Source organism: Daucus carota, chromosome 4, assembly GCF_001625215.2.
Source record: "Daucus carota subsp. sativus chromosome 4, DH1 v3.0, whole genome shotgun sequence".
NCBI classification, from domain to species: Eukaryota; Viridiplantae; Streptophyta; class Magnoliopsida; order Apiales; family Apiaceae; genus Daucus; species Daucus carota.
Window position 1 is genome coordinate 22,920,353 of NC_030384.2, and position 72,089 is coordinate 22,992,441.

The 72,089-nt window shown below is 35.7% G+C and overlaps 5 protein-coding genes, 2 long non-coding RNA genes and 1 other non-coding gene across 8 annotated transcripts; 6 read left to right on the forward strand and 2 right to left on the reverse strand.

The window, feature by feature from the left end:
- The first annotated feature begins 3,875 nt into the window (after positions 1-3,875).
- Positions 3,876-11,690, forward strand: LOC135152261 (uncharacterized). Its single transcript, XM_064092119.1, has 9 exons — positions 3,876-4,361; positions 8,649-9,512; positions 9,598-9,723; positions 9,823-9,991; positions 10,083-10,324; positions 10,420-10,623; positions 10,702-10,794; positions 11,053-11,098; positions 11,338-11,690. Exons 2-9 carry the CDS (start codon positions 9,204-9,206, stop codon positions 11,688-11,690), a joined length of 1,542 nt encoding a protein of 513 aa, XP_063948189.1. The 5' UTR covers positions 3,876-4,361; positions 8,649-9,203.
- Positions 5,060-9,042, forward strand: LOC135152260 (uncharacterized). Its single transcript, XM_064092118.1, has 4 exons — positions 5,060-6,512; positions 6,685-7,543; positions 7,629-8,024; positions 8,649-9,042. Exons 1-4 carry the CDS (start codon positions 5,060-5,062, stop codon positions 9,040-9,042), a joined length of 3,102 nt encoding a protein of 1,033 aa, XP_063948188.1.
- Positions 11,691-12,486: 796 nt separating the features above from the next.
- On the reverse strand, positions 12,487-13,378 carry LOC135152262 (uncharacterized). The gene is made up of 2 exons (XM_064092120.1): positions 13,001-13,378; positions 12,487-12,684 (listed from the first exon to the last, which is right to left on the reverse strand). Exons 1-2 carry the CDS (start codon positions 13,376-13,378, stop codon positions 12,487-12,489), a joined length of 576 nt encoding a protein of 191 aa, XP_063948190.1.
- On the forward strand, positions 13,014-13,120 carry LOC135152543 (small nucleolar RNA R71). The gene has a single exon (XR_010291718.1). It is a non-coding gene; the product is annotated as a small nucleolar RNA R71 (small nucleolar RNA).
- An 11,167-nt stretch (positions 13,379-24,545) lies between the features above and the next one.
- LOC108218178 (uncharacterized) lies at positions 24,546-25,551 on the forward strand. Its single transcript, XR_010291358.1, has 2 exons — positions 24,546-24,685; positions 24,781-25,551. It is a non-coding gene; the product is annotated as an uncharacterized LOC108218178 (long non-coding RNA).
- Positions 25,552-32,482: 6,931 nt separating this feature from the next.
- On the forward strand, positions 32,483-33,674 carry LOC108218234 (uncharacterized). Its single transcript, XM_017391142.2, has 2 exons — positions 32,483-32,730; positions 32,826-33,674. The coding sequence occupies exon 2, from the start codon at positions 32,826-32,828 to the stop codon at positions 33,531-33,533; it is 708 nt and encodes a 235-aa protein (XP_017246631.1). The 5' UTR covers positions 32,483-32,730; the 3' UTR covers positions 33,534-33,674.
- An 18,739-nt stretch (positions 33,675-52,413) lies between these two features.
- LOC135152263 (protein MAIN-LIKE 1-like) lies at positions 52,414-56,827 on the forward strand. Its single transcript, XM_064092121.1, has 6 exons — positions 52,414-52,542; positions 53,883-53,978; positions 54,069-54,761; positions 55,409-55,488; positions 55,577-56,096; positions 56,192-56,827. The coding sequence occupies exons 2-6, from the start codon at positions 53,883-53,885 to the stop codon at positions 56,825-56,827; spliced, it is 2,025 nt and encodes a 674-aa protein (XP_063948191.1). The 5' UTR covers positions 52,414-52,542.
- An 11,264-nt stretch (positions 56,828-68,091) lies between these two features.
- On the reverse strand, positions 68,092-70,277 carry LOC108218030 (uncharacterized). Its single transcript, XR_001806277.2, has 4 exons — positions 69,967-70,277; positions 69,779-69,868; positions 69,502-69,541; positions 68,092-68,468 (listed from the first exon to the last, which is right to left on the reverse strand). It is a non-coding gene; the product is annotated as an uncharacterized LOC108218030 (long non-coding RNA).
- Between the last annotated feature and the right edge of the window lie 1,812 nt (positions 70,278-72,089).

Sequence of the window (72,089 nt, forward strand, 5' to 3'; positions counted from 1 at the left end):
TTATCATTTTTTATGCTGCTAGATAAAGACTGTACTATAGCTTTTACTTCACACCCCATAAATATGGATCCTTTCCCATCCACAACAACTGTATTAAGGTAAAACAGATCGTCGTTGTTGATCCGTGAAGGTCCAACAAAAGCAGTTCTATTGGTAGTTTCCATGAAACATTGATGGATTAACCTACAAACACATATGAAAAATATTTACATACAGAAACAACTGAAACACAAGTTTACCAATGAAGTTGGGAATCAAAGATCATAAATCATTCTTTCATAACAAAGTGATAGTTATAAGGTGTATAATTGCTTTTAAAGTATTTTGGGACTCATAGGACTACTCGTAAAAACTGCATTTTAAAGTATGTGTTTTAATTTGATTTATTTGTTTCAATCTAACGGACAACAGTTTAAAAAATTATAGACGATAAATTAAAAAAGCAAGGCACATAGAACATTACTAATCTACTACTACCTAAAATAAAATAAAATGTCATACTAATTAATTCTACCATACTCAAGCAACACCAATCATGTTAATCACAACAATCATGTAACAGCCAGGGAAACAAATAAGAAAAATGAATTTACCTTTGATTCAATATAGGAACCGGAGAGTTTTGCGTCCTTCACATTGGATCTCCCCATTCTTGCTAGGTTGGTAATCGATAAATGAAAAGGTGATAACAGTTCGGCTTTTTCTTCAACTCAAGAAATTATTTTTCGGGAAAGCTTCGAATTAATAAGCAAGTTTTGGTGTGCCAGTTAATAAGCACCAAACTGGGAGGCACACTGCAATCCCTGCCCTCAACATGCGTACCAATTAAACAATCTTTGTTTTGTAATTTATAGCCGTGTATTCAATTTTATCTGTTTTGCAATTTATAACGGTGTATTTAATTGGGATTTTATGAGATTTTTTTCATTTATGAAATCCAGCTGTATTCAACTTATGTATTAGAATCTTGGTATATTTGTCAAAATCTTGAGATATTAATTTTGTAACAAAATCTTGTGATATTCAATCAGGATTTTATATTATGCTTAAATGTCCGATGATCTTTAATTGAAATTATTTAAAATTAATTAAAATCTGATGGTATTCAAATGCTGATCGATTTTTTTTGACTTTATAAATTGTTGGATTTTGTGGGATTGTTTAGTAAATTTTATGTTTTCAAAATCCCATGGATTTTGAAGCATTGTGCTTAAATTGTCAAACATGTATATCAATTTTATGACATTTTATCTATAATCCGTACAAAAAAATATAATTCACTAAAATCTATGAATTATAAATAATTTATTAAAATTCCAGTTGAACACACTCTCCTTAATATAATAATCAAATCAAAATATTCATACAATCTATGATACATACTTTGTAACTACCACTATGCATGAATCGTGAATGTCTGTGTTTAAATGTCCATGATGTGAGAAATTTAAATGCAATATCTAAATGATTTTGTGAAGATTATCATAATTATGGGGTGTATACAATTATGTTTTTTTTTTAAAAATTATTTATGAAATCTAGGGGTATTAGTTACATTTTAAAAATCACTAGAATCTTGGGAATCTGGCGATATTTCAATGAGGATTTTAAGTTATTCAGAAAAATCTTATAGTATTCAATTGAGATTATTTAAAATCAATTAAAATATGATAGTATTGAAATGTTGATAAATAATTTTTAATTTCATAAAATGATAGTTTTTGCGGCATTATTCGATATATCTTATGATATTTTTAAATCCCCACACAATTCATTCGATTTTGAAGAATCGTGCTTAAATTGTAAAGACTCTACATAAGCTTTGCCATATATTATCAAAGGAAAATGCTAGGTACCCCTAAAAGTGTTCCTAAATCTAGTTGGCAATGTAAGATTGATTCAACTAACGCTAATAATAATGAGATCCCCTCCATGCACATAAATCACCCAATTAAAATTAGCCATATGTCTATCACGTTATTTGGGAATTTAATTTGGGGTACAACATTGCTCTTTATGAAAGATTCACATAAAAACAAAATTAGATACAATTCATTAAAATCTATAAATTATTACTAATCTATTAAATATATCAGGCGAATACACCCTCTTTGAATAAGTGATTTTATGCTTGTCATGTCGAGCATAATCTTGATTCTTGCACTACTATCATAATTAAAATTATAATAATATTTTGAGGTAATAAATATTCAGTATCATATAACATATACTAATCATAATTTAATGTATATCGGATGGATCTACAAATCACAAACACAAAACTATATCATATTTGTTGCACCCAAATTTGGGTATAACAATATTGGAGGCCCATGATATGGTATTGGACCAATTCACCAAGTGATCATGCTAAGTTTTGGTTAGATAATGAAACCATTTTGTGCAACGAAAATAGGTTCAAAAGGAGGTTCTTACAAGAAACTTGTTTGAAAGTCCAGATGATGAGATTATGCGAAGCTCCTCGTATGGTTATGGAAGCTCATTAGCGGAGCTAATTAAAGACAGCTAAGAGGTACAAAGCTTCTGTGTATCTACAAAGTGGTTTTTGATTTCCTGAGAACCTGTTTAGGGTTGACCGTGAGGATATCATCTAAGTAGCTTCTAGGATGAATAAAGAAGGTTATTTATGGAGCTCCACATGATCAATTTGGAGGTCCATATGGTTACTACTAATCCAGATTTGAGCATAAAACAGGTACATCACTTCTTTTGAGAAGACAACAATAACAATAAACTAGGTGCTAGTATATATGCAAACTTCTTTATATCTACGTTTCGTTTCCCATCGCAAAACCTCTAGTTCCAATATAATACACAACATAAATTGGCTGCTATGCACCAGTCTTCTTAAAATATTACTTAGTGTAATCATTCCTTGTTATTGATTTCACTTTTTTAATGCCTTCACTATTATCTACTACATCAAACTTTGGAAAGTATTTGTTCGCACAAAATCACTGCTAAGACAAGTATCAAATTGATGGTTGTTATATAACTTAAATAATTTAATCAAATTACAAGACTAAGAAATATAAACTAAGTGATTAACTCGAATTACTTATGTGAATTAGAACATGGGATTCTAACTTCATTAACTACTTCCTTCAGAGCTATGCCTTTTGTCGCTATGTGATGGTTGATAACTAATCGGATAACACGAAACTGGTACATGCTCTTTTTCGATAAACGTATACCCTACTATTCCACATCCACAATTAAGATAGAATCAAACAAACACCAATTATGCTTAGTTCCTATAGGTCTATAAGATTTAAAAACATAATGGTTTACGAACAAGTTATCTATCAAGATTACATAGGGCGATGCAAGATGGTTAAAATCATATTACAATCATGTATGTCGAATACATAAACCTATGCTCGCATTGAAAGTTCTAAATCTATATATCCACTTTCGCAAAAGGTATGTTGATTTGCAATTTCTTGAAAACCACCAGAAATTTAGGGAATTGCTTGTCGAGCTTCTGCTTTTGAGGTCTTTTAGGATATGGAGGAGGTGGGAAAACTTGCTTGACCCCATCATTAAGCTTCGAAGCATATTTTTCAGTTGCATCCTTGCTTGCTTCCGCATCGCTTTTATTCAGATCAGCCCCAACAGCAGCTTTTCTACTTTCTGACTCAAAGGAAGCACGGGTGTTTCTTCTTGCTGATTGCTCTCTTCCTTATTCTGCTCTGCTGTTGATTCTTGTTCCTTTGTAACCTTCCCAGACCTAAGGGTGATTGCTTGAACCTGTTCTTTCACTTCCTTCTTGCCCGGATTGGCCTCAGTATCACTAGGAAGAGTTCCTTGTGGTCTATTTACCAACGCATTATCACACTACGCCATATATGGCTTACTTGCAACACCCAATGGCTATGTTGCCACCTAAAATGTAGCCTTAGGTGACCAAAATCGAAAAAAAATGATGTATGGCAACATCGGGGCATGATGTTGCCATTTGTGTTGCCTTAGATGCTCGAGAAAACCTCAATGCCAACATATCTCTCGGTGTTGCCTTAGAAACCCGAAAATTTACTAAAAAAAGCGGGTGCATAAAACCCGCCCCTTGTATATTTCAATTCCCGCCCACTTATTCTCATTTCAGAAAAACAAAAAATAAAGCACAAAAACACTCACACTCATCTCTCTTTCTCTATTACACAAAAACACTCACACTCATCTCTCTTTCTCTATTACACGACAACACTCACGCTCTCTCTTGGCGTCTCTCTCCGCTCATCTCTCTCGGCGTCTCTCTCTGCTCGTCTCTCTCGGCGTCTCTCTCCGGGCTCATCAGCTCGTCTCTCTCGACGTCTCTCTTCGACCATCTCAACATAGAGGTAAACACATTCATCCTTTTATTTCTTCGGTTTAATTTGGGGGTTTAAAAACCCTAATTTGTTAAATTTTTTAGTCTGTGTTCATCTCTTTGTGGTTGTAATTTGTTAAATTTGGAGGTATGATGAACCCTAATTTCTGTGGGATTTTATATTTTTAAGTTGGGTTTAGCTTGAGGATATGTTGATTAATAAATGTATAAACCTAGCTAGTCTGTTTATTGTTGATTTTCTCGGGCTAATTTGGGGGTTTAATGAACCCTAATTTCTGTGGGATTTTAGATTCTTAAGTTAGGGATTTTATATTTTTAAGTTGGGTTTAATTTGGGGATATGTTGATTTATATATGTATAAACCTAGCTTGTCTGTTTAATTTTGATTTTCAGGGGCTAATTTGGGGTTTTGATGTTGTGGCTTTATTTTGTTTCTTGCTTTTAATGATTTGCTTTAGATGATTTGCTAATCTGGTGGACATTGTGTTCTGTTTTGGTTTTATGAGATAGATAACTATGCACACACATTTAAATCATGATTTTTCACAGGGGAAGTAAGTAATCAGACCTCATGTGTGAATATTACTATGTGAAATGATAGATATCATGTGCATCTTATACTAATTATAGGATTAATTGATTAGTTAGGTTATATATTTAGGGGTGATTATATTCTTGTTATGTTTTCAAAATGTTTTAAATGTAGTTATGAGTCATAAAGGCCAAGTATGGATAAATCTTCCACGGTTCACTGAAGAGTATAGTAAAGGGGTCGGAAATTTTGTAAAAAATGCCATGGTTAAGTATGCAGTCGACGATGAATTAAAGTGTCCATGTAGTAGATGCAAGAGTAAGCACTGGTGGGGTCCTGAAGACGTCTATAATCACCTTATCTGCAAAGGTCCTTCACTGGAGATTGCAGATTGGGTGTATGATGTCTCAAATATGAATGGTGGTAGTAGTTTGGTGGATTCTGAAGCAAATATGGGGTTTGACGATGATTTGGAAGGGATGTTGAATATTACTTTTGCCAACAGGGGACCGAATGCTGATGCAAGGAAATTCTATCGCCTAGTTGAAGATGGCAAAAAGCCCTTGTATCCCGGTTCCAAAAAACATTCTCGGCTAAGTTTTTTGGTTAGGATTTACCACTGGAAATGTCTTACTGGAGTAACAGAGTCTGGTTTTAGTGGATTATTAGAAATATTAAAAGAGGCATTTCCTGAAATTGAGGTACCTAGTTCTTTTTTTGCTGCTAAGAAAGTTATTAGGGATTTAGGTCTAGACTACGAGAAAATACATGCATGTCCAAATGACTGCATGATTTACTGGGGTAAAAATAAGGATTTAGTTTCTTGTACAAGCTGTGGTGTCTCAAGGTGGAGTGATAAGCAAGAAGAAAATAAAAAGAACAAAATTCCAGCAAAAGTTATGAGATATTTTCCTTTAAAACCAAGGCTGCAGCGACTGTACATGTGTGAAGAAATCTCAAAGCTAATGTTGTGGCATGCAGTAGATCGAAAGAAAGACGGAAAATTGCGGCATCCGGCAGATGGTATATCTTGGAAGACGATGGATGCTAAATATCCAATGTTTTCATCCGAAAATCGTAATGTCAGATTAGGTTTAGCTTCCAACGGGTTCAATCCCTTTCGTACAATAAGCCTTAGTCATAGCACGTGGCCAATTATCCTAGTCAACTATAACCTGCCTCCATGGCTCAACATGAAACCTGAAAATCTAATTTTGTCCACACTTATACCAGGTCCCAATGATCCCGGAAATAATATTGATGTTTATATGCAACCTTTGATTGAGGAGTTGAAAGAGTTATGGGATGTAGGTGTAGAAACTTACGACGCTTCGAGGAATCAGAATTTTATGCTAAGGGCATCAGTTTTGTGGACGATCAGCGATTTTCCCGGTTATGGCATGTTGTCAGGTTGGAGTACTAAGGGGTACCTTGCATGTCCTATCTGTAGTTACGAGACATCATCGATGTATTTGAAGAATAGCAGAAAAATGTGCTATATGAATCATCGACGATTCTTGGATTCAAATCATAAATGGAGGTCAGACAAAAGGCGGTTTAATGGTCAAGTTGAGGTTGGCCAAGCCCCACCAGTTATATCAGGAAGCATGATCAAGAAGTTGTTGGCAGGTTATCAGAATAAATTCGGTAAAGTGCACGGGAAACGGAAAGTCAGCTGCGATGTCAATCCTTGGAACAAGAAGTCAATCTTTTTTTTACTTACCATATTGGAGTGAAAATTCAATAAGGCATAACCTTGATGTTATGCATATTGAAAAGAATCTATGTGATAGTATCTTAGGTACATTGTTAAATATTCCTGGTAAAACTAAAGATCATTTAAATGCACGATTAGATTTGCAAGAACTCGGAATTAGAAAGGTCCTTCATCCTATCATCACCTCTACTGATGGAAAGCATCTCGAGATCAGGGCAGCAAATTTTGACATGACAAACAAAGAGAAGGATATATTTTGTTCAGTATTTGAAAATGCAAAGTTTCCGTACGGGTTTGCTTCTAATATTAGAAAATGTGTCCAAGATAGAAAGATTGTCGGGTACAAGAGTCACGATGCACATATTATTATGCAATACTTATTAGAAATTGCTGTTAAAAAGGCACTGAAGCCCGAGGTTGCAGTTCCGTTAATTAGACTCGGTGAATTTCTTCGGAAAATATGTTCCAAGGTAATTGAGGTGGAGGATATAAAGAAACTTCAGCAGGATATTATTGAAATAATTTGTCAACTAGAAATGATTTTCCCTCCTGCATTCTTTGACATTATGGTGCACTTACCAATACATCTCTGTAATGAAATTGAGCTTGGCGGCCCAGTTCATCAAAGATGGATGTACTCAGTTGAGAGATACCTAGGTAAATTGAAGCGATACGTTCGCAATAGGAGTAAGCCAGAAGGGTCGATGGCGGAAGGATACCTCGCTGATGAATGTCTTACATTCTGTGCAAGATTCCTATGTGACAGCCAAACAAAGTCATCAAATGAATACAGAAGCTTAAATTCAAAAACTGGTGGATATGCTATTGGTTCAGGGAGGAATAAAATGGGGAAATCTATTCATCTGCCTGAAGATGTATGGATCAAAGCTCATCGTTATGTTTTATTTAACTATGATGACAAGGATGTGGAAGAGTTGATTAAGTAAGTCTGTAACCTATTAAATTAGTAAATTAAATATTTTATTATCTTACATCTATTGACATATTGTTATCGTCTAAAATTGTAGGAAACATCATGCATTATTTGACCAAAATGTGAAGTCCAACAGATTCAAGAGAGCAAGAACACACACTGATGAATTAGTTGATTGGTTTAGGAATGAAATTGCGAAAAAAGAGAATGTTTCAAGGGAATTGTCATCCTTAGCCAGAGGTCCTAATCGAGCAGCGAAGCGATATAGTGGTTATGTTGTGAATGGATATAGGTTCCATACGAAGAAAAGGGATAATATATGCACAACACAAAACAGCGGTGTTTACTTAACTGCCTTAACCACCAGCTTTGCTAGTTCCAAGGACCAGAACCCAACAATTGGTGATGTTCATTATTTTGGTTCCATTGAAGAGATAATTGAAGTTGATTATTGGGGGGCTTCTAGTTTTGTTTTATTTAGGTGTACATGGTATGTTGCTGACAAGGATTCCTTAGGGTTCACTCGAGTCAACTTTAACAAGATTTGTCATAAAATGACCCTTTTGTTATGTCAACACAAGCCCATCAATTGTTTTACATTCAAGATCCTGTTGAAAAACAATTTTACTATCCTGTCAAGAGGCTGTCAGCAGAGTTTTATGACCCATACGATGATAAACACGATATAAATGCAAGTGATGATGACATTAATGGGCAGTTTACACATGAGACTTCAGGTTATCATTCATTAATAGAAAATGAAGATGGTGAAGATGAAGGTAGCTGGTCTAGAGCAGATGTCCCAACAAGAGAATTTGTAGCTGAAGAAACAACATTAATAGTGAGTAATTATCTAATATAATCTTATATCAAAAGAATTAATATTAAAATATACTGAAAATATAGTAGATATATAGCTAGCTTATAAACATGTTCTTGTTCTTTTATATTTAGTTATATGCTTCATTATTTTTTTTGATAAACTGCTTCATTATTTTAGTTATATGTCCTTGTTTTTTTAGTTATATGCTTCATTGTAATATGTCCTTGTTTTTTTAATCATCTGCATCAATTTTTTTATTCTATTTGTGCTAACTGTTTTGATTAACTACAGGATGGCATGTAATGGTATGAGTTTCCGGCTGCATCACAAGGGGTATTTCACCAAAGACAAGTATGTTGAAGGGGAGGAAGTAATTTACGATGTCCATGATCTTGATCTGTTTTCATATTCTGTACTGATGGAGTGGGTGCTAGAGATAGGCTATAAAGAGATTGGTGGGGTTTATATGAGAGCAGAGGAAAAAAATAAGTGGGCATTATTGTGTAATGATGCGGATATAAATGAGGTTATTCTCACGACTGATTCTTCTTCTTTGGACTTGTATATTGACTGTGATGTTGATAGCAGTGTCAAGCCGGTGAAGCAAATGCAACCTCATGTTATTGTAAGGCCAAAAACATGCCCTGTTAAGGCTATGCAGAGGATTCCTAAAACGCGTTTGTGACTATAAAGGAAATCAATCAGGAGAAGGAACGAAGGTTGAACAAGTCTCGGAAGGAAAAACAAATAAGTTCTACTTCTGTAATTCCAACAAAAAAGGCTGGTGAAGATTTGAAGTCAACAGAGCGGGAAGATGCAATTTCAACAGAGCGGGAAGGTGGACTGATGGGATTGGATGAATATATGAAAAGATTTGAGATTCTTCCGGTACATGAGGATTTGGTGGAAGGAGCTGGGGAAGTCCATGAAGGTGAAGTGAATGAGTATGAAATGCGTCGAATTAGAAACATTGAGGAAAACGAGAAAATTTTTGAGGAACTTGGTTTAAAACGGAGGACTAGGAATTCTGTCCAACTACTGAATGAAGACAAACCCAATAATATGTTGAGTGATGAAGATGGAAGTGAATATATGTGCCCTGAAAATGACCAAGAGCAACAGAGTGATCATGAAGAGGATATAGTTGCGTCAAAGGTATATTTTTGTGATTTTTTCACAAAATTTGGTCTAGCATCTTTTAATTTCCAAAATTTACTATAAACATGTATATTTTGTTTAGGCAAAGAAAAAGGCCAAGAGAGTTGTGGTTCAAACTGACGGGCCCAGAACTCGTTCCAGAGCATCTAAAATGCCTAAGCCATGTGACAAGGAAGTGAAAAGAGTTGGGGTTCAGACTGATCATCAGGTTGCAACCTTTTATTCTGCAGTTGAATTTCTTTATCAATTTCACCTAAATTATAAATATATGATAAGTATATCTATTTTATATACTATCATTTTGTAGGGAAATGATGAATCAAATAATGTTCCTACTGTGGAGAAGCTCAAGCTGCTAAAAAGTAGTGCTCCTGGTTCAATGGAGAAATATTTGGAGTTACGTGAGCAAGAAAAGCAGGCTGCGATCATGCAGTCCCAATCCCAACCAGAAAATCAAGAGTCCCAACCAGAAAGTGGTAAAGCCAACTGAAATTATAGTTTAGTTTAGTTGTGAATTCTAGTTGCTTAAATTATATTTTTACAGTGCTTTTATATGATGTATATCAGATGCACCAACTGAAGTAGAGAAGAGAAAGAGAGGAAAATCCAAACTAGGTCATGTCCATACGCGAGGTGAGAAGAAGGAGATCAAGCTGTCGGATCTAGGCCAACCTATATCAGATGATGACGATCATTTGCTATCTGAGTTCAGCAATTTCTTAGGAACAACGGTAAGGGAGTTTGTTTCTCTAACATGTCGTAGTTGGAGTGAAGTTCCTGAAAAAGACATCCTATGGCAGTATGTGAAGGTAACATAATATTTTTATTTTTTACCACTTTAATCTACATCTGCATTATGAAATATATATCTTCTGACAAATAAAATTCCCCTACATTATTTTAGGATAAATACATCATTCCTGAGGAGGGTTATAAATGGGTAATGACAACGATGCGTGATCAGTTTAGGGCATACAAAGCTCGCATCAAGAGGGAACATTATAGTAAGTATGGTACTGATGAGGAGAGGCTCGAGAACAGGCCGAGGGATGTCCCTTTGAAAGATTTTAAAATGCTTTTAATTTATTGGGCTGATGAAAAAATAAAGGTAAGAATTCCTCTTATTTGCCAATGCATCACTTATATTAATTATGTGCTTTGATTTGTTCTTTTTTGCCCTCCATAGGACAAGGCGATAAAAAATATAAGGGCTCGAAGCTTTGTAAGTGAAACACATACCGTCGGGCCTAGGAGTTTCACCCAAGTCTGCCACAAAATGGTATGTCAGCAATTAGCCTCGCTTTGTAAGTTTTAGAAATTAATCTGTCTAAAATTGAAAGTTGGTATAATTTGGCAATTTATTGGTAAAAGGTAAAATAAATAGTGATATAGATTTAGTTAATTTATTGGTAGCTAATATGCCTAAGTTTTGTTGTGGGTGAGAAGTACCAGTTTTAAATACTCACTGTGGTGTTGTAAGGTTATGTTTATGCCTTCTTTTTTTTATTGATTGTGGTATTGGTGTTTTATATGCAAGGAAATTGCAAGGGAACAGGCGGCTAAACCGGATGAACCAGCACCACGCACCAATATCAGATGCTGACATTTATGTGAAAACACGCAAAAGAGACTCTGCACGAGAGTATAAGCTACCTACTGATGCGGTTGAAAAAAAGATTGTGAGTTTTGTATTAGTATATATATGTAAAATATAACACGTGTGCCTACAGTTTCTATTTTTATATCCTGATGTACTTTAGTAAGATTGTGATATTGTTTAACACCTTATTGTAGGAAGATGTTGAAAAACTTCTTAAAACAGGAACCGTTGAGGATGCTAACAAACTTGTATATGGTGACAAGAAACACAGCCGCTCGTACCTACTAGGTAGACTTATTCAGAGAAGGGAAGCAAAGGGGAAATCTGTGACACACACTGAGGCTACTATCTCTGATCAGGTGTTGGCCAGTTTGACAGAAAAGATCCGAGAACAACTTGCTCAAGAGATGGAAGAAAAAATGGATCAGAAGGTTCGGGAGAATGTCAAGGCAATGGTGTCCAAGTTGGCAGAAAAGAATCCAGACCTCAAGATTGATATTCAAGACCTCAGTGTCGAGCCGACGTATGATGCCTCTGCAAGTGGAGCGAACACAGCCACCACGGACACTACTTGACTTGATGTGTGATGCACTTAGATACTCTAATCATATTTTGCAAAGTTTAACTTGTAATGTAATGCATGATGACGTAGGAATTTTAAGACTTTGAACTGCTATTTTACTTGGATGGTTGAATTATGGTTGCAAAATTTGGATGTTTGGTTTATGGTTGAATCTGAATTTGTGATTAGTTGGCTTGATTTGTTTTGGGATGTTACATTTTAGATGAGAACATGTCAAAATTTCTTCAATAAAGGTGTTGCCATATTTAATAAAAAATGTTGCTAAAACCTGATCAGTGTTAGAAAATGGATGTTACCATAGAGTGAGTAAGATGTTGCTATTGCATTAATGGCAACATCAACCTTTTGTTGCTGAAAAATGAACTGTGTTGCCATAGATCTTATGGCAACACCCACTTTGGTGTTGCTATTATAAACAAAATGTAGCCATATGGACCTAACACTACATTTTTTGGGTGTTGCCGTAGCTTGTTAAAATATGTGGGCTTACGCTCTAAGGCTACAAGCCGATATCCAACACCCACTATTTTGACAAAAATGTTGCCTTAAACCTTATAGCAACATTTTAAAGCATTTTTAACATTTTTTTTGGATGTTGCCGTAGACCATATATGGCGTAGTGTCAATCTGCCTAATCTGATTCTCCAAAGTTTTGATTGAAACCGCTTGGCTTTTACACATTAGTCTCTATTCTTCCAATTCAGATCTTTCGTTGGAAGACTGTCCATCCATTCCGTAATTTTGTTGCTGGATCCCGGTGGATGGAATTGATGCTTCGGTGCAAACTGTTATTGAGAACCAGAAGGGATGAATCGTCTAGCTCCATGCTGCTGAAAAGGTTGTTGCGGTTGTTGCTTGAAATTCTGATTGTTGCTCCAGCTGAAATTCGGATGATTCCGATTATTGGGGTGATAAGTAGCAGGGGCTGGCTGTTGAGACCTATGAAAATTGCTCACAAACTGAGCTGATTCACTAGATATGGCACACTGATCAGTAGAATATGTACCCGCACAAAGCTCGCAAACAGTAGGTGGCTAATGAACTCCCAATTTTACGAAAGAATCCACCTTCATAGTAAGAGCCTTAAGCTGAGCAGCTATGACTATAGTAGCCTCCACATCCAGAATTCCTGCTGCTTTGCCTTGATGAAGACACTAAGTAGGATTCTGATATTCATTCGCAGCCATCATCTCGATCAACTAATAAGCTTCATCATAGCTTTTAGCCCATAGAGCTCCACCTGATGCTGCATCAAGCATTGGTCTCGATTGAGGTCCCAAGCCATTAGAAACAATTTATCACCATCCAATCAGGCATCCCATGATGATGACACTTTCGAAGCATCTCCTTGTAGCGTTCCCAAGTTTCACATAGAGTTTCACCAGATTGCTGAGAAAATTGAGTGATAGCATTCCTGATTGCAGCTGTTTTGGCCATAGGGAAGAATTTATTAAGAAATTTCTGAGCCAGATTCTCCCATGTCGTAATAGATCCCGCAGGTAGAGAATGCAACCATCCCCTAGATTTATCCCTCAGAGAAAATGGGAACAACCTCAATTTTATGGCATCTTCAGTAACACCATTGAACTTGAAAGTATCGTAGATCTCGATCAAATCCCGAATATGCATATTAGGATCCTCCGTCGGAGAACTCCCAAATTGAACTGAGTTCTGAACCATCTAAATAGTGCTCGGTTTGATTTCAAAAGTGTTGGTCGCGATTGCTGGCCTGACAATTCTAGATTGAATGTCATTGATTTTCAGCTCAGAGAAAGCCTTCAGTGCCTTAGTATCATTTGCTGCTGGTGGTTGATCACCCATTGTAACACTCACTATCGTTTCTGTTTTTTCCAATGCTTCCTTACGAGACTGAGAACGTGTTCGCATACACGTCACTCAAGTACCAGAAACACACACAAACGAAATAGAAGTGAGAAAGGAATCCAAGTTATTGAACTTTAACGACCACTGATGACAAGCATATAAACTAAAATATAACACCGAGTCCCCGGTAGCGACGCCAAAAACTTGTTCGCACAAAATCACGCAAGCATACTTGGTCACACGTAATATAGAATCAGATTTAAGTTCGTTCCCACAGAGACTGGTGTATCAAGTATTATGCAGTTATGCAACAATGCATGATTATATTCCACTGCTAAGACAAGTATCAAATTGATGGTTGTTATCTAACTTAACTAATTTAATCAAATTACTAGACTAAGAGTTATAAACTAAGTGATTAACTCGAATTACTTATGTGAATTAGAACATGGGATTCTAACTTCATTAACTACTTCCTTCAGAGCTATGCCTTTTGTCGCTATGTGATGGTTGATAACTAATCAAATAACATGAAACTGTACACGCTCTCTTTCGATAAACGTATACATGTACCCTACTATTCTACATCCACAATTAAGATAGAATCGAACAGATACCAATTATGCTTAGACCGTATATGTCTATAAGATTTGAAAACATAATGGTTTACGAACAAGTAATCTATCAATATTACATAGGGCGATGCAAGATGGTTAAAATCACATCACAATCATGTATGTCAAATACATAAACCTATGCTCGCATGGAAAGTTCTAAATCTATATATCCACTTTCGCTTCAATAATGATTAACAATACAACTTAGATGTTAGCTACGCATCCAAGAAGAATAAGCACAACCAATATGAGGAGATCAAACATTCATCACATAAAAAGTTAAGGCAAATCAACTACTGAAATCCATAGAAAAATCCGCTAGAATCCCATGACAACAATTAGTTCATAATCGAACTTCTCGTCATCATGGGTTGGAATGTAAACATGATAACAATATGTCTAAAACAATACGAAAGTAATGGAATCAAAGTTTAGAAAAAAATCCGAAAACGAGCATCCAAAGTTACGCCTACTTCGAAGAATTACAAAAGAAAACTATGAACAAGATCTTCACCTCGGTACCCGTCACGTGCTCTCGATCTGATTAGCCTCTTTTCTTCCTTGAACAATCCATGTTTAAGTGCCATAAGAAGCCCGATGCATTAGCGCATTCAAAACGGGCCAGAAAAACCCTTTTTCCCCTTTAGGGCGCGGGGCAGGCGCGTCGTTCGCGGCGCGGGAGCGCCGCTGTGCAGGAGCACGGCGCGGGCGCGCCGCCCTAGGCGTCAGATGTGTCGCCGGCTTAACTTCTTCGCTTCCAGCTCGATTTCTTGCCTTCCAACCTCCTGAATAGCTTGGAACTCACCGACTTCCCTCCAAGTGATGCTCTCCACATATCAAACAAGAAAAAAAAATCAAAAACACCACATACTTGAGGCCAGTCCATCAATTTAAGCCGAAACAAAGGCTTCTAAGTGGATATAAAATCCACTTATCAGTATCACTCCTCTAATTTCCTAACAATTGATATGGTATGAAAATTTCATCAATAAGCTTTCATTAATGTAAGTAAATAACATTACATATTCTCACTATCATAAGTTCATCAATCAGAAACTCTAATCATAAGCTCCTCCAACAAGCTCTCTTTGCTTTCCAGAAGATTCGCCTCTAGGGTATGTTTAATCATCCTGTTAACAGCCAACATCTGACCATTACTTTGTGGGGGGGGGGGGCACATAGCAGATAATCCTTTCTTATGCCTAGTTCGTCGCACAAGCTTCTCAACTCTCTAATGTCAAATTGTTTTCCATTATCTGATATTATCTTAGAAGAGATCCCATACCTGCAAATTGTTGCCCTTGTCACAAATTCCTTCAATCTTGTAGCTCTTATTGTGGCCAACGACTCAACTTAAACCTATTTTATAAAGTAATCAACCGCTACAATAGCATACTTAAATCCTTTTCCTTTTGCGAGTTCACCTATCAAATTTATGTCTCACACAAAAAAAGGTCAGGGACTCGTCAAAAGTTTGAGTGGAGCAGACGGATTTTTGATGTAATTTACGAACCTCTGGTAGTTATAACAAGCTTTGGCTAATAATATCCATGGCAGAGGATTTTATGCGCCAAAAAAGCTCTTCCAATGTGCTTCCCACATATTTCGTAATAAACCTCACTTGTGATATATCAACATTGACTTCCAGAAATGCACCTCAATAACGGTTGGTTGAAACCTCACTTATGTAGTGTCTCATCATAGATCACATATCACGTTTCTCGGTATCTGATTTTTCTTTTCCTGCTTGTTGGCGAGGAGGACTCCGTTTTATATGTATTTTTAGATGAGTCCCATCCAATTATCTTTAGTTGGGACCTCAACTGAGCTGATTCTCACGAGGCTTGTTGCTTCGACACTATCACTCTAGCTCTAAATTTTAACTGTTAGGTATGGGCCAGGACTCCATTCCTCCACTTTGTTTACTCCTAGCTGATTGATGCTTGAACTAGATTGAACCTCTAAAAAAATTACTCTTAGCCACGTGACCATCTTGGCAGAACCTAGTTTTGCCAAAAGCATCGCAATGGCATTCTCTTCTTATGGGATTTTCTCCAGCTGCACAAATTTGAACCTTTTTATTAACTCTTAAGTGAGCCTTAGGTATAATTTTGTTCGTGTGCCATGGCTTAATAGGTTCCTCCTATGTGTCATACCACCAACATATAATCACTGTGAACATTGAGGTTCTCCACCTTACTCAGCGTCATTACTTGTAGCTTCAAAGGCAAAATGGATTGAGTTTATTAGACAGTGTCCCTCAGGGTTAACAAGTTCTAGACCATCCTTAGCTCTGTTTCCATCACAACTCCATCAACATATAATGACTAGTAAGGAGAGAATTATTACTTTTCTTGCCTTTCCTCTCTTATGGATGGTACGTGTTGAAAGAGAGCTTCTTTCATGAAAAGTTCCTTTTTATGTGGAAACTCCAACGAGAAATCGACCATCACCTGCCCTTTTAAAGCTACTCTTTGCTTGAAATCAACTTTGAACTGACCAAGCTCCACTGCCCATTTCTTCATTCTTCCTGAAGCTCGTGCTTGTGCAAAACCTGTCTGAGTGGAAATGACATTCATGCCTCAATCATATGCGACTGAAAGTTTTGTCTATGCTTCATAGAAGTTAGGATTATTGCATAGATCAGTTCTCCCATATTTGTGTACCTCATTTTTGCATTGAGTAACCTTTTTTCACGTAATACACCGAATACTGAACATGTTCCTCTTCTCGGATCAGCACTACAGTAATTGAGTATTCTTAATTAAACTACTAGATAAAGGACTAGTATCTCCTTATCAATTGGTTTTGACAACAGCGGAGTACTCCCTAAGTGCTTCTTCAGATTCTTAAAGGCCTCCTCATATTGTTGTGTCCGTGTAAGATCTTTGCCCTTCTTGATTACCTTGAAAAACTCTTTACACTTGTTAGAAGATTGAGACACGAACATGTTGAGAGCTACAACACAAACTGGAAGGCACTTCACCTTTTTCAAAATCCTTGGGGATCTCATCTCTACAAGTGCTTTTATCTCAGCAGGGTTAGCTTTGATTTCTGAAAGAGTTTCATCACATTCTTTCTTGAGAGCGGTCAACTTGTGAACCAAATTATTGGTTATGTAATGAGGAAAATACTCAGTGAGGAAGGCTTGAGCAATTGCATCCCACCCAGTCAAGTTGATATTATTCAACCACTTTTGAGCTTTATCACGAAAAGAAAACCCCAATAACATAATTTTTAGTTGATCTATAGTGATTCCATGATGCTTCAAGGTCTTCAGTGGGAAGACTAGCAAATTGATTTTTTTGGATCATAGTGAGTAACGTCGATTTGATCTCAAAGTTTAGTGCTTAAATGACTGGCATAACAAGTCTAGTAGGCACACCACTCGGAGAGGGCTGTGAATAGTTCTTCAAGGACTTAACCCATTATAATCTTTGAATGTTGTTTTCCTTTCTTTTCCTTATCAAGATATTATTGAATAGTGATTTCAAATTCACCATTGATAAGAGATGATTCCGCGTCTCCTGTAGCCCTGTGCATGAACAACTAAACAAGAAAAATAGTGAAAACAACCTCAATTGGAACTAAAGCTCCAATGAGACAAAAGAAACAATCTAAATAACCAAACTAAAATCTATAAAAAAAACTAGTCTTCCCGACAGTGTCAAAAACTTGATGTGTAAAATTATATATACCGTAAGTGCACGCTGCATGTTGTAAACAAATATTATCAAGTACAGGTCGAATCCATAAGGAGAAAAGTTTCAAGAATCTTAATTTAATATTAAGGAGAAAAGTTTCAAGAATCTTAATTTAATATTATTACAAATTGTTTCACAAAATAAACAAATGTTGAATATATTTACTAATTAAACAATGCAATATAAAAATAACTTATATCAATAAACCAAGGTCTAGGGCAATACATGTTCACCATGCTCACACCAAAACTAGTTATGTGTATATAATTATTCAATGAGTCATGTAATTACAGCACTTGTTAATCTCTCTCAAACATTAACGCTCTCAGCAATTCATTGGTATTCTCGTACTCAATTTCAGTACCGCTAACCTTATGTATGTCTCTAGTAAGTACATCTCTCAATCTTGTACTGATATTTGCATACCATTAATCTATGATATTGGGCAACTACACAGATCAAATATTAAACCATATAGATTTGAATACATATTACTTATTAAACCACTAGTGAAATCTATATATGATAATTATAATTATGATAATTTCAAAAAACGACAATTAGATAAACAATAAGTTATAGTTTTTTATATCAGTTCTTCATGGGTCTTTTGTTAGTTGTTCTTCTGCATTAAAGTATTCAATTTACTACGAAGATGGCTAGCTACTATCAATTGTCTACAACACGAGAACAAGTTGGAATGTCAAGGTAAGTATTACCAAGGTGTGACCGTTGGAATCAATCAAGAATGACAAAGACACACCGAAAGAATATATATAATCGTATTTTTATCAATGAAGAGATGAGTTTATAGTGTCCAATCCTTAAACTGCATTCTCAAGTTTTTTAATTTTTCCTTTTTAATTTTATATATTAATTGATATGACCAATGATTTCTCTAATAACTAATATCTTCTAATTAATCTTAATACTATATAGTTGCCATATTCATACTTTTGTAACTAGAAGTTTCTTGAGAAAAAAAATCAATTCAGAAGAAGGATGGATTTACAACATTGTAAATTTCAATACCAAAGATGCATGGGTTCTTTGAGGCTAGTATCTTTGAAAACTTTAATCAATTTCTCAAATACAACAATAATTAAGAATGTCAAAGAAGACGACTCATGATATCAGTGCATAAGTTTGAGTTTGTTGATCTTGGTGATTTGTTTAAACTTGCAAGTTCTTCTGCTAAACCGAATAGTCATAACTTTTTGATATGTAATTGCTTTCAATATTTCCTTCCAAGTTTTTTTTGATGGATTTTTTGATTTTTCAACGCTGAACTTGATTTTAGATTTAAGTTAGATGTCATTGTAATAGTGGTATAATACCAAAATTTGTCAGAAATTCAGATCATGTGTGGACCGCGAAATATTATGAAATTTCGAATCATAGATTGAAGGGCTGTCAATCTTTGTGGTAATCAAACATTTAGGTGTCTTAAACGTTATTGTGTGCATTCAATTTCTTGGATGTTTTAAAAATTCTGCAGATATTGAGCTAAAATAACCATCTCGAGTGATCTTACCATCAAAACGGAAGCTGCCTACGAGAAGGTTGACATAGAAGTGATTGTTGTTATTGTTAGGAGTGCTAAGCCCAAGACATACGTGAGTAAGCTTGCTACATATTTGTTTTGGCGTTGGATATTTTGATATAAACTATTGACTTTCATATCATATTATTTGGAATATTGATTAAATTCTTATCATGAATAATATGATTGGGCAGATTTTGTCCAAACTAATACCCCCTTCTTCCCAACTTTAGTTGAATTTGGATATTGATTCACTAACTGAAATCACGCATAGTTATATACATTTTAAAACCCGATTAACACTTGCTCGATGATTTCAAAACTTGAATTAACTTTAGTTGATCGAGGAAGGCTACACTGCTAGTGAAAAGGTCTTGGCAACAACAATGAAAAAACATGTTCCTGCTGTTATTGAGACTATGACCTCAAAACAATTAGGTGATATTACAGATGCAACATACAAAAAGGTTGGTCATGTATCAAGTTCATAAAGTTTGTCTTTTATCTGATCATCAATCATTTTCACGTCAAATGATTTAAAAATATGTAAAGTTTGGGTTTTCTAAAATAAAAGTCATCAATGTAGAAGAAGACCGAAATTGGTGGTATAGTAACTGTGAATACCAGTTTGAGGTTGTTATCAATGACTAAAAATTTTACTGTGATGATTCTGCTGCACAGAAGAGGTTGGAGAAAATATTAACAAATATAAAAAACTGATCATTATTTTAGTATTAAGATTTTATATAATCTAAACATTTCAGTGTAATTTTGAAATATAATAGGTTCAATTTTTGTTATTAATTTCAGTTTTATGATTTTGTCATCTTGATTTGACATTTGTATGAAAAGTTTAAACGAGTTTTATGACTATAATATAGTGCAGAATGATAATATAACAAAATAAAATTCACTTTAATAACTTATATCGTAAAATTTGATCATGATTTGTTAATAAAAATGTATAAATTAATTATACAAAAGATAAAAATTTATTATCCCGTAGCAGGTACAAACGTAACTAATTCATATAACATGTGAATCATATCTTAGGAAAAAAGTCAGACCAACCACGACGTATATGATAAGGCTTCTGGTGATTTTTTATATGCGTTGTTGACGAAGCAACAAACAAAATCCACGGCGGCAGAAATGATTTTCAAGTTCAACTCACTCTATTCGTAAACCAGAAAACTACTTCTTCATCACCAACTCGTGAGGGTGTTTGGCTGATAGTCCCCTACTCCCACCTATTTTTATAAAAAATTTCATAATCTTTCAAAAATGTATATATAGTTATATAACTTGTTTTTAAATTTTCTATTAGTATTAAATTTTTATTCAAAAGCAAATTTTTTAAAATAATTATAAAATTATATTTTATTAGACTCTTAAAATACGTGACAAACCTTTAATTCCTTCAAACTTATACAATTGGACAGATCACAGCGAGGGATTATAATTTTATTTTGCTGAAATGACTATTCATTTGTCGAAGAAATAAAAACTAAACAAGTTGCCCAGTTCATAAAGATAAGCCCTTGTTCTTTTCGAATTAAGATTAACTGATAACGGTGACATCAGTGTCCAATTATGTTAATAGAGGACTGACACTATATTCATTGGGATGGAATATATTGAGACGAGAATAGAATGAATTTATTTTATTTTTTAAAAAAATTTGAGATAATAATAATTAAATATGAATTAGTATAAATTTCTTGCATCATATACAAATGGAACGTGTATTCGTTAGAATTTTAGTTAAAATAGTAGATTGAAGGAATAAAGTTTTTAATGAACACCATGTTAGAGTATAAAATTCATTTTATTCTCCTTTCATACTATTTCATCCAAGTTAAAGCAACTTAAGAGAACTTATGAAATGACGTAAAACATAGTTATGAATAAATCTGTTAAATTTATTATCTAAAAGAATATGATGTTTATTATTTTTATCCTCATTTTTTAAAATATTATTGTTTATATTTAACATAATATTTTTCAAAATATTCTTTAAAATATTATTGTTTATATTTAACAATAACATTTTTATTCTCATTTTTTAAAATATTATTGTTTTCATGAAATGACAGAATGACCACCTCATTTTCATTTTCCGTGTATTGTGAATTGACAGTGTTGCCATCTTCTTTTACATGTTTACTGCATTCATATGAAAATTAGAGGTTAGAATTAAATTTTGTATTAATATGAATTGATCAATAATATTAATATTGACTTTTTTTTTTTTTTTTTGACAAATGCAAAAAGATTTTATTAAGTTAAAACAAACCTCCAACTGCCGATACAAACCAAGTTGTAAAACAAATAACATACTAAAAACAATTAGACGATTTGTTTCCATCGTTTAACACATAGAATTTAAAAATTTTTGAAGCCTAAAACGAAATGAAAGACATCACCAACCATCCAAATTGCACCAACATCTCTAGAAATAGTAAAATCACAATTGACCATATCACGTAAAAATCATTGTTAGATCAATGTTAACAAACACTAATGGTATAAATTGAAATTGGAGAAGCGGCACCACACCTATCTATATGCCGGACACCAGCTATAGACATGCCGAAGGCACCCCAGCTATCTACATGCCGGATACCAGCTATAAACATGCCGAAAGTGTAAACCCGTGAAGGATGAACAATTTTTGATTGTGAAAGGTGCGCTCTTCCAATAATCACCACCGTTCCAGAATCGATACAGTCTTTGCAGATCACCAAAAATATCAATAAACTCGTTCTCAACAGATCCAACACTAAATAAACCCAATCACAACTAGACAAAAACATATCAAAACACTTCAAAAGGAGAGACACAACACACACTCCAAAAGGAGAAACACACAAACACCCAAAAGATTGGGTTTTATTGAGATGAAATTAACGAGGGTAAACAATAAATATAACGAATGTAAACCATTGGAAGCTTCGATTTACTTGAAAATGAGCAAACCCTCATAAAAGAAAGAAAAGGAGGGAGGCAGGTGCGTATAATTATTGACTTCCTATTTAGCAGAATTCTCTGACGTGATAAGACTTTTATAGTTGTTTCATAAATTGAATTATTTGATTTTGAAAATTGAAACGAATAATTTTATTAACAATGTGGTTATGTTGGTGTAATAATTGTTATACTAAATAATCATGATTGATATGAAAGTTTTTCATAACAGTATTATAATAGTTGTTATTACTTGAAAAAGTTACACGAGGGTAACTAAATTTTGAATTTTAATACTTTGCGTTTGATTATAGATGAATTCGCCTATTAAGAGATTGTACAGATGTAGTGAATTTTTTAATTAAGTCTAAAATAGTTATAATCATTATGAATATCGTCATTATATTTAAGATAGTAAATATATATGTCATGTTTGTCGGGCTTAAATCAGTCAGCAGTCGGCTTAAATTTGTCGGTTTTGGAAAGGACAACGTTATTTTACCTTGCTAGCAAGACTTCGACTTATTTTAACCGACCGGATGACGAACGGTCGGTTTTACGGCTGACGTGTCAGCTTCATAACCGACTAGTGGACCGGTCGGTTACGTATTTTGATAAATGTAATCAATTTTTTAATTAATTATTAGGCAAGATGACGATGTTTTTTTATGTGAAATGAAAACCGACCGATGACGGTCGGTTTTAAAACTACTATATACATATAAATTTTTTATTTTATTGGGAAAATGGATTAAAAATACTCGTCACAAAGGGGTTAGTGAACGTCAGAAGACATAACCGACCAGGTTTACAGTAAAACCAAAAAACCGACCGAAACCATGGAAAGGCAGTCGGTTTAGTGTGATCGATTTTACTTGACTGCAGGGTGCACATACGGTCGGTTTTAAACGTTTGAACCGATCCTCTTCTGCTCTAAACCCGACCAGCAAGTTAAAACCAACCACAAGCAGTCGGTTTCCTTGTGCTTCAAATATTCATCCGTTTTGGTCAAACTTTATAACCGACCCACAAACGGTCGGTTTTAATTGACCAAAAACTCATAACAACCAGTTTAACAGACCTTCTTCTGCGGTCAATTTTAGTTTGCTCCCAAAATATTTGACCAAAAAAGGTCAAACATTTTAACCAACCGATTATGGTCGGTTTTAATTTCACACGTGGCACTTGCGTTCACGTGGCGCCAGATGACAATGTAGGGCCCAACTCGGCGAGTTTATGCTAATAATAAGATTGAACGGGTTTGTGGTCTTTTTTATGGCTTAAACACGATCAAATTGTCAAAACCGACCAGGTTAAAACCGACCACGCTGATGGTCGGTTTTAAGGCTTAAACCGATTGTTTCTTGGTTTAACCGACCATTTTTTACGATCGGTTTTGCCTTGTTTTTTTGTTGTGTTATCACATGAGTCGCGTTAAGTCATATGTGACGTTAATTCATATGTCATAATCTGAGACAAACGGGCTCATAATCACTAAGAAATTTTATATATTTCGTTTGACTCGGCATTTTTTATGGATGCTGATAAAGATGGATGATTATTCCTTATAATTTTAAATAAAAGTTCTTCTATTTTCTGTAGGTAATTGAAAACCAAAAAAAAATTATATTCCTACATATCATTTGTTTATTTTTTAATTAAAATTTAATATCTATATTATTATTTAAAAGTTAGAAATAATATGTCGAAATATATTTTTACCTGAAATTATGTGTAAAAAATCAAAACCACTATCAATATTTTATTGGAGATGAGTACATGATTATCTAACAACTATTTTTTAGTTTTCAAACATATTAAAATTAGTTTCATCTTTTAAACCGTCTACACAATGGACAACTTGCCTTCAGGTCTCTTTCAAAATGTTTTGACTTTTTGTTTTTATACGTTCTCTCGCACATTATCATTGTGCATGAGGAATTTAGTTAATAGTTTGAATATAGTTATTAATTTAATATGTATGAACACGATAAAATTCAGCTATTTCCAATAGAATTATGATGCTTCTATTATTAATTAGTTTATTATTGTTATAATAAAATTATTATTATTATAAGGATATTTTAACTTATATTTTGGCATGGTCTGAACCATTCAATGAAGCCAGCAGATGAATAATGCGGAATTTTAATTAGTAAATGCTAGAACTTCAAGTGGGCATAAAACAATAACTAGATAACAAATGCACAAGAATATTATATGCTCAATTGTCAAATCATTGTGAGCTTCCCTCCCTATATATGTGAGGATCATCAAACATCAAGAGTTAATCAGGAAAAATAAGACTTTAGAAGCAGCCACTTCAGTTCAAGTGAGTTTATCTCATAATATTTGAATCTCTCAACAGATTGTTAAGTTTCATTTGTTTGTGATCCACTTTATTCTAACTTTGTTTTTGTTTTCCAGATGGCTGAAGTTCTAGTGACAAAAATAACTACTGATAAAAAAGTAGTAGCAAAGTTTGACAGGAAAGAAGCTCATATCAAAACACTAGATGATCTTGTTAATGTGAATTCACTATTCACCTTAGCTGTGTTTGTTGGCCTATCTCAGGCTTCACCAGGCATTCGCAGCCTAGAGAATCGCGGCGACTGTAATGCTGGTCCAGGAGTAGCTAAAATGCTCGTCCTCTACGAAGTGGTGGCCTTTGCTTGTTTTCTTTTATCAAGCCTTGTTGCCAAAGTACTTAAGCTAGTTCTAAGTATGGATGGCATAAGATTTAAGTTTGTTCACTCGGGATTCGATTTAAAGGACTTCCTGTTGGTCTTAGCAGCAGGTGCATCTGTTTCTGGAATTATTCTGCTTACGCTTTCGGTGGTTAATTTAGTTCAAATTCGAATAGGTCTGTACTCTTGTGGGAGTGCGGAAGCAAGGAGAGCGATTTGGGCTCTTTGTACAATTGTTGCCATTGCTTTGATAATTTATGTTGTGTCCATCAGTTTTGCTATCTATGCTTCTATTACTGGTGACCCGTCAGAAGAGAACACGGATGAAATGGTTTAATCAAATTGGGCCAGCTACTTAGTTTTGTTCCTGTAGACAAATTTGTTGAGTACTTGAAATATTGGTGTACTGTTTATTTTTGTCCCCATACAAATTTGTTGAACTTTTGAGTTATGTTTTCTGTATTGACTTGAAATGGAATCTTTCCAGAGGAAAGTTGAGTTTGGATGTTAATATTTGTATTTTGTTGGGCCTTTGTTATGTCATCAAGTTATTGAATTAGCAAGACGAGAAAATAAGTTGTATACAAATTTTATTCTTGATAGGAAGAAACTAAGGGGGGGTGTGTGGCTATTATTTTTAAGCCCGACTTCCGAATTTAGAAGTTAGAAGTATTTATTGGTATTTGTTTGTGTAAAAAGATAGAAGAACTTACAAGAAGCTGAGAATGCTAGTTTTTGTTTCAGGACTTATGTTTCTTTCCCAAACAGTTTAATCATTTATGAGTCTTAATTTACTTCTCACTTCTAATTCAATTTTTCACTTTAAACAAAATTCATTTTTTCTAAGTTAACCCAAACGGCCCTTAAGTTATTTCTGTGAAGATGGGGGCTTAACTAAGAGCCCAAATCCTATACATATATAGGCTACTTCACATTTTTTGTCATCCTAGCCGTTTAATTGACAAAAGTGGTTATTCCCGTACGTTGTGCTTTTATATATTTGTCTTTGTAACAGAGTGAACACAACTAGCTGCAAATTGCCGAGTTCAGGATGAACACATTGTATATATTTTGCAATAAAATTAAATTATTATGGACTGCTGTAAAAATCTTTGTGTTCGGCCTTACTAACGACGAACACATTTATTAGATCAATAACGTGTTCGACCAAATGATAGGCGAACGCATGTGCTATGCTTTTGTATTTATCGGGCACCACTTCACTCTATTTTCATTTTTGTTGCTAATTGGTCCCAAAATACAATAGGCTGTAGTTCAATCCTCTGGATAGGGGTGTGCATGGTGCGGTTTGGTGCGGTTCCGAACATTAATCGTTATTAAACCGATGAATGCGGTTCGGTTCGGTTAATCATCATTAACCGTAACCGCACCAATTAAAACGGTTTTTCGGTTGCGGTTAACCATTAGTCGGTTGCGGTTTTTTTTCGGTTTTTCTACTATTATTTGCTACTCTTGTGCATAATGATTTTTTAAAAAAAATATAAAATTTTCATGAACATGTACAATATGTTCAGTTATTATTTTGTTTCTATATGAGGATATATGAAATATTACATATTTTCATCTAAAAAACTTTAATACACAATAAAAACTAAAACATACTCCCTCCGTCCCAGTCAATAATATACATTGGGGGACGGGGGCGCGGCACGGACTTTAATGCTTCAATATAATATAGTTCTGTAAATTATTTTTAAAATTTTCTTTTTCTGTATAAAAGTATAACATTTATACTTTTATACAAAAAAAGAAAATCTTACAAATAAGTTGTAGAACTATGTTTTATAAGTGCCTTAAAAAGCGTGTCGAGCAGTGAAAAAGAAACGTATACAATTGACTGAGACAGAGGGAGTACATATTTTCACAAGAAATTAGATGATGTCAAGTCAATAAAATTACCCAAAATCAACTAATCATGAAATTCAAATAAAAAGCTTTCAAAACGTACATAAATAAAAAAAGTAGAATAAGTTTCATAATAAAATTTGATCAGCAGATTAACACCAGAAATATTTCTGCTTTGTGGCAAATCACAATAGCCCTAGTTTTCGATCAAGCGCTCCTCCAAATATTTGGGTGCCCGGTTATTTAAGTGACTCAGCAAGTATGCAAATACGGGTCTGTGGAAGAAGAACCTCCATATAAAATTAGATGTGAAGTTTAAAAATGACTAAGGTGCTTTATTACTATTATTAATATATATATATATATATAATATATATATATATATATATATATATATATATATATATATATTTCGGTTCGGTTAATTTCGGTGCGATTTTAGCATAAAACCGAAAATAAAATCGCACCACTAATTTCGATTTTTTATCTCGGTTATTTTCGGTTTTATTTTGCGGTTTGGTTTTTTTCGATGTGGTTTTTCGGTTTTTTTAGATTTTTTTTGCGGTTTCGGTTTTTCCTGCTCGACCCTGGAGCTCTAAAATAACAACTCTTGCCGCACATCTCCGTCACTGTCGTCTCACTGCTATTACCTCTCTCCTTTTTCCATTTAAGATGCATTTTATTACATTCTCCAAAATTTATTAAATCTAATTTAGGTTATTTTAGCTATTAAAATGAGAGAATATTAGTTGATTGTATTATGCCCTCTACTTATTCAATTGTTTCTTAAGTAACCATGTTTCAATAAATACATTAAAGGATCTACTCACTTGCAAGTCTAGGGATTTTTTTTACACGTCACCACGAACACATGTTACATTATTCTTCCAATAATAAGCATGTAACTATAATTTCTTTGGAAGGATAACGATTCATTTCGAGAAGAAGCTCCATGGGATGAAGCTGAAGGCCAGGAAGAAGTCCCAAGAAAAGCATCAACAGAGGAGCAGACAAGAAGAATCGTTTGTCATTTACAGGGGTTTAAATGTGCAGAGGTCCATTCACTCTAGGCCCATTCACCATATATAACACTCACGTTGTAGCACTGGAATGTGGTAGAATCTTGGAGGCAGAAATAACGCTGTTTACTTGGTTATTTTTGAGCTGTATTAAAAGGAGTGCCGATAGTGTCAATATGCAGTGTGTGAAGGCCGCGAAACATGAGGAGGTTTGGATGGTTGGAACTGTCGACTTTGCGTGGACTGTGTGCATGCATGTAGGTGTTAACAGGCTGATGAACAGGATGCCAGACGGGCAAAACAAAAGGCCATACGGGCCAACCAGACGGGTTAAGTTTAAAAGCCATACGGGCTAGGGGGATTTCTTCAGGCAAATTTAGATTAAGGGGGAGATTGTTGGGATTTTAATCTAAATTTTATGTTTACAATATGTTTTGTTTATTTGAATAAGTCAGCCTGGTTCACAGCGTATGTAGGATTAGTACGTGGAAGTAGTAGTCAGTTAGGTTTAGAAGTGGAGAAATAATAAGAAGTGGTTGCTGTTTTTACGCTACCACCTTGTTTGTTTAAATATATTTAAACTCTTGTAATCTTTCTATTACACAGAAGATATACAATGTAGTCTCAGGAGTTTATTGGCTCTTGTACATATATATTTTCATCTTGTTTTATATGAAGTTATCATTTTAGTAGTTTAATTTTAACATATTTTAGTTACATTTGTATGTTATAACCTTATATATATTAATATGTGTGTATAAGAGTTCGAAAGATTTCCGGTTGAGGACGAACTTTAGTGGATATTTGGAAATTGTAAATCTTTATCCCCCTAACGCTGATGTAGTGACACCCATTCGGGAATCTATAGAAACGCACACATGGTCACTCACCATGACTTGTTCTAACTTGAATAGCACAAGTACTCATGTTGCTTATAAGAATAGGAAATTGTTAAAACTTTACACAGCTAACATTAATTTAACCGATGTATTTATACTAATTAAGATTTTGCATATACCAATTCAGAAATATTTCTCCCCTTTTTAAACATAATCTCAATCTAGAAATAATTAAAGAAATCAAACTTTTTAATGAATGTGCTTATGACACATTATAATTTAATTATTTGATAATGTATGACATTGTTATTCAGACAAAATCATGATTTATAATATTAACTAATTTTAGTACATACATTTTCTTCAAAATATCGTTTAACTGTCTCATTGTGAGATCAGGCGATTGCAATTTACTGTTTGTTCGACTCGATCATTGGTGTAGATGCCGTATGGCCTTTTATTATTAGATTAACACCTTTGTTTCAAAAAAAATATTAACTAATTTTAGTACATTGTTCATACAATCAATATGTCTAAACTAGTATCAACACAATATCATAAACAAAATTTCTAATTCGGCAAAACTAGCATAGTAATCATTACATGGGAATGTCATTTGAAGAAATAAAAAATCGCAGAACAATGTGATATCAATATCCAAAAAAATGGTTTCACGGGACATATATGTCCAATAATACTTATATATGTTAGGAATGCCCTTTGCAAAATAAAAAGCTTAATGACCTTTTAGCCCTTGAAGTTTGGGTGGAAGTTCCGATGCGGCCTCGAAATTTAAAAATGTTCCTTTCGATTCTCAAAGTATCTTTGTCGTACCTTTTAGTCCTTATGGCGTATACCGGTAGATAACGGGGTGGACAAAGTTGACATTTCACACGTGAGGGTTAAAAGGGGCATTAAAAATTAAGGGTTAAAAGGAACATCTAATGTATTTTAATGTATTCTTTAGGGGTTAAAAGGAACGAGATGTATACTTTAAGGGTTAAAAGGTACGCTCAAACTTCACCCCGAATATGAATTGTCAAGTTTATCCCCCGATTTATACCGGTATTTTTAAAAATGACTAAAAAGTACGACAAATATACTTCGAGGGTCGAAAGGTACGTTTTTAAACTTCGAGGCCGCATCGGAACTTCCACCCATACTTCGAGGGCTAAAAGGTCATTAAGCCTAAAACCAACGAACGATGTTGCTTGAGAAATCTACAATGATTTAAATCACCATAAAAAAAATCCTACAATTTACAATAAAAAGCGTGTGACAGGCAAAAGTTTATTCACTTTAAGAAATGATAATAATTCTCATACAAAAACCCTACAATGATTTAAATCACCGAAAAAACTATTTTATCATGCAACTGAGGATAATAGAATATCTTTTTCCACAAAATTTATGCAGAACAAAATAAGGTTTATAGTTCTAACTAAATTAATCTATAGTACACACAATCAATGAGGATGGTGCTGCAATATTCAAATATCCTAAAAAAATAAAATCGCAAGACATTAACCAATAGTCCCAAAGTCCTAATCCACAAAAGCACACAACATTGTCAGGCCATTATCTCCAAAATACGCTGATCTAAACAACATTACAAACAATACAGTGACTTGTAACAGTCTATGCATTTCAAAAACGAAATTAATCCCCATATATACATCCTACAACAATTAAAATAACAAAAAAAACAAAATTCGATTCTGCAATTGAAGATGATGGCGTACCTTCACTCATTATTGGGGATGCTCTACTTTGAGTAAATATGTGCTCAGATCGAAATTGGACCTAATTAGGTTGGTCTAGCTAAAATGTTATGCTTTATAACATAGAGTAGAGCTCTGTTTTGCGGGATCAAATAAGCTGCAAGATTAGCCACCATTAATTGAAAAATGGTAACTGTCGAGCGAATTTCCTAGTCGTTAGTAGTTGCCATACTCACCCATGTTTAGGAATAATTAGACAATTTTTTGTTTTAGAAAGTAATAACTCCTTATTCTCCATCAGTCATAGGATTAGAATATGATCTACTAAAGATGATCAGTGAGGACTCCAAGGGCTTTAATGGAAGTAGGTTTCTAAGGAGCCCTACTCTACTAATATAATATATACATTTTGTAATATATTTATTCTTATGAAATTAAAAAAATTTGTGTCGGATATTTTTCGATTGAAACTTTTAAAGTTATAGAATGTTAACAGCGTAGTGAATTGATATAGAGCACCGTTTGAATCGCTGTTTATCTTTCTAAATACATATTTGAACGGAGAAAATTGAAAAAATTGTGCAAGATGATTTCCATGGTGTTATGCAAGGAACGAAGTTTCAGACTTGTGGGCTTTGTCGTTATACGAACATACTGTTGGGTTAAATAATGTCAATTATTGACAACATTGTCCGTAAATGTCTTTACTTATGTTAGGCAGCGCAGTCTTTTCGGGCAAAAAAGCATCGGAAATTGGGTAAGGTGATATGAACGTATTCAATGAAGCCAAGGCCATGCGCATTCATCCATGGACATTCAGATTAGAAACTTTGAAAGTTAACTTATGGGTGGGCTATCGGCATATGTTAAACACTAAAATTTTTAGATTTGAAGTATTTTGATTGGTGTGGTTGTTGTGAATGCAAGGGAGGTCATGATTATTAAAGGGTGTCAGCCATTCGAAGCAAACTAAATTTATGAAGTTTTGTGCTTATTGTGTACCTATAGCACATCATAGAAAAACCGTTAACTTATTACATTTGGGGTTAAATGGTGTTTTGGTCACTCAACTGACCAGAAACTTGCAGTTGGGTCATCCAACTCAAAAAGCTGTCAGTCACATCATTATACTCTCAAAAATTTTCATTCAGGTCACCGGCCGTTACACTCCATTAAAAATTTGACGGAAGCTGACTAATCATCGTGACTTGGCTTAAATAAATCCACCGTGGCATGTACAGTCAGCTGAAGTGCCATTTTGGTCACTCAACTGACTACAAACTTGCAATCGGGTCATCAAACTCAAAAAACTTTCATTTAGGTCACTTATCATAATATCCGTTAAAAATTGAAAAAAGAAAGAATTAAAAGCTACATACTTATAATGACCAAAAGATATTATAAAATGACAATAGATTTATAAGTATGTAGCTTTTAATTCTTTCTTTTTTCAATTTTTAACGGATATTATGATAAATGACCTAAATGAAAATTTTTTGAGTTTGATGACCCGATTGCAAGTTTGTAGTCAGTTGAGTGACCAAGATGCCACTTTAGCTGACTGTACATGTCACGGTGGATTTATTTAAAGCCAAGTCACGACGCTTAGTCAGCTTTCCGTCAAATTTTTAACGGAGTGTAACGGCCAGTGACCTGAATGAAAATTTTTAAGAGTATAATGATGTGACTGACAGCTTTTTGAGTTGGATGACCCAATTGTAAGTTTCCGGTCAGTTGAGTGACCAAAACGCCATTTAACCCTTACTATTTGGCAGAATATTCGAGCTCCGAAGTCTCCTTGTATCGGATGAAAGATGCTCTTGTTTTGTGATTCATTTTGTTTGGGATATTTAAAATTTTTGAATCTAAGTCTAGATCTTCAAAATTTAAAATTAATAAAAAAATTACTCAGTGTCTTTTGTTAAAAAAAGTCAATAAATAAATAAATTAAGAAGTCTCTCAATCTTTTCCTAACCGTTGTCAGAGTCTTCTGTCGATTTTGATTCATTTTGAGATACTGGTGTTTTGTGATGCATTCTTTTTATATATCCACCGAGGGATATCAATTAATGTGTATGGTAGAAATAATGCATGTGAGCAGGAAACAACCAGCCAGCAGGATCTGATACTAGAAAATTCATGTACTGCTCAATCGTTCACATTATGTTTTGTTATCCATATATATAGTCATAGAGAGGTAGAAGTATCATAAATTTACTACCAGCAATTACTTCGTTAACTCAAGGTGAGCTTGTTTGATATTTCAATCTTCGAAAGAATGCCAAACTTCAGTATATATATATTTATAATTTGATCTGGTTTTGGGTTTTTTTTTTTCAGATGACTGACAGGAGAATTCCAGCAGAAGAACTAGTCGATGCAATTATAGTGAGGTGGAACGGTCAGCAAAAAGAAGAAAAATATGATCGAAAAAAAGTTCATATCAGAACACTGGACGATCTTGTTAATGTCAACACACTATTCACCTTGGCTGTGTTTGTTGGCTTGTCCCAGGCTTCGCCAGGCATCCACAGCCTGGAGAATCGCGAGGAGTGTAACGCTGGTCCAAGAGTAGCCAAAATGCTGGTCCTCTACGAAGTGGTGGCCTTCGCCTGCTTCCTTTTATCAAGCCTTGTCGCGAAAGTTCTTAAGCTTTTTCTGAGCTTGGATGCTAGGAGATTTAAGTTTGTTCGCCAAGGATTTGTGTTGAAGGACTCCCTGTTGATCTTAACAGCAAGTGCTTCAGTTTCAGGAATTATTCTGCTTTTGCTTTCGGTTGTTAATGTAGTTCAGATTCGAATAGGGTTGTACTCTTGCGGAAGTGCTGAAGCAAGGAAAGCTATCTGGGCTCTTTGCACAATTGTGGCCATTGCGTTGGTCATTTATGTTGTCTCCATCAGTGTTGCTATATATGCCTCTATTACTGGTGATGGGCTGTATGATCCGATTCGGAGCAATCGTGAAGCGTCGAAGGAAGAAAGCAACCATGCTTATACAAACGCTGATCAAGAACTTGGTATTACAGGGAAGCCGGATGTGCAAGTTTAATCAAAGTTCAACGAGGTGCCCAGAAGAATAATGTCAGTCTAACAGGAGTGTTATTGACTTAGTGTAACTAAAATGTTATATTTAAGTTCAGTCTGTGTTTATGTTTTGTTGGTTTATTAGAATAGTAGAATTTGTGTTCAAGTCTGTGTTGATGCTTTAATATTTTCTCGTACCTTCGCCTTGCAAGAATGAAATAGTCTGGGAATGAGGGAATGCTATATTTCATCACCGTACTCGATCATAACTTTTAACTGACCTATCAAGTGAAGAAAATGTTTAGTCAATTTATGAGTGATTGACACTTTACACCCCTTATGTTTAGACGCTTTTTCGATTTGGTCTAAAACAATTTTTTTGGCAGTATGCACCCTAAAGTTTGAAAAAGCGCTTCGCTTTGCACCCCTTTGACAACTCTCCGTTAATTGATCGTTAAAGTTAACAGATTTCAGGTTTTCACTTTGCACCCCACAATTTTAATTTTTTTTCATGAGTATTTTGAAATAATTTTTTTTCATAAATGTAAGCTTGGGGAACTTAAGAGTGAATTCTCCCCTGTGCATCAGTTCTTTCACATTGCTGCAGTATAACCTTGCATTACTAAGTCTTATTACCTTTCTTGCAGCAGACAGCATGAAATCGATAAGTTGTTTTTACAACAATACTCACTGACAAGTCTTATTACCTTTATTATATGTATTTTAGGTATTTATATATTTGGGATTTTCCACCCTTAGTGGAAATATTATCCTTTCGTGTTGTAAGTATTTTAGTTAAATTTTATCCTTTCGTGTGGTAATCATGTCCTTAAGATAATTTACCGTTCCTAGCAAATCTGCAAACAAGTTCCGGCCTTGAGATAAAGCTTACAGTTTATTAGAATATAAACTCTAATCTAAAATTATTACATAAGTAACACTTCATACAGTAGCAATTAATAGTTGAATGGTTGATCACATTGATAAGCATGACAATCCTGTGTTGATGAGTGTTATCAGTCATCCAGAGTTTTTTTTAATGCTTATCAGGTACTGAAATGGTGGCTGGTGAGAGCTCCATGGAGAAACAAGTCAGAAAACAACATTGTTCATGCCTTCAGTGTGGTGGACTCCATCCCAATTGATATACTCAGAAGGATTGGCACAGGTAGTTGAGACAGGCGAGCCACACGGTCCAGAAGAATTAAAGTTATACTTCCCACCACTGGATCCAAAGCAGACTTTATAAGCTTATCTTCCGTCATTACTTGAGCAGTTACAGCTGCGCCATCAGCTTCAAAGGGTGAGAGCTTACATTTATGAAAAAAAATTTCAAAATACTCATGAAAAAAAATTAAAATTGTGGGGTGCAAAGTGAAAACCTGAAATCTGTTAACCTTAACGGTCAATTAACGGAGAGTGGTCAAAAGGGTGCAAAATGAAGCACTTTTCAAACTTTAAGGTGCATATTGCCAAGAAATATTGTTTGGGACCAAATTGAAAAAGCGCCTAAACATAAGGGGTGCAAACTGTAAATCACTCTTAATTTATTGTACCATTTAAAACTTGCAAAGAGGTTATTCTATTGGTCTCTGTTAAAAATTTAAGAGAGACATCTTATATGGGCTGAATACACATCCACGCTCATCTATATTATCCATCCTAAACAAGCTCAAATATCTGAACTTATGTGACACAAGATTCCTGACATGAATAAAAAATCAAATGAAAAGAGAAAATAACACAAAACTACCATATGCCATTGATATAGAGTTTTCTTAAACACATGCCATTGATATAAAGTTTCCTACTGGCCATTGTAATTCTGCATTTACAAAATATTAACCATGGTCCATAATTTACAATAGTGAATATTAAACAATTTAACTACTAGTGCATACAACACAAATCTCTAAAGATTTCTACTGATCGAGATTATACTAATTCTTCTTTCTTGGATGAGTAAAAGGTCTTCCCCTCTTCTTTTCTGTCTGCTGACTACCCCTATTGCTTCATTTGGTGGGTTTGAAGGCGTAGGAGTTCCACTAAATTGTTTAGTCAAATTAAGGCCTAGTTTTCGTATTTAATTTAAAAATACTTTAAAATAAATGTCATTGTCAAGTGTTAATACTATACAACTACACAATACATGTAAATAAAAAATGTTTGGGTCGTTTGGTAAAAAAAAAAACCCTAGTGAAAGTCGACCCCCTCTCTCTTCCCTTTCTCTCCCCTTCTACTCCTTGCCTTCATACACTCAATATAAATAATCATAGTCACCGCAAGAGACTATTCTCCTTTATTTTGTTTTTGTTTTTTTTCTTCAATAAATTTCCAAAATATTCATCTTTCGGGTGAGATTTTTGATTCTTGCATCCATCCTTTTGGGTGTTTTACGCCTCTCCTTTTGGACTGGTTTGTGTCTCTCCTTTTGGAGTGGTTGGTGTGTTTTATTATGTTTTGGTCTGTTCAATTTTGTTATTTTTGGTCGTTTGATAATGATTCAATTGGTGTATTGGGAGATCTGGGAAGCCTGTTTTGAATCTGAAATGATGGTGATTATTGCAAAAGCTCACCTTGCACAATGAAAGATTGTTCAATATATAGGGACATCTCCAACCCTAGCCTCAGTTGACGCAATTGACGAGTATGAACACGGGACTATCACCTGTTTTTTATATGCGCAGGTCAATTGTGACCCTACTATTTTCAGGGATATTGGTGTCGACTGGATTGCTCGGGAAACCCTTGTAATCATTTTCATTATCAAGAATATTTATATTTTGTTTGTTAAGCAATCTGAAAATAAAATGACTAGTTGTTTAGCTCATTATATTTCCCAATCAGGTTGTATTATTGACATTTTGGGTATTTATCCTGACTGTGTTTGAGTGTTTAAACGAATGCATTTTGTCAAAATTAAAATGTTTGGTCCATAAATGTTTGTATCTATGTTGGTTGTTTACTAGTTTACGGGGTCGTCTGCATTCATTCTCAGAACTTCCTCCATCAATTCAGTTTTCCCGGTGTGAACATCTTATTCATTTTTTTCCAACTCCTTTACATCGTGAAAGCTAGGGTTGAAGTAGAGAAGTTGTGTGAATTGGGCGTAGGAAGAGGAAAAGGAAAGATGATAAGTTTAAGTGTTAATCAAAATTAAAGTGTGTTTATTATACCTGTACATGTTTTTTGTTAAGTAAATTACATAATTAACCTCCTCTATTAACATTAACGGTAGCAATTAAACCAGTAGGATAACATGTTGTTGTGGTCTTGTGGATGAGTTTTGCTTTAAAAGTGTGGATTTTTTTACTTAATTAAAGTTTAATGATGTTTAGTCTTGAAATCATTTACCAATTCAAGTCACGCACATTGCATTTAAGATTAGTGTTGGTGAAATTTATATCAAGTGTTTATGCTCCTTGAGTGCTTCAAATGTATGTCAGAAGGTGTTTGATTTAGTAGAATCCTCACTTTCGTTTGTGTACCGCATTATATTCTAATTGTTTGGCATACAACATGTATCATGTATCCCAGAAATTTCCCCCCTTGATTTCCTTATGTTGTTTCTTGAGTGTAGGGAGAAGGCGTAGTAGCAGACTTATTGAAAGTCCTTGGGTGTTTAATTTGCCGAAGAAGCAACCTCTTTTTTTAAATTTAGATGAAGATGAAAATATAAATAATACAATTAAGGTAGACGGATGGAACACTCCAGGGAACGGGAAAAAGAGTGGAAATTTGGGTGGACAATCTTCTTCTAGTGTCTTAACCAGGCAGGATATAAGGATTGAGAGGATAGAAGATGACCGCCTTTGAAAATTGGACATGAGCGAGGAAGATGAAGAATTTGTAACTCCTCTAGAGAATTTTGGAAGCAATGCTGGTAAGAGGCCTGCACAATTCCAATTGGAAACGGGACAGTCAGCTTCTATTTGTACTACGGCTGGGAAAAAAGCAAAAGTCACTAGAAGTCTCCGAAACTCATCAATGGGTGTAATTCTTGTTAATTTTGGTGTAGATGTTTAGTTGTCTACTGCTTCCAAATGGTATATTGCTTTATTGGTTGTGTTAGGTTGGTCTTGCTTTTTTTACAGACTAATGTTTTTGAAGCAACGGCTAATGAGGGAAACCCGTCCGGTATTAAAGCGAGTGATAATCCACTGCACATCCGTCTTGTAGATTCTAAAGCACAAATAGTGTTGTAGTTGCACAAGTGTAAATTTACTTGTAGTGAACATTTATGAAATTGTGCAAGACCTGTTATTTATGTTTTTGGTTGTCTTTTGTGGAGTTGCAGGACAGATTTACACAAGGACGAAAGGATTCTGCATCCCTTATTCCTGCTTTCATTTGAATTTTGGACAGATATATCACTTGGAGGGGGCAACAAACCTATCAACATATTGATGTCTCGATGCAGACGAGTTTGACATTAACTTTTCTAGTTAGCTGTGAACTTATTGTTTGTAATTCTAATTACACGGAATCAAGCTTTTCCTCATCGTCTCAATCATGCAACTGTGATATTCAAATTAAGCTCCAGTTCTTTCGATATGTGATTGTGACAGAGTGCTTGTAACAAAATGACAAAAACTGGTAAATTATTCATTTACAAGGAGTTCTACAAATAATAACATCATCCCGAATCAGAATATAGAACAAGTATAGTACCCAAGAAACTAAAAAAGAAGACCTTAAAATTCATATTTCTCATTTGGTCATGAATTTCAAATATAGATATCATTAAAACAATTCAACAAACAATAATAATACAATGTTTTCCAATAATATCACATACAAGAGATACTAATCTGCGATTGCAGTGTTAGGTCCAGATACGATTGTAGAAGGGGGGGGGGGGGGGGTTGAATACAATCGTCACAAAATAATCGCGGCGGAATAATCTGATTGGAGTATAATTTGTTAATCAGATTTAAATTAATTAAAATAACAATGTTTTAAGTCGTTATACAGTTAATATGCTTCGTTTTAATGTCCACTGGTTCATAGAATAAATTTGACAGGAAGTATTCTAACTTAGCGGATTAAAACAACCGAGTGATCAAAGCACAGAAAATTGTGGATATAACAATAGCAAGTTACTAACAACTTGAAAGTTTACAATGCAATGAACAAGAACAAATGAAGAGGTTGAAGCCATATTTATAGGCAACACCTTGAACTTGTATGACAAAGCTAGGCATGACAATTCTAGGAATATCTATGACAATTTAAACAAGTGCTATGACAAATAGAAGGGAAGGTATGACAATTAGAAGCATTGTCATGGCACAAGTGGGAAGGTATGACAAACGGTATGACAACCGTATGACAAACGGTATGACAATAAAGCTTGGTCCCTAAGTCATTCAAGTGGCATGACAATCAATAGATTGTCATACCTTATGACTTCGGTATGACAATTGCCATTGTCATGCCTTAGTCATTCGGTATGACAAACCAATTGGTTTTCATGCCTCCTGACCATGGCAGATGACATGGTGCGGTATGACAATCTATTTGATTGTCATACCGTGCCCAAAAACACAAAATCAAATGATTTTCTCAATATAATTAATCCAATAAGTATCCACTTAATTATATTAATTATATAAATTCATAAATTAAATTAATTCGAGTGTGAATTAATTAATAAATAAATTACATAACTTATACAATTATTTTGAGATGTGAATAAATTAATTGAATAATTATATTGAGCAATTCTTCAGTAGCAGGTCTTCTGACTTCCTTTAAAAGATCTGATTCTTTGTCTTGATTGAACGACCACCTATTGTTGATGCAGAATATTTAATCTGAGTAGCTGACACACAAATGTACTGTCTGGTTCATCTGTATCTAGCTGAATCAAATATTCTATATCAAATAAACATTTGAGAAGTGGCTTGTTCGTCGAGTCTTTGTCTTCGTAGTTCTTCTTCATAAGTTGAAATAGTATGGAATCTTCTGAATAAATAAAGTATTAAAACTTTATACCTTCTGGACTTCTGGATGTGCTACAAAATATTATTTGTACACTGAGGCTTGAACATATTAATGAACTTCTTTTAGTGGTGTGCAGCAGCATCCTGAAATTCTTCAGACATATAATTTTAATAAATCACTTGACGTTCTTCGTACGGATTCCTTCAATAGTGCTTGCTATTTACTTACTTTCTTATCAGAGTTGAGTTGATACTCTTAAATACAAATAAGCTTATCATATGCCTTTCAATCTCCCCCTATTTGTTTGTTAAGATAACATGCAAATTATCGAGAGGATAACTCAACTAACTGATAAGACAAAGGATTAAACATGAATTGTAAATAGCAAAAAGTTTCTGGTATTTAATTAAACATTCACCAGAATTCAAACAAGTACATTAGATTACACAAGGATGTTCTTTCTGAACATATTTAACAAATTCCTTATCAAATCTAAAGATCAACTTCTCCTTCTTCTATATCAGAACTGTGAAGGATAGGAGTTGACGGTTCTTCTCTGGTTGGCATTTCTGATGTAGTGGATTCACCATGCTTCTTACGTTCTCTTGCCAGAGCCAGTTGATGTAACACTTCCATTTCCACAGGGTCTTCACGAAAGTCTAATGGCTGAGATTTTGTAACACCCTTCATCCTCCGAAAGTATTGAGAAATATTTCTTCGGGTGCAGTAAGATAAGATCACATCATCAGCATCAGACTTGGCTTTAGAAGCGAAGCCCTTGGTTCGAAGTAGAGTGGATGCTAGAGCCAGTCGCTTGGCAAGATACTTAGGCAAGGCTTCTTCATTGAGATAGACAGTGCAGAAGACTTCCTTGTGGACGAACTTAACACAATATGGATTCTTAACAACCTGAGGACTGTTGAAGACAGCACAATCCAGCAGTTTGTCGCGAAGGAGTTCGTTCAGGTTGGAGCAACGCTTAACCTTTTTGTGAAGTACCCAAAGCTCAGATACAGAGAATGATTTGATAAATTCAACAGACAATCTGAAAAAACCATTCCTCTGTGTATATACAATCAGCTCCCACTCTTCTAGCAATCCCTTAACTGCCACAGTTAAGTATTCCAATTCCAAAGCAAAGGCATGCATAAAGATATCCTCATCAGGGTTTACCTCTCGGAGATCGTAGATCAAAGATAAGAACTTCCTGCCATCGAAAGATTCCCTTTGAGATCCATTAAAGATCCTCTTTGCAATGTCCCAGCTTTTTCCTTCTTTCCTCCTTATATCAAGATTTTTCTGCTTGCAGGCAGCATCATAAATTTTCTGCTTCTCGATCTTGATCTATTCTTCTGTTATCAACTTGACCTCTATAAGTTTTTGAAAATCTCGAAGCTTGCGCTTCCTAGCTTCATTCTTAGCTTTAAACTTCCGTACATTCTCTTCATGTTCAGGATCAACAGGTTCTTCATCCTGAAACAAATAACTCTCATCAAATTTACCTTCTTCTTCTTCTACTTAACGATAGGTAGCATCGAAGACGTCATCATCATCCATGTCTTTCGGAAAGTCATCATAATTGTCAGAGTTGAAGACATTATCAGATTGATGTAACAGCTCTTTGCCTTTTGACCTTTCTGAATTGTCAGGAGCAGATGCAGAAGTATTGCCTTTGTTGCTTTGATTCGAGCTATTTCCCTTGTCATCCATGTCCCCTTTGTCTCCTCTATCTCTATTCTCCCCCTTAGTTGAGGGATCCTCTCTGGAGGGATCAACATTAGACTTTGAGTTCCTGAGGAGTTGATCCAGTTTACTGTCGATATCATCAAATTTGGCCATATAAAGTGCATGATTGGATCTCAATTCGACAGTCAACTCATGAATTTCTTCTTTAAGCTCATCCCTAGAAGAACTGGATGGCCCCTCATCAGCTTTCTTTTCTAGGGTCACCAACTATGCACCCTTCAATTTCTCATTCTCAGCAATCATCTGGGCTAATTCAGCTTTCAGCTTAGTTTCATTTGAGACTAACTACACACTTTGTAAGTGCACACACTATACACATTCTCGAGAGCAAAGTTTGAATATCGATTTAATCGAGAGTCTGTATTGGAGTGGTTGTAGTCTCTGTAGCCGACACACGTGTTGGAATCTGTAGCACCCGAGGATTATTTCTAATATAAGAATATTTCCCGACTTGCTGGAGTTGTTTGATTACGATTAATTTAACTAGACTTAAACAGAATTATTCCGCAATTGAATTAATCGAAGAAATTGGTATAGACGTATTCAACCCCCCCTTCTACGTCTGATTGGACCTAACAACATGTGATAAGTGCCAACGATTTGCCAACTTTACCAACAGCCCATCCACATCCTTAACCACCATGACCAATCCTTGACCTTTTGCCATGTGGGGGATAGACTTGATCGGAGAACTCACTAAAGCCAAGGGAGGAGTAAAGTATGCAGTCGTAGCCGTGGACTACTTTACCAAATGGGCGGAGGCCGCGTCCTTAGCCACCATCACAGCCAAACAAATAACAGATTTTGTTTTTAACTCTTTTGTTGCAGGTTTGGAATTCCTTACAATCTGATCTCGGACAACAGAAAGCAATTCGATAGCAAGGAGCTAAGAGGCCTATGCGATAACCTTGGAATCAAGAAGGACTTCGCGGCGGTGTACCACCTTTAAAGCAACGGACAGACGGAGGCAGTGAACAAAATCATCATAGTTGGAAGATAGCAAAGGAAATTGGCCGGACGAACTCCCGATGGTGCTATGGTCTTACAACACGACTTCTAGGACAACGACTGGGGAGTCGCCCTTCGTGCTAGCTTACGGATGCGAGGCCATGGTTCCAATCGAGGTTGGAGCAGGATCATTTAGGAGAGACTACGTCGACCAACTCGACAACGATACAAATCAGAGTCTATACTTGGACATGATTGAGGAAATCAGAGCTATATCGCAACTTCGCCTGGCCGCCTATCAACGCAGGACGGCTAGGTACTACAACAGCAAGGTGAAGGCTCGTCCCTTTCAAGTCGGGGATCTTGTTCTCAGAAAGGTTGTACTCAACAACAAGAACCCCCTTCATGGAGTCTTCAGGGCTAACTGGGAAGGCCCCTACAAAGTCAAAGTTATACTATGGAAAGGTACCTACAGATTGGAGAACCTGGATGGAAAACCCGTTCCAAGACCTTGGAGCGCGGAACACTTGAAGAAATACTATCAGTAGCCACTGGCTACGTAGACTAGCAATGAGTAAACATCATCCCTAGTCTAAGGGAGTAGTACATATATGCTCTTCCTTGGCCAAGGGCCCTTGCTAGTCTTTTTATGTCCCCTCGGGGTTAACAGCTCCTTGGGACGAGTGTGGTTTCATACTCGAGCGCATTAGTATCAGATTATCTAACTATGGGCCAAAGGCCATGCTATGTTTCAGTTATCTTTAATAAAAGCCTAGAGCCACTCTTTTCCCCGTACAATGGTGTATGCAACGTCTTATTGTTTATTAATACAGGCGTGTTACTAAAATAACCCAAAGGCTGCGCCCTCTCTCCACTTGAAAAAGTGGATTAGAGAGTAATGACCTTTGTACTGAAAAATATATGAACTATCCCAGCAAGGATGAAAAATTTTGGGTTAATTGGCGCGCCCTCAGAAGGGACGCGCCCTTACCTTACTTAAAAACAAGCATCGGCTGTAAACATAAAGAGCAATTAACATGATTCACTTTCACTTGAAAATGAAAACAAGGAAAAGGTCAGGGAAGGGGCGCGCCCAACCCTTGTACTTAAGAAATGCGGACTGCTCATGGAACATAAATTGCTGTGACTTATAAATTAAGCATTTTAAGATTGAAAGGCGCGCCCTCTAAGGACGACGCGCACTACCCCTACTTGTGTTTAGGAGGATAAATTTGTTGCGAACAGAAAGAGATTGATATAACTCCCAGTATCTATGAGATGGGGCGCGCCCTCACGATAATATGAAATGCAAATTAAAAATCATAACAATAGGACATTACACTACTAGGAGAAAGCATAGTTAAAAGTTAAGGCGCGCCGGATTCAAAGGACAATATATATTACAAATTGCAAGGTTTTACAGAGGCCTGCTCCTCAAAATTCAGGTACTGAATAAAGTGTGTAATGCAAAAGGGGGGGGACTTAAAATAAAACATAGGAGCATAACGGAGCTTAGGACGAGTCGCGCCTCGTCTTCTACGGCTTCCTTGGCCAAGGTCGTGACAAGCTCTTCCTTCTTGGAAGCCATAAGTTCAGGATTTTGGGAAGGGAACTCCACTATATAGGCAGCCGCCACCTTGCCAAACTTGGGAGCCCAGTCATAATCTGGCTACCCGTTAAGGAATGTCGCAATATAGCTGTTGACTCCCTCTGTGAAGGCCGCCTCAATCGCCTCGTCATTGCCTTGAGAAATTTTGTTGTTGTCATTATTGAGGGATTTGTTTTTCTTTTTTAGATCAGCAACTTCAGCCTGTGAAGGCGTCCTCTCAGCCTTGAGTTCTTTCTCGGCTGTTGCTTTTCCCTCTTCAGCCTTTTTCAGCAACTTGTCCTGGGTTTTGGCATCCTTGACCAATTGGCTGACTTCCTTTTCTAATTCTTGAAGGCGCGTCCCCTGGGCGGACCTAGCTTCGTCCCTATCCAGGTTGTGAACCAACATCTTACAACCAAAATCCAGGTGTCCTTCTCCTCCTCGGACTTGGCACGCCATGTCTTAAGCTCCTCATCAGACATGATTGTGACCCCAACATCAGTAAGGAATTTGACTGCAGCACTGGTTGATGTAGGGAGATTTTGCCTTTTGGCAGACCTAAGCTTTTTCCGAGCACAATTCTCCTTGGGGACCGGATCGTGGGTTCTGATCACTTGCTTAGTTGAGCTTTGAGGAGGCGCACCCTGTTTCGACGAGCGAACTTTTAGAGGCGCGCCGTCAGAGGAGCTTGGCTTCGTCCTGGTAAAGAAGCCAGGCACGTGAGTAATGTTTGCAAAAACAGCAACAGAGGAAAGCCAATTAGTCTACAGCAATTAAATGGAAGAATAAGATCCAGGATTGTAACAGATGTACAATGAAATTGCAAAGGATGAATATAAAAATGGTAAAGCATCATTTGTAAGAAGGCGCGCCCTTAGAGGCGCAGGGCGCGCCCATATGATACCTTCTCCAAGATTGACATCTGGGGTATCGTCCCTAACTCTCTTTTTTCCCTGTTTTTCTTGAATGGGCTTGCCATCCCTAAAAGTCCTAAAGGGAACTTTGGTGCCAATTTTCTTTGAATGAAGACCATCCCTGATCAAGGCAGGGGTGGTTACTAGGACAGACATATTCTTCCTGTCGTGGGGAAGATTGAGGATGCGTTGTGCTCTATCAAAGGCCTCTCCCTCTAGAGGGTAATGGGTGCTCCACTAGAAGAAAAGTTGTGTTAGAGGTAAACACATATAAAACCAAAGAAACATTTTAACATGGGGGGCGCGCCCTAAGTTGGATATTCACCCGGATTAATATTAATTTGTGTTCGAACCCTCTTGGTGTTGTATACGTAGAAAAAGGGTTCCTTCCATTTTTTAAAATGCGAGACGCGCCCCTCGCTAAAACCTTTGTTGTTGTGTTGACTCCTCACGGCGAGGAAATAGTAACCTATGGAACTTCTTGTGAGCCTAAGAAAGTAGCTCAAGTCTTCCATGGTTGGCTCCCTAAATCCTTCGTCTTTATATAGGATGTAAAGACCAGCTGCCAATTTATAAGAATTTGGGGACAGTTGGATAGGAGCCACATCAAACCACTTGCATATTTTTTCAAAATAGTCGTGAAGGGGCGCCCCCTCCAAGACTTACATGTCTAGGGGTTAAAACTGTGCGAGGGATCCTATGATTCCAGATATCGAAGAGATGTGCTCTCATTTCTTCAAGAGGCACCCCGGCCGTCCCTTACTGTTCGTAATAATCCATAACCCATTCCAGCTCCTCCTAGGAAATGGTAGATGACTGATCCACGCAACTTAGTTTGCCCTTGCTCTTCTTTATCTCTTCAGCCATCTTGGAGGTAATTTCCATATCCTCATACTCTGACCAATTTATATCCATCTCCCATTCTTGTATAGGAGGGTGGGAATAGGGCTTTGGGGAACTGTCAGGAGATGGGGGGATTGTTGAAGCTCGCCCCCGGGCGCGCCCATAGGAGGACCTCCCTTTACATGATCTTCAATTGTCCTCAGAAGACGTGGAGGACGCGCCTTCATCATCCTTGGGCGAAACTTTGGAGTCAGAATCATCATTGTTGGGTGGAAAAGGAGTGTTATAATCTGAAGATGAAGAGATGATTTGATACATCTTCCCTTTGCCTTTGCGGGAGGGGATGGACGCGCCCTCTGGTTCATCCCTAAACCAGTCTTTAATAGAAGAGTCGTAGTCCGCGGGTCAGCCGTGAGCAGTGTGAGTACTGGTAGCCTCGTCAGTTGAGGGAGGTGGAGTAATAGCCTGGGGAGTAGAGGAGTGTGTGCACTCCATATTATCTCCGGTAAGATTGTGGAGGATCCTTTCTTTTGCGTCCTCAGAAAGAATCTGCGAAGGACGTGGTGGGGATGATGAAATTTACTGGGGTGGATAAACTGAAATCCCAAGTCGAGCGAGAAAACCTCTGAAGGGATGAAAAGGGGGGATGCGTCCTCACCTGTCAGCTGTAAATAATAAGGAGATAGTAAGGGCGCGCCTCTTCCATAAAAAAGAATGGAATGTAAAAACGAAGAATGTGAATTCAGGTTGTTGAGCTGAGACGATGGCTTACGACCGCACAAAGGCCGTCTAAGGATAAAGGTCTTATACGCATCCTGAAGGTGGTGCGCCCCAAACACGGTGTGTACATAGAAAGGAACAAGTCGGTAACGTGGGTGAAACCAGAAGGCGCGCCCTAAGAGTAAGGTTGCTAGTCCCAATATATTTTAGCTAAAAGAAACTACGTCGATGATTGAATCATTTACGTTAAGAGGATGTGAGGGCGCGCCTAGTTAGGCGGGCGCCCCCCGGAGATGTGGTTGCTTAGTTCGAATTAGGTAAACAGGTTTGCCGCATTTATCTACAATCTCGATGGATCGAAACAGATATATGCAAATCGATACATGTATATACATACAAATAAAATGAAGAACATGAAGAACGCACAGGCAGTTGAAAAGACACATACACATATCTATCAATATACTGGGTTAGAATCGACGGGATTAAAAGGAAAACATACCTTGGAGGATGAAAAGTAGATTGGCCGGATTAATTTCGCAAATAGACACTGGAAAGACGCGTGGCTCGCTTGAAAAGCTCTGGTCGCTGGTGAGGAGAGAGAGATGTCGAAAGAAAGTGAAGAAGAAGAAATAGGGGTGTAGAGAGATATTTATAGTCGTGGACAGCTGTCCCCCTTGCTTCGTATTTTGAATTTTTATTTATTTGTTTGCCAAGAGTTGCAACAGTTCGGTCGTTTCGAATTCCAGGTAGAAGGCGAGGAAGTGCTCTGAAGTTAGTAAGGACGCGCCCGGTTGTGGAGACGCGCCCGGATGTATAGGTTTCGAGTAAATTATGCGAGAAAAAGAAGATAAAGGTTCCATAGACATCTCCAATGCCTGTAAAACCTGGGGAGTACTTGTTATGGCCGATTCTGGTCATAGTCAAAGAAAGGGCGCGCCCTCTTCGGAAAGCTCGGGGGGACGCGGCCTCTATGTCTTAACCTTCTCTAGTCAGGGTAATGAGTGTCAAGGCGCGCCTTATCCGGGCGAATATCGGAGAACACGACCCCTTTGTCATAAGGACACGAAGATATAAATGAGGATGTGAGGGTGCGCCTATGGTTAGGGCGCGTCCCTCGGTTCAGTAAGGACGCAATTGCAGCTAAACAATTTATGTGTGAGGATGAGTGAGTCTCGATGACGACCCTTCCCGGGAATATGAAGACTAGTTACCAGGATCATTTGGTAGTTATCAGGCTCATCTGATAGTTCTCGGGCTTATCCGGGCATGATCTACAATCCTCAATCCTGCTATCTGTCAAGTTAACCCTCGTGTGGGGTTTTGAGGTGATCATGGCTCTTGAAGGCCCTCCAGGGTAACATGAAGGCCGATCATATGTCTAGATCCTGTATTCTGGTGAGTTCGCCCTCATCGGGGGATGAGACGATCGTGTAACTTGGCTCCTTATTTACTTTATTTCATGATGAAGACCTCACTCGGAGGTGAGGACGCGTCCCTACACCTCAAGGAATGGTCACGGCTCTCCCAGATGACTCCTCCATGTTATAAAGAGTCGTAGTAGATGTTATCTCTCGTAGTGATGATAACGTCGAATCTGTGATATACTTGGACTAGGAGTATGAGGTAGTCAGCCTCAAGGCTAATTCTAATTGGAGTAGGATTCTAAGAGATAGGTCACCGGCTTAAGATTTGTCTTATCACCAAGAGGCCTAGTCCTAATCAAACTAGGAGTCTTGGCGTAGTAGAACTACGTACGGCTTGATCCCCTATATAAAAGGGTACGTAGGCACATCGAGGGGATATATCGAGAGTTGTGAGAACGAGAGCAGAAATATATTCCCTTGATCTCAGTCACCCTCAAACACCTAAAACCACCACCCACGGCGGATTTTCGTCATATAATCACCACGCTACACCTAATTCCGGCAACGAACCTCACGTTTGTTGATTCACCAAATTCCTCTATCAACAACTACTATAGAATTTAATTATTTTTTGAACTATTAAAAATATTAAAATTTAATATATTACTACGGGTCCCCAATATTACTGAGGGGGCCGGCTGACCAGCAGTATAATTGAATTCCAAAAGTATTTTGGTTGATAAACACCATTCAACTATTACCTTACAAAATGCTAAGAACAATTTCTTTAAAACTCCTTTCAGAGTTATCGGTGTATCTATGTGCCGCTCTTCTATCCTTAAAAACTTTCTATAATGATAAGTTTTTCGTCGATTGTATATTTAATAGCACGAAATTGCCATTTCCATTTAGAAAATTATTTAAACAATAATGATATCCAAGATGAAAAGAGCAAAGAGCCAAAACATCTTTACAGAATTTGCAAATACATTTCACTAGCAAAGATATTTACATATACAAAATTGAAGGCCCAAACATGCGGCGCTCAATAGGCGTCCATGGTGTTCGAATAAGCATCGGGTCCTACACTGGCTAGGTGTGCAAGCGTTATCTGCCGGTATTGAATTGAAACATATGGGAACAGACTTGATGTTTTGCGCATTCTCTCCCAACTCACCTGTATATCAAAAAATGTCATTACAAGGGTGGATAGGTAAATATGTCTAATTATCTACTAAAAAAATGATACATGTGTGTTTTTCATTTTCTATGATGCATGTGTATTTTTCATTTTCTGGGCATAGTATGATACATTTTATGAACGCTAGACCTTATGAAAAATGAAGTAATAACCTTCGTTTTTGTTAGCGGAGAGGGCACTTGAGAAATTATTACTATTTATCAATAAGGTGAGAACAAATAATGTGAGAAATTTGGCCATTTTAATTCTTTACTTATTTTATATATGCAGTTGTGCGAGGACAGGACCATCCTACCTTTTATACTACTCATACTTACGGATTGCGTTATTGTAGTTAGTATGCTTGGTGGATGACATTAATGATATCTTAGTTTGGGATTTCATTTGTAGTTATTGTGAGAATTTTTTGATTGAGTTAACATTAATGATAGAGTACTATTAGTTTAAGATGTAGTTTTTGGTTGATGAAGTTATAATCACAACGAGGAATTTTTAAAATTAAATTTATTATAACAAATTTAAATTGACATTATTTACTTTGTACTCTTTTTATCAAAAATAATAATCGTTTTAACATTTTACACATAATTAGAGTTGTAAAGAAAATATACCCGTACATATTATTTTTCCACCTTTTCATTTTTTCACTTAAAATATATATAAATATGAAATTTTATATAGAAAAAATCGCAAAACAATATATAAAGATATATATATATATATATATTTTTAATTTTAAATTATGTATAAAATGTCGAAATCACTGTTATTTTGTGATAAATGAGTATATGTGTGTGCATGTGTACTGTGTAGTGTTTGTAGTTATTGTGAGATTTTGTGGATTTAGATGACACATTGACGATCTGTTGATTTGTAATCAAAATTTTCAATTAATGAGATGATTTAAATTTTCAATTAATGAGATCATTATAGAGATAGGTGTTTATCATAATTAATAGAATATAATAAAATAAGTTGTTGAGAAACTCCCCATTCTTAGCTAAAAACTGAGTTGCCATATCAAAAATAAAAAATAGAGATGATGTGATGAAAATCTTATACTTTAACCAAGTTTCCCCTTATTTATAATTTTAGCCAAGCCAATACATCATCTATACAATACTATAATAAGCCAAAGATAGGTATAATTTGTACTCGCACAAAATTTTGGTTTGTTCTTCTCTTCTGTAACCAAAAGTCTGTCGCAGGTAAACTTCTCTTACTCTTACACTATTAAAGAGTTTTATACCGTTTAAATAGAAACACTTGAGATGTTGCACAAGATAAAAATATTACCATTATTCTTTCAAATATAATTTATATACTATATTATAATAAACCGATATTGGTATAATTTGTAGTCGTTCAAAAAATATATACTATAATAAGCCAAGATAGGTATAATTTGTAGTCGTACAAAATTTTGGTTTGGTCTTCTCTTCTCCACAAGTCTGTCGCATGTAAACTTCTCTTACTCTTACACTATTAAAGAGTTTTATACCGTTTAAATACAAACACTTGAGATGTTGCACAAGATAAAAATATTACCATTATTCTTTCAAATATAATTTATATACTATATTATAATAAACCGATATTGGTATAATTTGTAGTCGTTCAAAAAATATAATCAGTTGGTAAATATAATCTGATTAAAATCCAATTCATCAATTCTAAAATACTAATAAGATAATGTTAAAATTTAAATTATAATTAAAAAATTACGAATTCTATACCCGCCCGTGCTTTGCACGGGTTAAAGGCTAGTATTTATAACAACTTGAAATAATAATAACAATTTATATTTAAAACATAACCAAATAATATAACCAATATCATCGAAACAAAATATATAAGAGAAAATTTTATATAATACCTTAAAAGTCCAAATTAGCCGACGATTATGATGTTTTAGGCATTTTTTGAAAATAACAAGATTAGTCACATGCCGATATATAAATAATTACTACTTACTTTAAAATTATTTTAATAAACTAATTATTTAACAATTTATTATTAAAAAAATTCTCATATATTAAAATAAATTTAAGAACACACATAATTCATTACTGAAGATAATTTGAGATATCAATAATAATTATATTAATTATTTAAACTTTAAAATATTAAATAAACGTTGTCTGTGACTACGTCAAAGTCAAGTGTGTCTCTAACCCTCACCCAAATGCAATCGGTAATTCTAATGGGGCGGGCATTGTTATTCCTAAGGGCCCATGCATGGCATGACAGAGGGTGAAGCCATTCCTTTGGGCCTTTCAAACTGGGGGCATTGTTATTCGGCATGAATGGAATGGGGGGGTGGGGTTCATGATGCTCCATTTTCAAGATAAAATCCAAATAACGGAAGAGTTAAATAACGTAAGAGTTGCGGGAGGCTTTAACTATGTTCAATGCAATCTAAGGCAATCATTTTGTGGAGGAGGAGACTCTTGGAATTGTCTCACGGGTACTCGTCGAGCAAAACTTGGCAGCTCAATACTTGGCGGAATATGGCAGGGATAATTTGAACGCTTTTGGGGAAGTCCCTGGCTCAGTCGGGAACCTTCAGCACTTCCTGGACAGAGACTTGGGCCTGGAAATTCCTCTTCAGGTCATGGACAACATGGGTCTAGGAGAAGTGGTCAATGCTCCGAAACCTCCTCGTCCTTCCCCAGTCGCTCAGCCGGTTTTCGATGAGGCAGAAGGTGTATTGGAAAGGGAATTGTTCACTCTGCAGGGTCCTCCTAATTTGTTCAGGGTCCTTTCTGAGGATCCAATGATGCTTGAGGAAAAAAATCAACATGTCAGGTTTAGCCTCTATCTCTGAAGAGAGGCATCCAGTGGTAGAAGCTATTAAGGGAAAAAACAAACTATACGAGGGACCCAACTTCAACAAAGATGGGATCCTGAGCATGGCTGCGGTGGAGATTTTAGACAGTGGATGCCTGGCTAATGTTTCTGCGGTTTTTGTTGAGGACACAATCGACCTAAAAAGTGAAGTCTGTATGTGAGTTAAAGCGAAGGAGGTACTGGAAAACGCAGTGGTGGGTTGGCCTAAGAATGGCGTGGAGTCTAGCTCCTTGTCTTTGGTTCATTCTGGTTTGGAGGTAGAAGAAATGGAGGCTCTCTATAAAGATGCATTGGTGCTAATGGAAGTGTCTGAAGCAATGGCGGAATGGGATAAATTTGTCAAGAATAAGAAACGTAAAATGCATTAAGTCTCTCAGGGTTATTGGTTCCGTGTCAGTCTTAGATTCTCTTGGTCTTGTGTCAGGTTGTTAGTATTTTTTAGGATGTCAGCTAGTTTATTATTGGGCTCCTTCACATTACTAGGCACCTTGAACAAAAGCTTTACAAATATAACCACCTTTTTTTTCACTTCACATTTCTAACCACCCTAATTCATACACCCCTCGGGCGAACACAGCTGAAATTTTTTTTTAAGCCCAGATCTTGCTACGGGCGAACAGAAGAACTCCAGGCAAGTGTGTTCGCCCCTGCCACGGGCGAACATACCTGTGAAGCATTGACGTGTCCGGCCCAGTCAGGGGCGGCCACGTGTCCCTTTTACCCCTCAAAACCCCGACCCCTTTGTTTCTTCTTCATCTTCGCCGCAGCAAACAGCTTCTTCTCAGATTTTCACACATTGCAAGCTTCAATTTCTAGAAGAAAGGGTGATCCGGACAGAGAAAAGGGGGGAAAAAGGAGCTTGCTTTGCTACTTTCACCGGATCAAATTAATCAATTTCACCCATTTTCAAGGTTTTTCCACCATTCTCAATCTCATCAAATTGCATGCATGTATTTTTATAAATTTTATAATGATTGTTCTTATAAATATTTATAATGAATTATATGACAAGCTTGATTAGTAATTTTGTATGATGATTTATAATGAATGTTGTTAGTTGGTATTTGTTAGTAGATTATGTTAATTTTAGAAATTAGGTTAGTAGATTAAATTTAGAAATTAGGTTAGTAGATTAAATTTGGGTGTTTTACGTTAAAAAATAGAATAAAAATAAGCAATCTCACATTTTCGAATTTAATTGGAATTATTTCGAATTTTGGAATTAAAAATTGGAATTATTTCGAATTTTGGAATTATTTCGAATTTTGGAATTAAAAATTGGAATTATTTCGAATTTTGGAATTAAAAAAATATTAATAGAAATAGGAATTATTATGAATTTTTGATTTGATTAAAATAATTTTCGAATTATAAAATTGGGAAAATTAGTGTAGATCTCATATTTTGAATGAATTAAAAATTAGACTTGATTAGTAATTTGTTTGATAATTTATAATGGGTTTTGTTAGTTGGTATTTGGTAGTAGCTTATGTTAGTGATAATTTTAGTTTAGATTAGTAGTTGGTGATGATTGTTGTTGATTAATAGTGGTAGTGATAATTTTAGTTTAGATTAGTAGTTGGTGATGATTATTGTATTATTTACGTTAAGAATAGATTAAATATAATCAATTTAATTTTAGCTTTTATTGAATTTAATGAAATTAAATTAAATCGAATTTAAAAGTAAACTTGACACCATTAAATTAAATAGATTAGTAGTTGGTGATGATTGTTGTATTATTTACGTTAAGAGTAGATTAAATATAATCAATTTAATTTTAGCTTTTATTGAATTTAATGAAATTAAATTAAATCGAATTTAAAAGTAAACTTGACACCATTAAATTAAATAGATTAGTAGTTGGTGATGATTGTTGTTGATTAGTAGTGGTAGTGCTAATTTTAGTTTAGATTAGTAGTTTAAATTAAGTAGTGGTAGTGCAAATTTTAATTTAAATTATACAATGTTATATTATTCCAATAAATAAAAAAAATTAGATTTGTAAAAATAGTTAGAGATAATTATTTCGAATTTAAAATTAAGTAATATAAAATATAATATAAAATATAATATAAAATATAATATAAAATAAAAAAATCATATTTGTAAAATTAGTTAGACATAATTACAATTAAAATTAAAATCACAATGTTATATTATTACAATTAAAATGAAAATTATTTCGAATATTGGATTTAATGAAACAATTTCAAATTTAATAACAAATATTTTGAATTTAATTTCGCAGATGGATGTCGGTCGTTCTGGTCCCGGACCTTTAGACGGGAGTTTGTTGACATTACAGTCTGTGCACAGGTCTCAGGTTGTGTGGGACAACATAGAGGTAAACTCCTTCTTTAGTGCAATTTTTTTTACATTTGTATGAGTCTGTAGCCTATAGGGACTAATATTTTGTGCACTACAATTATTTCAGCCACCCCCTGATTTCAGATTGAGGACAAACTTTGGGGAGTATTGGAAGGCAGTTCGAGCCCACAGACCGCATCAGATGATCATGGATGCAATCAGGGATTTAGGATTTGATTGCATATTTAGGCTGGGACAGTTCAAGCACGACAGGGGTTTGATTACAGCCTTTATCGAGAGATGGCGTGGAGAGACGCACACCTTCCACCTGCCGTTCGGAGAGGCCACTATCACTCTTGAGGATGTTCATCACATTCTCGGGTTACCCACTGAGGGTGATCCACTGATCCTCCGTGGAGCGAGTACCAGCGTGGAGGAAAGGCGCGTGCTAGTAGGCGAATTTCTTGGGCTATTACCAGAAGCCAAGGACGATGTTAACCGAGGTGGTTTAAAGATCAAATGGCTTGTGGATAACTTCGGGTCTTGTGAGCGGTTGGAGCAGTTGGATCCAGAGGATATAGGTTATGGTGTACAGCTTACCTACCATATTCGGGCGCACCTACTATGCGTTATTGGATCATTGTTCCCCCACAGCAGCGGGAACCGCGTGCAGCTTGACCTTCTATGGTTAATGAGGGACATGGACCAGCTGCGTCGGTATAGCTGGGGTAGTGCTGTTCTTGGCTTCCTATACCAGAAGCTATGTTCTTCTAGCAGGGCTAACTGTACTGATTTCTGTGGCTACGCCACATTGGTACAGGTAATACTAAACCAACCACAACTTTCTTTCTCGTCTTTATTGTTGCATTATTTATTCATCATGTGCACTTGTACTAACCTTGCCGCTAATTTTTTCGAATTATAAAATTGGGAAAATTAGTGTAGATCTCATATTTTGAATGAATTAAAAATTAGACTTGATTAGTAATTTGTTTGATAATTTATAATGGGTTTTGTTAGTTGGTATTTGGTAGTAGCTTATGTTAGTGATAATTTTAGTTTAGATTAGTAGTTGGTGATGATTGTTGTTGATTAGTAGTGGTAGTGATAATTTTAGTTTAGATTAGTAGTTGGTGATGATTATTGTATTATTTACGTTAAGAGTAGATTAAATATAATCAATTTAATTTTAGCTTTTATTGAATTTAATGAAATTAAATTAAATCGAATTTAAAAGTAAACTTGACACCATTAAATTAAATAGATTAGTAGTTGGTGATGATTGTTGTTGATTAGTAGTGGTAGTGCTAATTTTAGTTTAGATTACTAGTTTAAATTAAAAAAATCAGATTTGTAAAAATAGTTAGAGATAATTATTTCGAATTTAAAATTAAGTAATATTTATTTCTCGTCTTTATTGTTGTATTATTTATTCATCATGTGCACTTGTACTAACCTTGCCGCTAGGTGTGGATTTACGAGCGCTTTCCGTCACTAGCGCCTAGGCACAGGGGTCAACCCTTGTTCGAGTACCCGCTGGCGCTGAGGTATGTTGTCACTCCTTTTGTTGATTAACTTCAATTCATATTTGTTGCATGTATAACCTCTGAGCACTTATGCCAACTTCCACTGTAGGTGGAAGGCGCCACTTAGGCGTTGTCAGGTGCCGCATGCGCAGAGCCGCATGACACAATATGAGTTGGATGCGTTGACACCCCGACAGTTTCGATGGAGGCCATATGCTGATTTACCTGCAGAGCATCACCCGGAGGCCACTGTGTACTTGCGTTGGACGGCTCCCGCCCCCATGATGTACATGTCCTACGTCGAGTGGTGCTACACGGACAGGGTGACGAGGCAGTTTGGTTTTATGCAGGGTGTACCATATTCCTCTCCCTACCCTAATCATCAGGACCTGCACGACCACTACAACGAGCAGGTTGATTGGATGTACGCGAGGGAGCCATTTGTTGATCTTTGGGATACGCGCATGGAGCGTGCCCTCGCATCTCCTCCACTTATGCATGGCGAGGGTTGCACTGCCTCATACCTGCCATGGTTCCACAGGGTCACACGTCGAATCATCATTAACCCCTTACACTGGCCACAGCAGGAGGGTGCCTTCCAGGGAACACAGCTCTCGCCACAGGAACTGGTAAATATACATGCTTAAATATACATGCTTAAATATACATGTTCTCCGCTTGTTTTGTACACTGTTCTGACTTAAATATACATGTTTGTAAACAGGAGGAGCAGTTATCCGCTATGCAGCGTGCCATTGACCCTTATGCTCCTGATTTGGGTCTGGCAAACCATATTTTACAGGATATGGTTACTCGTGTACAGCGTCGACCTACGGAACAGGCCCCTGCCAGACCTAGGGCACGGGCTCCTGCAGGGCGTAGGGGACGACCACCAGTCACACCGGTAGTGCCCGAAGAGGGCACTTACTACACCCATGTGGGTAGCTCACACCTTGCAGGCACCTCACATTCTGCAGGTCATGATGGAGCAGGTACTTTTGAGGCTGGTGGTTGGTCTCCATTCATTCAGCCTTCTACATCTGAGGGGGTTCCATGGCCCCAAAGGAGCAGATTAGGGGATGATGAGGCACAGGACGATGAGGGTCCGTCACAGGATCACTTGTCAGAGTCATATGTATATCGTCCTGACATGTCATTCTTAGAGGATCACACACCTCCCCCATTCACCCAGGACCCGTCCTTTGGGAGCAGTACATACAGATTCGGGAGTCCACCTGTCACGTTCACTCCGATGATGTCCACCAGCGGCCAGGGTTTTACCACACCTTTACCCGCTTTTGCTGCATTTGCGGGGGATAGTAGCCCCTGGGCGTACGCACCTGTCATTTCGAAATTTTAAACATGCAAGAAGAGCAGTGCAGGGAGTTGCCATAATACAAATTTTGAATTATGTCATAACTGCAACTACTTTTGAATATACATAATATTACAACAATAATTCAATGTGGAGCTGTCCTATAAATATGTTCTCCCCCATACATTCAACACATACACTTCACTCATTTTATTGTTTGTCATTGCAACACTTCTTCTTTTAATCACTTCAATCACCCCAAAATGGATAAGGGCAAGGCACCAATGACCCCCGGGTATGAAAAACGCCTAAAAAAACAAGAGAGAAGACAACCGGAGCTATTGTTGGGAGGAATGCGCAGCAACCAGAACAACCAACAACCGGTCGTGCAACAAAAGCGTCGCCCACCAATGGGACGGATGGCGACGAATCAGCATCCAGGGGGGGCTCCAATGAGCCTTAAAGAGGAGATCTTACAGGAGAAACGTCGCCAGGCCGAAGAGCACGCTCGAGAGCTGGCCCAGATGAAATTCAACAACTCTTGCCGCAAGTTTACTACTAGGAGAATCAGAAAGGGCAAAGATTGGGTGCCGACATATCAGGAGGTATTAGACGAGTCCGAACGTTATCCTGAAGTTCAACAACTTTATTTTGACAGACTTCGTCGGTTGGGTATCCCATTTTCTGATGCTCGCTACAATCGATACATGGCTGGAATTACGAAAGAATGTGATGCACTGCAGAAGAAACTTGATGCACGTGAAGAAGCTGAATTTTGGGAAGTATGGGGAGATGTGCCAAATTTTCTTTATGATTGCAATGAAAAGCATACCTCGGTGGCCGCTGATGCTGAAGATGATGATGAAGATTATGATTCCGACTATTATGTCGACATAACTCAGGATTGAGAATATTAAAGACCTCGAACTTATCAAATGTACTTTTATTTGCAGTTTTTATTTTTGCAAATCAGAATGATATGAGCAATATCTATTTATATTAACCTAAACAAAATTATTCATATTACCGAAAAAACGACATATTTTAGTGCTTATTTTTTATTATTGTTAATCCAAGCATTACATAAACTGAGGGATGTGTAATTTAAAGGAAACACAAGCATTACATAAAATTAAAAGAACACAAGCATTACATAAAATTAAAGGAAACACAAGCATTACATAAAGTGAAAATAAAATTACATTTGATTAAAATAATTAAAATATTTGAAATGACAAGTCTCTGCAGTTCTTGTATCTTCTTGAGTCAAACTTGTAATGCAGTAGAACAGTAGCTGCAATTTAAAGGGGTGAGTAGACAACTCATAATTAAAGTTTGATATGACAAGTCCTTGCACTTTGATATGTTATTGAAGGATGCAGTTATTCCCCTTCAAAATAATGCATTTACAAGTGGCTAAAAATCTTTCCGGATCTGATAATAATTTTGGATTTTACAAGTCCTTTGGCTTTAAGTCTAATGCAGCCTTGCTTTCTGCAGAACCTTTACTTTATGACATACTGTTCATCATGTGAACCTCTGCATTATGAGATACTACTGTTGATCATGTGAATATCAGCATTATGGGATACAACTGTTGATCATGTGAATATCAGCATTATTTCGTTGCAATGTTATGCTATGCCTATAAATAGGTTCACATACAATATGCACAATGCACACACAACCATAGACCTCACACAAGATATAGTTCATCATAAATCATGAGCTACACACCAGGTGATCTGTTTGTTGCCATGGGTAGAAAATGGTGGTGTGATGATGACTTTACCTACTCTTTAAACCCTAATTTACGATACTCCCCTCAGTCGATTACCACCATGTTGAATGAGTGGGAGTGGCGTGTGCGTAGGCATGAAGTGTGCATGGAACGTTGTGCACTAGCTGGGATTCCGATTCCTAAACAAAGGGCTCGTACTATGCCTCGAGAAACGCCGCAGCAGCTGGAGGCCGCCCTCTTCAGAGCGAGAGAAGAGGAGAATCGCATGAATCTGCGACTGCATCGTCAGAGTCTATACGATGATGCTAGGATGTTTCGGGAAGAAGGGGACCGGTTTAAGGAACAACAATACCTTGCATTGGTCACCACTCCGGATTATTATTCTGATAGTGTAATGTCGTCCGAGGACGATTAAGTGGTCTGTAGTTTCGTCGTAATTGTTTTCTGCTTTTCAATTTAAGTCGTGTTATCGTTGTTTTAATATCTTCTATGAATAAAAGTGCTGTGTTTGATCAAATGCATTCGGGACAAGATATTACATGACGTTTTCGGATTAACAAAAATAAAACAATAACAATATTATTTATCTTTTATGAGCTTAAATATGAACTTAAATATTAAAATATTATATTTTAATATAAAATAATTTTGTAATATTATATCATTATATAATATAATATTATAAAATATAATAATATAAATTATCACAATTTTCCCTTTTTTTGAATTTTTTATAAATTAAATAAACGAACTGAAAAGTGAAGAATTTTTGAGCAAACGAACAAAAAATTTCCCTACTATGTTCGCCCGTGGGGGGGGCGAACATATAAGGAAAATTCTTTGTTGTTCGCCCCTGGGAGGGGCCTCCTGCAAAAATATTTTGTGTGGTGTTCGCCCCTGGATGATTATGAATTAGGGTGGTTAGTTTTGTGAAGTGAAAAAAAAGGTGGTTAGTTTTTAAAGATTTTGTTCCGGGTGGTTAGTAATTTGAAGGAGCCTTTATTATTGGTAGAAGGCAGGACAATTCAGGGGCTTTGCTTTTGTTCAACTTGTGGGTCCTATGGCTTGCTGATGTACTAGTTCGATTTTAATGTCATTCCCGATTTAGCAAAAAAAAACTAAACATACTTAAGAGTTGCTACAACGATCTCTCTCGTGTTGTACATAAATTCGTATAACCTAATGTTAGGTCCGAAAACAATTGTAGAAGGGTGTGTTGAATACAATCGTCACAAAATAATGGCGGTGGAATAATCTAATTCGAGTTTAACTTGATAATCAGATTTTAAATAATTAATATAACAATGTGTAAGTCGTTATATAATTAATAAGGTTCAGTTTTAATGTCCACTAGTTCGTAGAATAAATTCGACAGGAAGTATTCTAACTTAGTGGTTAAAATAATCGAGTTATCAAAGCACATAAAAATATGGATATAACAATAGCAAGTTACAAACAACTTGAAAGCTCTTACAATGCTTGAACAAGAACAAATGAAGAAGGTGTGGCCATATTTATAGGCAACACCAATGAACTAGCATGACAAAGTGGCTATGACAACTCTAGGAGGTGCCATGATAATTCTAGATAAAGCTATGACAATTCCAAGCAAAGGTATGACAATTACAAGGAAAGGAATGACAATCCACACTATTGTCATGCCACAGAAGGGAAGGTACATATGACATACGCAATGATTGTCATACCATATGAATTCGGTATGACAATTCGTAGCCTTGTCTGCCAAGCTAAGCTCGGCATGACAAACCATATGATTGTCATGCCTTGCGATTTCGGTATTACAATCACAATTGTCATGCCTTAATCACTCGGTATGACAACCAAGGTGGTTGTCATGCCTAGCGACTAAAGCATACCATAGGACACGGTATGAAAATCTGAAAGATTGTCATGTCGAGTTCAAAAACCATAAAACACTTGATTTTTCTATAATTATTTAATAACTATCCACTTAATTATATTAATTCTAAAAATTCATAAATTAAATTAATTTGAAGGTGAATCAATTTAAAAAATAAATTATACAACCAATATAATTATTTTGAGAGGTGAAGTAAATCATTAAATAATTATATAGTCCTTTTCTTCAGCAGCAAGGTCTTCTGACTTCCTTAAACGATATAGATCTTTGTCCTGATTGAATGACCACCTATAGTTGATGCAGAATATTTAACCTGAGTAGCTGACACACAAATGTACTGCTGGTTCATCTGTATCTAGCTGAATCAAATATCCTTTATCAATTAAACAATTGAGATGTGGCTTGTTCGACGAGTCTTTGTCTTTGCAGTTCTTCTTCAGAAGTAAAAACAATACGGAATCTTCTGAACAAATAAAGTATTAAAACTTTATACCTTTTGGACTTCTGGACGTGCTACAAAAGATTATTTGTACACTGAGGCTTGAACTGTTAGGGTTATACTGAAATATTCGTTTGAAGTATATATAATTATTTGAAAATCTTGAATGCATGTTTTCACATTGTCTGTATATTATATATTGTAGACAATCTAGTATCAAATGGGATAGCAGAAGATTAGATTGTCGAACTCCTTATATAATATAATAAAGGTTCATAGTCTAAATGGTGTTAGACAAACCATTGGAACGACTTAAGTATCATTTGTAAATAGTTTATCTTGACTATTGAATAATACTTATATACTTTGTGTATATTGAACGGGATCAAAATAGTAGAATAATTGTTTCTTTAATTCTGACAATAAAGAACTAAGATTCTACGATGTTATTATTGCTTAGGTTCTTAATCCGGATATAGTGACTGACACTTGTATTTAATGCACATGCTTGACTCATAAATAAAGTAATTTATTTTAAATTACGAATTTATGTATTGGGCAATGACATTATATACAGAGTGGAATATTGACTATAAAAGGAAACCATGTCCGGAAAATATATTCGGGTGATGATGTCCTTTTGAAAGCTCATAAAGATAATTATGCTTTAGTCCTGCATGCAGATTTGTTCTTGCATATTTATAAGGTTGAGTGGATGATCAAGGATAAAAGATATTGATTAAAATAATTGTCAGAAATTAATTTAATCAACGGACATGCGATATCTTAAACATAGGGAATTTATAAGCAATTAATATGGGAGCCGAATTAAATAATTAATTTACGGAATTAGGAAAGGTAGTGCAAATATTAATTCTTTAGTGGATTGAAGTAATATTTAATGACATTGGGCCTGGCCCAGAATGTCATTGGAAGGCCTGACCTAATGGTCCATGATCCCTACTGTAGCCTATATATATTCTCGTTCTCCTAAAGCTGAAAGACACACCAAAATGAATTCATCCTAGAGTTTGAGAGCGGAAGACGTTTTTCTCAAGGAGACAGCTAGGGTTTTGGGTTTTCGGAGCTTTAAGGAGAGGCACACCTTGGGAGATCGAAGGCCGCACTTCATCCAAGGAGAATTAGGGAATACAGTAGAAGACGTGAATTTGAATCCTTGTGCCATAGCGATTAAGGTTAATATTCTGTTCGAATTTTTAATTAGTATCATAAAACGCAGGGCCAAGGTCCGATTGTTCCTACATGAACATATTAATGAACTTCTTTCAGTGGTGTGCAGCAGCATCCGGAAATTTTTCAGACATATAATTTCAATAAATCATTTGACGTTCTTCGTACGGATTCCTGTCAACAGTACTTGCTATATACTTGTCCTTCTTATATAAGTTAAGTTGACACCTCTTTAAATTCAAATAGGCTGAACATATGCCTTTCACCAAATCTGTGTGTTTATATATTACACAGCTACATCTATCAATCACAATATATTTTCCATCAATGTTTATCCGTTCTATGTATATCATGTGTGATAGAATATTTCCCTATAAATAAGCTGTATAGAATTAATCTTCTTCTATTTTATTTCGAACTCAATCTACATTCTAGGTGCAAAAGGAATATTTTCATAGTTATTTGCTCTGCAAATTCCTTGTTTCCCAATTCTATTTCTTTCAGGAATTGTTCAAGGTTCAGGATTACCTGTAACTTCACCTAGCTTCTTCTTGAATTGACTGTTAGTCATCAGTCCAATATTTTTACCTGTTACCTTCTTTTGAGTATCAGCAATTTTCCATTTGACATCAATATTGCTCTTATTCAGTTTCTTTATGAAAACCTTCTCAGTTTTCTTTTTTTCATGAGACACAACTTTTTCATCACAAGCAAGGTTAGTAGAAACAGTTTTTGATATCTCAACAGGTGTATCAGTACTATCTTTAACAAAAATATCCTTAACATCTTTCTTTTTACTATCATTTTTGTCATCCTCAAACTTGTATCCTAGAACTTCGAATCCTGATCTAGTGGACACAGTTTCATATAGTCTTTTACCTGTGCTAACCCAATTTTTAATCCTTTGTTTTTCAATGGCTAGTTTTTTTTTCCCATTTGATCATATTTAAGTCTAAATATGGATTATAAGTCTTTAGCATTCTTGCACTCTTCAAAATCATCGGCAAAACCAGAGGCGCCGGGAGGAGATCAGAGCAAAGGTGCCCGCAGATAGGAGGAGGTGATTACTATTTCAAAACACAAGCTTAAGGAAATAAAGGAGGAAGCTCTTAAATGGGACAAGCTAATTGAAGGAGATGCTATCGGAGCTTTGAAAGCAGGTAATCAACTAATACTCAGATACCTAGTTAATAGATTGGAGAGAATCAGAAGGTGTGTAAGTAAAGAGGTACTAATGAGAGTGGAGAAGGGGGATGATAACGCTGTAAAAGAGGCTCTATGGAGTCTGCTTCTCTGCCCATGGGAGGGACCAAGAGTAAAAATCATGAATTCATCGGAGGAAGACAGGCTTGAAAAAGGGGAAAGATTGTATAAAGAATTTGTAATAAGGAATAGGGAATGGCTAGATGTAAATCTTCAGGCTAATTTGATAAAAGGGGACAGTGATAGTTTGAGGGTTGCAGGGAATCAAATCCATCATAAATCAATGAGAAATTTGAATAAGAAGGAATATGACGAGGATGCCAATACTAGAAAATACGTGGAAGCTTTATTGGGTACAAACAGTAGGTGGAAAGAGGACAATATGGATGGAAAAGAAGATTCGGAATGGACAGTGGTTGAAAGGAAGAGGAGAAAGGGTAGAAAAGCAGGGGCTACAATTCTTGTGGCAAAAATACCGTCGAAAGCAAAGTCTAGGGATTTATGGAGCTACTTTGGAAGGGCAGTAAGGGTGATGGACATAATTCTTCCGAGAAAAAAGGACAGGAGAAATAACAAGATAGGATTTGTCAAAGTTCAGTCGGAGCAAGAGGCCATCAGGGCGGTGGAAGTTTTGGCACATATGAAATTTGAAGGGGTGAGGATGGATATTATGTTAGCCGGGAAAAATGAGAAGAAGGGAGGAGATACTCCTATAAAAGAGAACCTGGATTCTAAGGATCGACCATTGGAAAGAAGTGAGTCAAGGACTCATGAGGCAATGAGCTCAAAGCAGTCGACTAGAGATGGATACAGTGTTGAACCTCCTAAGAAAGAAAAAGGGGCTAGTAAGGATGAGGATAAGGCCAACACTCACAATCTAGTCCCAGTTCAGGAAGACAGTATTTTAGACACAGGGAACTGTTTAATAGGATTTTCAGCTTTCTCGCTTAGGGGAGAAATCCTACAGGAAGTGCTTCTAGAAATGGGTATGTCATATATAGAAGTAAAAGAAATCTCTTGCTGGAAATAGTTGCTAAGATTCAGCTCAGTAGAAGAAATGAAAGTTTGAGATGGGGAAAGGATAAAAGACTGGTTATGTTTCACAAGGAAACTTGAAGAGGAGGATTTAATTCCTAAGAGAAGAGTGATGATTGAGGTCAGAGGCCTTCCTTTTCAATTTTGGTCGGATGAGAATCTTGAAAAGATGACTCAGAAATATGGATTATGGGGATGGTGGTGCAATAGACGAGACTCACAAGTTAAAATTGAGAATCCCTTAATCTGGATCTACTCGGATTGTCTGGAAAAGATAGAGGCAAAGATTTAGTTATGTCTGGAGAGACTAAATATGGGGTTAAGATTGTGGAAATTGATGACAAATATGGACATCTTTTTGATGCAGTTCACCAAGAAAGTAATAGCCCTAAAAGACTGGGACAATCCTGGAAAGGGAAAAGAGAGGATAAAGAGCCAATGGGGGGATTGGTAGATTCCTCTCTAATCTCACATGTTTCTGAAACTGAAGGAGGCCACTCTATGGGGTGTGTTATCAGTGATACTGCCATGGATAATCTAGTTGCTAGAGACGAGGGGAATGGATCAGTCAGGATTCCTATAAGGAAGGAAGGAAATCTTGAGTGGGAATTTCCTAACTCAATTGACAGAAGAGACAGAGTGAAGATGAAGGCATTAATAGACAAATCACTGTTAGTTACACTCCTCAACAAAATGGAGTTTCAGAAAGAAAAAATCAAACCGTAGTGAATATGGCCAAATCAATGTTGAAGGAGAAAGGGTTGCCGAATTCGTTTTGGGCTGAAGCCATTCATACTGCAGTGTACTTAATTGATAGGAGTCCAACTATGGAAGTTCAAAATATGATTCCATTAGAAGCTTGGTGCAGAAAGAAACCTTTAGTGAGCCATTTAAAAATATTTGGTTGCATCTGCTATGCACATATTCCGAAAGAAAAAAGACATAAACTAGAAGACACAAGTGAAAAATGCATTCTTCTTGGATACAGGTTGTATAGTTTAAAGAACAGATCGATGATCATAATTAGAGATATGTTATTTGATGAAGGAGCTAGCTGGAATTGGGAGAAAGAAGCATGTCAAAATCAAACTATTAGTTTTAAATTAGAAGCTCAAAATGGTGACAAGATTGATGATCAGCCATCACCTGCATCATCACCAGCTGATCCTTCATCGCCTACTGATCCATCATCACCTTCAAGTGATAGTGCAGGATCGTCAAGTTCAGGAAGTAGTCCACTGAAAATGAGGTCTCTTGCGGATATCTATGAGTCATGTAATTTTTGCATGATTGAACTGACGAGTTTCGAGGAGGCAATTAAAGAAGATGTCTGAAAGAAAGCAATGGAAGAGGATATTCATATGATTGAAAAAAATGATACATGTCAACTTGTTGAAAGACCAAAATATAAAGAAGTTGTGGTAGTCAAGTGGATTTATAGAATAAAGCACAAGTCAGATGGCTCTTGGTTAAAAATAAAGCACGTCTAGTGGCCAAAGGATATTCACAACATAAAGGAGTTGATTATCTCGAGACTTTTGCACCAGTGGCTCAAAAAGACACAATTAGAACCCTCATTGCTCTTGCAGCTCAAAAAGGATGGCCATTATATCAACTTGACGTAAAATCAGCCTTCTTGAATGGAGAGTTAGAAGAGGAAATTTATGTAGAGCCGCCGGATGGTTTTGTGATTAAAGGAAAAGAAGGAAAAGTTTACAAATTGAAAAAGACGTTGTACGGGTTAAAGCAGGCACCTCGTCAATGGTATATCAATATAGATAACTACTTCCTACAAAATGGATTTATCAAAAGTAAGAGTGAGCCAACTCTTTATGTGAAGAAGCAAGGTATGTCAATTCTTATTGTTGCAATTTATGTCGATGATCTAATTTTTACTAGTAGTGTTGAGCAAATGATAAATCAGTTTAAAAAGGATATGATGAAGAAGTATGAAATGAGTGATATGGGACTACTGCATCATTTTCTTGGGATTGAGATCCACCAATAAAGTGATGGAGTGTTTATTTGTCAGCACAAATACACTGAAATGATGTTAAAAAGTTTAATATGTATGGCTGCAAAGCAATGGCAACACCTCTTGCTGCAAATGAAAAATTGATGAAAGATGATGGCAAAAGAAATGTGGACAGGACCTTGTACAGAAGCATTGTTGGAGGTTTAATGTATTTTACAGCAACTAGGCCGGATATAATGTTTGCTTCTAGTTTGTTATCCAGATATATGCAAGATCCTAGTGAGTTTCATCTTGGAGCACCCAAATGAGTTCTTCGTTACTTAAAAGGAACATTGGCATATGGAATCAAATATTATAGAGGAGAAGAGCTAAAACTAATTGGTTTTTGTGACAACGACTGGGCAGGTTCGAGAGATGACATGAAGAGCACAACTGGCTTTGTGTTTTCATTTGATACAGGAGCATTTTCATGGCAATCCAAGAAGCAAGATTTAGTTGCAAAATCATCCACAGAAGCCGAATACGTAGCTGCTGCTCTGGCAACATCACAAGCTATTTGGTTGAGAAGATTTCTGGAAGATGTTCATGAAAGTCAAAGAAATGCAACAGAGATACTATGTGACAATAAGTCAGCCATATCTATGGCAAAGAATCCTATCTACAATAGCCGGACAAGGCACATTGTTGTGAAACATCATTTCATTCACGAGAAGATTGAGGAAAATGAGATAAACTAGTCTACTGCAAGTCTGAGGAGCAGGTGGCTGATATATTCACAAAAGCCTTACCAAAAGAAAAGTTTCAGAAGCTGCGTAATTTTCTGGGAGTTCACGAACAACACATTAGGAGGGAGTGCTAAAGTAATGCTTTTTTAAGAAAAGATATGTTTATTTAATAATTATATATATCTACTTTAATATCCAGGAAGAGGAAACAATTCATATTCCCCTGATTGTTATGCAACTCCAACAGACAATATTGTACTATTTATAAGGCTGCTATCTAATTAAAGAATATGCACTTTCAGTTCCTTCTTTTCTCTTACGATATCCATGTTAAAGTTAACAAATTTTTATTCCAAATAACATGATAGACATACAGAATCCCATTATTATTATCCTGAGAAAACCCATATTTATTGTCAACTAGATTTGAAAATGAAATTTTAAAATAATTATTGATTAGATTTTACTTATGAAAAACTTATCCTCACCTTTTCAATTAATCATATTATATCTATTTGTCGAATTAATAGAGGCTTGATAGTGGGGGTCCAGCATGCATGCTTGTTCTGGTAGAAATGTGTATGGTAGAAATGCATGTGCACTACAAGAAAAACAGAGTCATACAACAGTTTATGACCATTGTCTATTATCTCCGAATTCCGTTGAATATCGAGCCGATATCTGATAATGTATCAGACAACGGGAATGTAACTGTTGTTGAACAATATCTACAATAACAGTTCCTAACTCTTGTTGAAGAGCTGGTGACACAACGGTTCTAAAAACTAAACCAAAGTTGCAAAGAATTACAAACAATAGTTTTACATAATAAACCAATGTATGAAAACATGTACACAACGGTATTAGAAAATTAAAAATTTTGTGGGAAATCATATGAAACAACAGTTTCAGAATTCAAAATTGATGTGTGAAAGAATACATAACAATGGTTTATGAACATATCAATTTAGGAACAATTTTGGGAAATAATATATACAACAGTTTCTAGTTTTTGAATTATTGTCTTTCTTCATTTAGGACAATGGTTTTTTTCATTTAGTTTTTACAAGTCATTGATACACAACACTTCTATGGTCACACGTAAAAACACGTAAAAATGAAAATATTCTCACAATATATTTGAAAAAAATTAAATCGCAAAATCTTTTATACTGTAAATATTACAATGTGAAAGATAAACTAGCAACATGTATATGTAAGCTTGCTCCTGCATAACCACAACTGCCTCTTATATCGGGGTCTAATGCCCCTCATCAACACCAAAAAAAAAAAACAATTGCCTCTTGTAAGACCCAAAAGTTCTTTTCATTTTCCCATGAGAGCCAAAATAGCCAGGAGAACCTTGTAATATCTGGCCAAAAGTTGAAAACATTTGTTTGCATATAAGAAAGTGGGACATGGAGCAAGTTGGAGCCGTTGGTATCTCATCCAATGATCCTAAATGTCTAGCTCTCTTCTTTCTCGCGTTCAGAGTCTACATAGGTGAAAACAAATACATGAAAACTTCATCTTTCAAAAAATTAATTGATGCTTAAATATGCTGCTACTTAATGAAGATATATATGCTTTGTATATTCTCACTTAAAGATTTTACATGCTAATTATAGGAACAATTAAAACCTCCGATCAAAAGCATCTACAACACCCTCAAGATGCTCAACCGGTTCCCAAGTGTTAGCACTCTATTGCATACCAAGCCTTTAAGATTGAAAACCACAAAGAGTTATGGACAAAATGAAACCATGCTATAGACATGTGGTATATATCAACAAATATAAATTGTTACACAAAGCTACATTCTCCGTTAACTTAACCAAAGATGAACTTAACAATTAACCCCATGCATTGACCCTGATCCAGGTCCACAAATCACATCACGCATAAATATGCTCAAACATCCTGTCTAAATAGAGATGCAGTTGTCTCCTATATTCAAGTGCATGTGCAAATTAATTATTAGTAGTTTGAGATTTTCTTTCTGATCCTCTGCCCAGCTCTGAGAATTCAATAACATTTCTAATATTTTGAAGTTGTGATATTTATGTTGTTATTTCAAGTATAGATCACATGAATTCATATAATGTCTATAATGTAGCCTTAGGGTCGAGAGCCAGGGCAGGGAAAGAGAGAGTTTCCTCTTTCAAATATATCTATTTAGTGAACAAAAATATCTTTATGCAACTCGATCAGGGGGGAATAATTTTATTACAGATCAAGAGCATAGTTATGTTAATCTTACTATACCTGAGAGTGCCAAATCAACCCACTTATGTAGGGTTTAAAGGAGGCAACTGCTAGATTAGAAAAGTAAAACACGAGCTAGAGATATCCAGATTAATGTTTTGCTAGACATATGCAACACTTTAATATCCACAAAAAATGTATTAATTAGCTAAGATGTAGTTCAAAACTAGCTAACTCAAATAAAAATGAAAGAGAGTACAAGAAATAACTAACATAAAGAAAGTTATAGACAATAACATGAGTGCGATCTCGACCATACTCACCAAGATTGACTCCACCTCCACTAACCAGTTTAGGCAACACCTAAAAACAAAACCCCATCAAATTAATCCCATCAAATGATAATCAACACTGTAAAATCAAATACATTAAAAAACACAAATATTAAAAATGATTACAAATGCAGCAAAAAATGAAATCTAACTCAAATAAAAATGTATATGAGTTAATATACACATACAATGTATTAATTAGCTAAGATGTAGTTCAAAACTAACTCAAATATAATAAAAATGAAAGAGAGTACAAGAAATGACTAACATAAAGAAAGTTATACACAATAACAGGAGTGCAATCTGGACCATACTCACTAACATTGACTCCACCTCCACTAACAAGCTTTGACAACGCCTAAAAACAAAACCCCATCAAATTAACCCCATCAATTGATAATCAACACTGTAAAATCAAATACATTAAAAACACATATATTACAAATGATTACAAACCCTAGACTCAGTTTGATCTCACATTCTCCTTCATTTTCGTGCTTAAGAAGCTCCACATACCAATAAAAGTGAATCTTAACAACTAAATCACAGCTGGTGTATGTCACAGAGAGATGAAAGCAGAGAGATGGTTAGGGTTTCTAAACTTAATAACTCCAACCCATCACCATATACACCTAATCGATGGCAGAGGGAGGAAGTAAGATATGAGAAAGGGGAAGTGTTAGTCAACAAAAAAAAGCTCTGAGACACAAGGGGGGAAAGAAATTTTGGAAAAAGGGAAATGAAAATGGGAGGAGAGGGAAAAGAAAACGTGGGTGAAAAGTGAAAAAGGTAACCAAATTTTAATTTATTCATATATATGCATTGCTATGAAATATGTTTTTATTACGATTTTTAACGATGCAACCATACGGATGTTAATACCCACTTGTTTTAGTAATGTAGAAAAATAATCAAAAAATAATAAATTCATCTTGTACCACTTTTTAATAGAAATCTAGTAAAATTATTAGTCCCTAAAATAGTATTCGTGCCTGATTAACTTAAATATTTTTTAAAATGAATTTTTCAACGATCCAACTGTACGGATGTTAATAACCACTTATTTTAGTCATGTAGAAAAAGAATCAAAAAATAATAAATTTATCTTGTACCACTTTTTAATAAAAATCTAGTAAAATTACTAGTCTCTAAAATGAGACTGGTGCCAGATTACCTGAAATATTTTTTGAAATGAGTTTTTCAACGATCCAACCTTACGGATGTTAATAATCACTTGTTTTAGTCATGTATAAAAATAATCAAAAAATAATAAATTTATCTTGTGGCACTTTTTAGTAGAAATCTAGTAAAATTATTAGTTCCTAAAACAGGATTTGTGCCAAATTAACTTAAATATTTTTTGAAATGAATTTTTCAACGATCCAACCGTACGGATGTTAATACCCACTTATTTTAGTCTTGTAGAAAAAGAATCAAAAAATAATAAATTTATCTTGTACCACTTTTTAATAAAAATCTAGTAAAATTACTAGTTCCTAAAATGAGACTCGTGCCAGATTAACAGAAATATTTTTTGAAATAAGTTTTTCAACGATCCAAACATACGGATGTTAATAATCACTTGTTTTAGTCATGTATAAAAATAATAAAAAAATAATAAATTTATCTTGTAGCACTTTTTAGTAGAAATCTAGTAAAATTATTAGTTCCTAAAACAGGATTTGTGCCAAATTAACTTAAATATTTTTTGAAATGAATTTTTCAACGATCCAACCGTACGGATGTTAATACCCACTTATTTTAGTCTTGTAGAAAAAGAATCAAAAAATAATAAATTTATCTTTTACCACTTTTTAATAAAAATCTAGTAAAATTACTGGTTCCTAAAATGAGACTCGTGCCAGATTAACAAAAATATTTTTTGAAATGAGTTTTTCAACGATCCAACCGTACGGATGTTAATAATCACTTGTTTTAGTCATGTAGAAAAATAATCAAAAAATAATAAATTTATCTTGTATCACTTTTTAGTAGAAATCTAGTAAAATTATTAATCCCTAAAACGGGAATCGAGACAAATTAACCTAAATATTTTTTGAAATGAATTTTTCAACGATCCTACCTTACGGATGTTAATACCCACTTATTTTAATCATGTAAAAAAATAATCAAAAAATAATAAACTTATCTTGTACCACTTTTTAACAAAAATCTTGTAAATTACTAGTCTCTAAAATGAGACTCGTGCCAGATTAATTGAAATATTTTTTGAAATGAGTTTTCCAACGATCCAACCATACAAATGTTAATACTTATTTGAATCACGTACAAAAATAATCAAATATTATTGTGTTTTATTTTATTAAAGATCTGTTGTGTCATCCTTCCCGAAAGTTCTAGAAGGAGGCTTTTAGACAACGGTTTTCTATGAAAAAAAGCTTGTCTGGGATAATCTGTGACAACATTTATTTTGACAAAAACTATTATGTAAGCCTATCAACATATTTTAATCTAACGACTGAACGGCTCTAATTGCACCATCTCAGCAATCCAAGTGATAGTTTTATGACTAATCATATTGTGCCACCTCATCATGTGGCGTCTACTGAAAACAGTTT

Bases quoted from the DNA above. Each gene is read 5' to 3' on its own strand.
- LOC135152260 (XM_064092118.1), top strand. From the start codon at position 5,060: ATGAGTCATAAAGGCCAAGTATGGATAAATCTTCCACGGTTCACTGAA. The intron at 6,513-6,684 runs GTTATCAGAATA...ATAGTATCTTAG, and splicing joins GATCAAGAAGTTGTTGGCAG to GTACATTGTTAAATATTCCT. The intron at 7,544-7,628 runs GTAAGTCTGTAA...CTAAAATTGTAG, and splicing joins GATGTGGAAGAGTTGATTAA to GAAACATCATGCATTATTTG.
- LOC135152262 (XM_064092120.1), bottom strand. From the start codon at position 13,378: ATGGTTCAGAACTCAGTTCAATTTGGGAGTTCTCCGACGGAGGATCCT. The intron at 12,685-13,000 runs GTGATAAATTGT...TCTACTGATCAG, and splicing joins ATGGGATGCCTGATTGGATG to TGTGCCATATCTAGTGAATC.
- LOC108218234 (XM_017391142.2), top strand. From the start codon at position 32,826: ATGACTGACAGGAGAATTCCAGCAGAAGAACTAGTCGATGCAATTATA.
- LOC135152261 (XM_064092119.1), top strand. From the start codon at position 9,204: ATGGGATTGGATGAATATATGAAAAGATTTGAGATTCTTCCGGTACAT. The intron at 9,992-10,082 runs GTAAAGCCAACT...GATGTATATCAG, and splicing joins AGAGTCCCAACCAGAAAGTG to ATGCACCAACTGAAGTAGAG. The intron at 11,099-11,337 runs GCACCAATATCA...TTCTTAAAACAG, and splicing joins ACCGGATGAACCAGCACCAC to GAACCGTTGAGGATGCTAAC.
- LOC135152263 (XM_064092121.1), top strand. From the start codon at position 53,883: ATGGATGTCGGTCGTTCTGGTCCCGGACCTTTAGACGGGAGTTTGTTG. The intron at 55,489-55,576 runs GTATGTTGTCAC...CTTCCACTGTAG, and splicing joins GAGTACCCGCTGGCGCTGAG to GTGGAAGGCGCCACTTAGGC. The intron at 56,097-56,191 runs GTAAATATACAT...GTTTGTAAACAG, and splicing joins AGCTCTCGCCACAGGAACTG to GAGGAGCAGTTATCCGCTAT.